The sequence below is a fragment of the Solanum dulcamara genome, chromosome 9 (assembly GCF_947179165.1).
Source record: "Solanum dulcamara chromosome 9, daSolDulc1.2, whole genome shotgun sequence".
In the NCBI taxonomy this organism is placed as follows: domain Eukaryota; kingdom Viridiplantae; phylum Streptophyta; class Magnoliopsida; order Solanales; family Solanaceae; genus Solanum; species Solanum dulcamara.
In genome coordinates this window covers 12,506,905-12,576,824 of record NC_077245.1, presented here as the reverse complement: position 1 = coordinate 12,576,824, position 69,920 = coordinate 12,506,905, and the positions used below count along the sequence as shown (strand labels likewise).

The window sequence follows — 69,920 nt, the reverse complement described above, 5'->3', positions numbered from 1 at the left end:
GGGATCAGATAAATATCCCGCATCTGCGTAACCAATCAATTGTGATGTAGAATCATTTGAGTAAAACAATCTCATATTTGTGGTCCCTCGGAGGTATCTGAATATATGCTTAATTCAATTCTAGTGTCTTCGCATTGGGAAAGAACTAAATCTTGCTAACAAGTTTACTGAGAAAGTTATATCTGGTCTAGAATTGTTGGCAAGATACATTAATGCACAATTTGCACTAAGGTATAGTATTTCAGCACCAAAAGCTCTTCATCATTTTCATGAGGTCGAAATGGATCTTTATTAATATCAAGAGATCTCACAACCATTGGGGTACTCAATGGATGTGTTTTATCCATATAAAACCTTTTAAAAATATTTTCAGTATATGTTGACTGATGAACAAATATCCCATTTGTAAAATATTCAATTTGTAGACCAAGACTAAATTTTGTCTTTCCGAGGTCTTTCATTTCAAACTCTTTTTTCAGATATTTTACTATCTTTGAAAGTTCTTTCGGAGTTCCAATAATATTCAAATCATCAACATATACTGCTATTATGACAAATTCAGATCCAGACCTTTTCATAAAGACACAAGGGCAAATTGGATCATTTTTATATCCTTCTTTTAGCAAATATTGGCTAAGACGATTGTACCACATTCGCCCTGATTGTTTCAACCCGTATAAGGATTTTTGAAGCTTTATTGAACAAGTTTCTCGAGAATCCTTGTATGCTTTAGGCACTTTGAATCCTTCGGAAATTTTCATAAAAATGTAGTGGTCCAATGAGCCATATAAATAGGTAGTGACCACGTCCATTCGTTGCATTTCAAGCTTTTCATTAACTGCCAAATTCATTAGATACCTGAAGGTAATTGCATCCACCACAGGGGAATATGTTTTCATATAGTCAATGCCAGGCCTCTACGAAAAATCTTGGGCTACAAGTCGTGTTTTATATCTTACGACTTCACCCTTTTCATTTCGATTACGCACAAAAACCTATTTGTACCTTACTGGCTTGACACCTTTATGTGTTCGGATTATTGATCCGAAAACTTCACATTTTTCAAGTGAAGTTAACTCAACTTGAATTGCATCCTTCCATTTTGGCCAATCATTTCTCTGTCTGCATTCATCGACAGATTTTGGTTCAAGATCTCTATCTTGTTGTATTATTTCAATGGTAACATTATAAACAAAAATATTATCGACCACAATATTATTTCGATTTCACCGTTTTCCTGTAGAGACATAACTTAGTGAGATTTCTTCATTCTCATTATTTTTAAGTACTTGGACCTCCTCGGTGGTATCACCATTTGTCGTGTCTCTGGGCTCTTCTTGAGCACTTGCCTCCAAATTATGATCATCTTAATCATTTATTCCTTTCCTTTTTTGAGGATTTTTGTTTTTGGAACCAATTGGTCTTCCACGTTTTAAGCGTGGCCTAGACTTATTTGTCTGAACAAGTTATTCTACCGGTACATCAACTCGAACTTAAGAATTAGCAGCTGGAATATGCGATTTAGTAACCCATGGAAGGTTAGTAAATGCATCCGGCAATTGATTTGCAATATTCTGCAAATAAATCATCTTTTGAACTTGTTGGTCACATTGATTTGTTCGAGGATCTAAATGAGATAGTGATAATGAATTTCAATCTATCTCATTTTCTAATTGCTTATATGCTCCCCCTAATATTGGGTATACTGATTCATCAAAATGACAATCAGCGAATCTTGTCATAGATAAATCTCCAGTCATATGTTCCAAATATTTTATAATAGAAGAAGATGCATACTCAACATATATTCCAAACCTTCTTTGGAGACCCATCTTTGTGCGGTGAGGTAGAGCAATTGGGACATATACCGCACACTCAAATATTCTAAGATGGAATATATTTGGCTCCCTTCCAAATGCCAACTGTAATGGAAAAAATTCATAAAAATTTGTTGGCATTATGCACACAAGTGCTGCTGTATGCAAAATAGCATGCCCCCATACCGAAAGAGGAAGTTTTGTCCTCATTAGTAATGGTCTAACTATCAATTGGAGGCCCCCTAAAGTTGGCACCAACTTTCACTTAGACACCTAAACCAGGAGATGTTCATTTTAGACACCTGTCGAATGTGTCATCTTGACATTTTTTTGATAATCACCAAAATATATTAAGTGTGTGTAATACACTCGCTTGACGTGTCAAAATGACTGAATTAAATAAAGACACGTAGTGTATATATATATATATATATATATATATATATATATATATATATATATATATATATATCAAAAATAATTATCAAATAATGACTTTTAAATAGAAAAAATGACCAATAATTTAATGACACGTGGCATTTTTTAATCCAAAAAAAATAAATATTAACAACTATTAACCCCCACCTACCCCACCATCATCTTCTCCAACCCCACCCACCCCAACCCCAACCCCTCCGTCACCCCACCAGATCTTCTTCTCCTCCAACACCCACCCAACGCTATCCATATCATCTAAAGAGGAAAATATGGAGCTATAATGGCAAACAAAAATATAAATTAAATTGGGTCAAAAAATCCGATGAACCTCCATTTTTTCTGGCAAGATTAATATAAATCTAAAATTACTCACTAATTAACCCCTACCCCCTATCAGTGGTCTTCCAACACCACCCACCCTGCTGTCGTCTTCTACAAAATCGATATGCTTCGTTGTTCGAGTTTTTTTTCCCAGAAGATGGTTAAGTCGCCGGAATATCTTGGCAGAAATCCGGGCATAAAAAATAAACTTAAGAATTTAAAAGTAACAAGAACTAAAACAAGTAACTGTAAATACTGATGGATAAGGTGTTTTCTGATATGTCGAGTCATTTCTTTTTTAAAATATATATCTATATTTTAGTTTGTGTTTTAATTTTTAATATTTCCAAAAAGATTTTTTTAAAAAAAGACTATAATACATGTCTTTACATATTATGTTATCCCTAAATCATCGTTAATTCTTTCAAATTAAGTTCTCACTTTAATTTATTCCTAACTATATAAATTAATATGATTTTTTATAACATCTCATGCAGATAAATTTTTGTCTAAATATATGAAGTGTAAGGCGATTTATTTAAACTCATCTTAATATGATTATTGGGGTGAATCTAAAGAAAAGGAAAAGAAAAGGGTAGGGGGTTAGTATGCTGACATGGATGCCAAGTAGGAAAAGTGTGGAATATGTAAGCAGAAATCTAAATTAAAGAAAGAAGACGTGGAAAATGTAAATTTTGATAAACCAAAGGCGGATTTAGACAATGTTTGAATTGACTTATTTTAGGTACTTTTAAGTTAATAAATTTTAAATAGTTTTATAGTATTTTGGTTAGAAACTTTTTATAAGCATTTGTTTTTAAGATAAAATAATAAAAATTAAGTCAAAAGTCAATCCAAACAGTTTTTTGAAGCTTTTGTATAGGCTTATAACTTTTATTGAGAAATTTACTAAATATATAAAAAATATTTTTTGAGAACCCAATAACAAAATAGGTAGTAAAAAAGAAACTTGCTTACTATAGACAAATATAATTAACAATTTTTTTATTTTTTTACTAAAGTCCATAAAATTAAAATTTTAAATCCGCCTTTTGCGATAAACACTACCAAGTACCAACTTCATCCGAAGTGATCACCAAATTGAACCCTCCACTCAACTCCCACGATAAATTAATTAGTAATATTTTTTTCTTTTGAAAAAAACATGTAGAATTATTGTCCTACTTGTCTTTATATGAACAAGCCACATATATTATATATTATTTGCGTAGATAAAGACATATTTACATACACTAGACAGATAAGCATGTAATGTAGGAGTAGTTGTTTAACCAAAGTTACATTAGGGGAGTATCCCTGAAGCAACATAACTGTTTTCCTAATCATAACAATATTTCCTCAAATTTCTCTAACCTAATTATGTCATATGTTTCATCGTTCTGCTGGTTTGGTGCAACTTTCTTTATTAATACTTGCCTCTTAACCGTGCATTTCTACTACTTTTTTCGAGAGAAAAGAGATTAAGTTATATATATTGTAAGTATAAAAAAACATATGTACTAACAGAAAGCATGTCTTACCTTCAAAATTACATAGACTTATTCGTATTTTTTTTGATAATTTAAATTGACAATATATATAACTTAATTAAATTCTTTCTTAAAAATATACATAAGAATAATTTGCGAAAAGAAGCAAGTCATAATACCGATAGATAAACTATGAGCTCAATAACTAGCACGCATTGAAGGTGATGAAGTAAGAAACGTAATTACATTAGAAACGTAATTACATTATTCTTTTAACATGAATTTTGAGAATTTTTTTTTAAAAAAATAGTACTACTATAGATAATAAAAGAGTAAAATAAATTTTGCGCTGGTGAGGAGTGAAAGGAGGAAAATCGGCTGGAGATGTACTATTTAAATATCTAATTTTTACCAAGTTAATAAACATAAGACTTGTAATTAATTACTATTCAGTAGTTCTACACAAGTTAGACACATGAAAAATAAATATCGACAAGACATAAAGAAAAAACAGATAAGATATAAAAGAAAGAATAGGTATAAAGTAAAGAGGAGAGGAAGACACGATAAATGAATTACCGTAATTATATACATGTACCTGTATATGATTGTATGTATGTATATAATTAGAATGAATCCAAATTGATCATATAATTTGCTTAATAAACTCAATTTTGTTATGCATGTACCAACTAGCTACCGAATATACAGTTTTAAAGTTGTCCTAAAGTTGTTTCTCACATGAATATTTCTTTTATAGGTAAAGAAAAATATATATACTCATGACTCTAATACTTTTATTACATAAATCATGCCAATAAATTAGAAAAAAAGTCATATAACAACCACCAGATGGATCTTATCATCTGAAACAATTAAAGGTGTTTCAAAGAAGCAGCATACGTCTATATATATATATATATATATATATATATATATATAATAGGCTTAAAGCTAGCAAACACATTGCACAAGTTTTTTCTTTCATTCAGATTAAATGAATGCATGTCAGCAAAGGGGATAACGTAAGATATTATCCTTAAAATCAAAATTGTATGTCTTTGTTGCAAGTGGGCTTTAAAAAGGGCAGATCAACCAAGAACCAAGACAACCTTGGACTTGGCTAATTTTGGTACCCTTAACGTCTCTTATCTTATAAGGTTTTAGAAAAGAAACACTTGCATTGGTCTCACAATTTCTTGATATTTCCATGCATTGAAGAAACTTGGTAATTTTAATTTCTAGCTAGCTTGAAGGATTGAAGATGATGGCAGGAGATACAACGTGTGAAACTACCAAAGGTAATTATAGTTCAGTTTGTTGATTATCTAAACGTTAAAGATTCGATCCACCGTATAATCCCTCCCCCATTTCCTCTTCCCTATCCCCAATTGTACAAAAATGGGGAAAAAAAAGTTTTACTTCTATATAGGTTTAAAAGAAAATATGCAACATCAAGTCACTTAAATGATAGCTATTGTGCATAATACATGGAACTAGTTAGATAAAAGTATATAAAAACAAACAACCTGTTCTAACAAATTAAATTATGTTATTCAAATACGTTTAAATGCATCTATGTGAAAAATTAAGAACTATTTTCTTTTTAATTGTACTTCTCTTTTTAAATATCTTGATCTTCAATAAAGTGGAGTTTTAAAATTTATTTTCCAGATAACAAGACAATAACGAGAGACGCACAAAGAAGCCTAAATGTAAATGAAGAGTACCTTGGGGCACTAAGAACAAAATCTTATGGTGATTTCTTTACAAAAGCCCAATTACTTGTAAATGAACCGTCATCTCCTAATTCTCAATTATGTCACATGAATAATTTCTCAGAATTCCTCCTTGATCCAAGCCAAGGAATAATTAATTCAATTCTTGAAACAACTATTTTTCCAGTCAAAAAATACGATCTAAAATCCCTTCTTACAAATTACTTCAACATAAGTGCAGAAGCATCAAAATTCTGCAGCCACATCCTTAAAAGCATTAGCCAAGTCCAATCTCACTATGATTTCATCCAACAAGTCCTTGACTCTATCGATAATTGCTCTAATTTTGACCAATTTGGTGACCTAATACTCGAGCTTCGATCTTTTATCATCCACAACAACCCCTTCTCTGACCTTAAAAAACAAGATTTCACTCGAATTAACAATGAGTATTCATCGGTGTTGCAATGTTTGAAGTCCAAGAAAAAAAGGGTCGTTAGGAAAATCAAATTGATCAAATATGTCAACAAGACTTCCGGGGTATGTGTGACAGCGGCTTGTGGACTAGTTGTTGTGGCAGCTTTAGTACTAGCAGCACATACGTTTGCTGCAATTGTCATGGGACCGGCAATTTTAAGCCTACCTTTAAAACCATTAAGGAAAAAAATTATGAGTTTTCGATTCTTGAAATGTGGATTTTTAAGGAAAGTTGGAGATCAACTTGACGTAGCAACAAAAGGTATTTATATTTTGAACAGAGATTTTGACATGATTTCTAGGCTTGTGACTCGACTTCATGATGAAATTGACCATAATAAGGAAATTATTCGATTGTGTTTGGATAAAAGGGAAGATAGATTTTCATTGCAAGTGTTGAAGGAGTTGAAGAAGAGTAATATTGGGTTTAAGAAACAAGTGGAGGAGCTTGAAGAACATGTTTATTTATGTCTTTTAACGATTAATCGTGCTAGAGCTTTGGTAATTAAAGAAATTGCAAAATCATGTGGAGGATAAAAGTCAAGCTAGTAGCCAATAAAAGGTTTGTATATGATGATATTATTCTTTGATTAAATTTGTAAATATGAGTTATTCATGTAAATAGCTTCTTGAATGAAAAAAATGAGACCTTTCTAATTTAGGATTGGGCTTGAGCTATATTTTTTTTTGTTGGGCTCACAGATTCTTGATGGGGAAATTTCACAAATAACCACTATAATAAACTTAATTAGGCTTCTTAACTATAGTTTGCATATTTACAAGTTGTAGTTATAGTTTAAGATGTCTTGTTTATATAATTCGCGGATGAGTTTGTAAAATTTGCGGCTATGTTTTGTATAATTGAGCTATTTTTGTATAAACTCAAAATAACAAATTTATACAAATACAAATATATGAACTTTATATAGTTATACAAATTATATTATACAAAAGTTATACAAATTATATTATACAATTTTTGAATTATACAAATGTGCGTATTATACAAACTTGAACCGTAATTAACATTAAAAGTTAGTGATGGATTATAAATTAGCTAAATTATAATTATATTAACTAATTAACTAGTATATATTTACTTATTCGTGTAATTTTCCTATTCTTGATCATAATTGTATGGGCTTCCGGTCCATTAGAATTTAGAACCATTACTGCAAGGGGAATTTTCATAAATAACCTTATTTAGGTCCCTAATAATAAATTATGACAATATTATTGAGTTATCAAAATATGGCAATAGGTTTTTTTGTTATTTTTTTGGAAAAACATATCATAGATACACTTACATACCTTTGAGAGTGCTTAATTAGTTTTGCTTGCAAAATTTCTGAAAGCTTTTTTATTGGGTTAATTGGTTGTCATAGTATAATTCTTCTAAAATTATTTTTTCTAGAGTTTTTATTTTAACACCTAAAGTATTATTTTGAAAATAAACACAAGATCTGTGCAATATAACATTTTTATTCAAATTGTAAAGAATTATTTCGGTATAAAAATTAATTGAAAACGAAAGGTGAAAAATGATTTTATTGCTTAATTATGTTAGTTTAAAATTTGTGGGATTTCACTGGATATGTTGTTGTTATTGTATATTAGTTTAAAATGAGTTTTGTGTTGCGCTAGACTGTGGATAAGTCAAGTCAAAATTTTATGTGGACCACTAAATAAAGGACACATGTTTAATCAAATGTCATATAATTGTATTGTTAATGAAGTAACAAATTTAAGTTTGAAAATAACACTGTTATGATCCAAAATGGGCCATGAGTGACACCCACACTTAACCTCCTAGTTGGAAGAACCAACGATACAAACCTCAACTAATAAATATAACAATAACGCAGAAGCTCAAATAAATATGTTTTTCCCAAAATTTGAAAGTCATCACATTAAGGACATCTAAATTCTAAAACTAAGTCTGAAAATGTCAACCACAGAATAAATGAATAACAAAATGTGTCCAAAAACTAAGAACAACATGCCATGACTGAGAGATTCCATCACAAGCTAGAAGGATAGCTCACCCTGAAATCTTATGAACTGGAGACTCACTAGAGCTGAGGTCGAGTCGAAGTCGATGGAACACTCGCTGCACTCCACAAAATAAAACAAAGAAGAAATACAAGTAGGGGTCAGTACAGGACAACATGTACTAAGTAGATATCATCGGCCGACTCAAAATAGAAATTAATATAGATAAAATAATAGTGAAAAGTCAACCATAGCACTTAAGAGGTGGCAACCAATGAACAATTACATAACCAATCAACAATATCAAGATCACACATGAGGACTCAAGCCTCCACATCACATTCTTTTGGAAAATGAGTTATTGGAGATTGGGTAGTATTAAGTCATTTTAATTTATTTTCCTTTAATATTACCGTGCCAGAACGTGACACCCGATTTCAATATACTATGTCGGAACGTGACACTCAATCCAAATATACCGTGTCGAAACGTGACACCCAATCCAAATATAATTAATTTATCATTCTTCATGATTACATTCCACTTCATTAACAATATTTCATCAAGCCTTCTTTATTCAAGGCATCATTTTTTGATAAGGCAAGTTCAAGATTATGGATTTCATGGCCTTGGGATTTCAGACCAATCACAACAACATATCAACCATCCAAACCACAATAATTAACTACGTAGTTAACTTCACACATTACTCAATGAATATCAATCACTATTAAGAGTCTATCTATGATATAGAATAAACCATAACCTACCTCAACCGAAGAATCGAACAAAGTGACACTGAACTTGTATGTGCTTTGTTCTTGAATGAAATTCCGGATTCTTTGCAAGATGCAAAACGCTCTGATTGTCACAAAACAGAGCAACCTTCTCTTGTTTGTGCCCGAGCTCCTCCAGTAACATCTGCATCTATATTGCCTCTTTGATAGCTTGTGTAGCTGCTACATAATCTGCTTTCATCATAGATGTAGCCACGATAGATTGCAGTCTTGAAACCCAGCTTACAGCTCCTCCAGCAAGAGTAAACACATAACCTGTGATGGACTTGCTTTTATCAATATCACCTGCATAATCTGAATCAACATAACCTTTAACAATAAAGTCTGATCCTCCATAACACATTGCAACATCTGAGGTACCCTTGATGTATCTCAGGATCCTCTTAACAGTATTCCAATGCTCTCTACCAGGATTAGCCATGTATCGACTAACCACTCCCACTGCTTATGCAATGTCAGGTCTTGTACATACCATGGCGAACATTAAACTTCCCACTGTTGATGCATACGATACTTAAGACATCTCCATCCTCTCTTCTTCACTGCTAGGACTCATACTTGAGGATAACTTGAAATTAATAGGAAGTGGGGTAAAAATTGACTTACAGTCTTGCATCTTGAAGCGTCTTAAAATTTTCTTCAAGAAGTTCTTTTGAGAAAGCCAAATCTTTCTATTATTCCTGTTTCGATGAATTTGCATCCTAAGAAACTTCTTTGCTGGTCCCAAGTCCTTCATTTCAAACTTCCTAGCTAATTGTGCCTTTAAATTTGTAAGACGATCTTTGTTGGGGCCTGCTACCAACATGTCATCAACATACAATAGCAAAATAATAAAATCTTCATCACCAAATCTCTTGTAATAAACACAAGAATCTAAACTATGTCTGTTGTATCCAAGGCTTATAATGAAGGAATCAAATCTCTTATACCAACACCTCGGTGCCTGTTTGAGGCCATATAGAGATTTGTTCAACCTGCAAACCAAGTTCTCTTTTCCCTGTTCTTCAAAACCTTCTGGTTGGAGCATGTAAATTTCTTCTTCAAGTTCTCCATGAAGAAATGCAGTTTTGACATCTAACTGCTCCAAGTACAAGTCAAATGTAGCACACATCGCCAGGACCACTCGAATTGTTGTGAGTCGAACCACCGGAGAAAATATCTCATTGAAGTTTATACCTTCCTTCTGAGCGAATCCTTTCACCGTCAATCTTGCACGATACTTCTCCACTTGATCATTACCATTGCGTTTAATCTTGTAGACCCATTTGTTTCCAATGGCCTTCCTTCCTTGTGGTAATTGAACAAGATCCCATATTTTATTTTTATGAAGAGCTTCAAATTCTTCTTGCATTGTTGCCACCCATAGAGATGATTCTTGGCCTTTCATAGCCTCGTGAAAAGTTGAAGGCTCTCCATCTTCTGTTAGTAGACAGTATGCAATATTACTCTCCATAGAATAATCTGAGTGCCCAGCTAGTTCTCTTCTCTCCCTAGTTGACCGTTGAACTTCTGAAATTTCGATATCAGCTTGCTCTTGTTCTTCGTGCTCTGGTGCTGCTTCAGAAGAAACTGGAACTTCTATTTCTTCAACTTCAGTTGTAGTAGTCTCCGATTTTTCTTTTGAAGTGCTACCTTCTTTTGTTTGTATCTTATTTTCAACAAATACAACATCCCTACTGATTACCACCTTGCGGGTTTTGGGATCCCACAAGCGATACCTCTTGACTCCATCAGCATACCCTAAGAAAATGCATTTCCTAGATTTTGGATCCAATTTTAATTTTTCTTGGGTGTTGTACATAAAATAAGCAGGACTTCCGAATATATGTAAGCGAGAATAATCAGTTGGTTTTCCTGTCCATATCTCCATTGGCGTTTTCAGATCAATTGCGGTTGATGGTGACCGATTGATCACATAACAGGCGGTTTTGACTGCTTCTGTCCAGAATTGTTTTTCCAACCCTGTAGTTGCCAACATAGCTCTTGTTCGTTCCAACAAGGTTCTGTTCATCCGCTCTGCTACTCTATTTTGTTGTGGAGTATATGCCACCGTGAACTGTCGTTTAATACCTTCTTGTTTACAAAAGTTATCAAATTCATCACCAGTATATTCTCCTTCATTATCTATCCTCAAACACTTGATCTTTTTCTGAGATTCAAGTTCCACCAGTGCTTTGAACTGTTTGAAAACTGAAAAAACATCTGCCTTTCTCTTGATTGGATACACCCAACTTCTTCTGGAGTAATTATCGATAAATGACACAAAATATTTTGCTTCTCCTAGGAACTCCACCGGTGATTGCCAAACATCAAAGTGGACCACAAAAGGGTAGTGAAACCTTTTTGAGCCTTGGAAGAAGCTTTTGCTCAGCAAGAATCTTTAAACCTCGTTCCGACATATGGCCAAATTTACGATGCCATATCATTGTTGATTCTTCAAATGAACTTGCTGACGCGGTTGATGCTTCTCCTTCTTGGTGTGTTTCACCTTTAAGCACATATAGATTTGCAGCAAGTTTTTCCGCTTTCATCACTACAAGCGCTCCTTTGTGAACATCCATTATCATCTATAGGAGGATGAAAACACGTTAATTTTTTTATACGCGTTTTCTTGTCAAAAAGGGTAATGATTACGCTGTCAACTTTTTCAAAAGTTGTTTTTGAAAATTTGCTTAATTTATGTCAAAAACGCGTTAATTTTTTTGTACGCGTTTTGCTGCTGGTTGCTATTCCCTTTTCCTCCCATTTTTGACTTCCTTTTCCTCTCTGTTTTGACTTTTCTTTTTCTGCAGTTTTCTTAATAAAACACATGGGCAAATCGCATTATTTATATAACCTTGCTTAGATAAATATTCACTAAGATGGTTATACCACGTGCGTTCAGATTGCTTCACACCATAAAGTGATCTTTGCAATATAATTGAATACATTTCCCGAGACTTAGAACTATATGCTTTAGGCATCTTAAATTCTTTACGAATTTTCATATATATATTTCATTATCAAGTGATCCATAAAGATAGGCTATAACCATATCCACCATATGCATATCAAGTCTCTCATGGACTGTGAAACTAATGAGATAACACAATTTTATTGCATCCATAACAGGTGGGTATGTCTCGTCATAATCTATACCAGACCTTTGTGAAAATCCTTGTGCAACAAGACGTATTTTGTTCCTTTGTATTTTATTTTTGTCATTTCTTTTACATACAAAAACTCATTTATAACCAATAGGTTTAACACCATCAGGTGTTTGAACTATAGGTCCAAAAACTTCGCACTTGACAAGTAAATTTAACTCTGATTGAATTGCTTCTTGCCATTTTGGTCAATCATTTCTTTGTCGACATTCTACAACAGATTGAGGTTCAAAATCCTCACTATCTTACATGACTTTTGTAGCAACATTGTATGCAAAAACATAATTCACTTCTATTTCTGATCGATTCAGATTTGTTCAGTATCACTTGAATTTATGGATAGTTCCTCATTTTCTTGAGTCTCAAGCATATTGATCTCTTCAAGGATATCAGAATTATTAAATAAATTTCTAATAATTTATATATTTAAAAATCAGGTGAAAAATATTATAAAACACAATAATTAATAACTTAAAATATTTTTAAAAATTATATAAAAAAATTCTGATCAAATAAAAAGTTTATATGACTCTTCATATTTTATCTGTACTACATAAATTGAGACAAAAAGAATAAAAATATTTTCAATAATTTGTATAATTGCAAATTGCATTTAAAAAACTATAAATCATAATAATTAACGACTTATAATAATGGAAAAAAGAAAAAAATTATAGTCAAAGAAATTTTTTAACGACTCTCGAAATTTTATTTGTGTCACATAAATTGGGATAAAGGAGAAGTAACATATATTGAGCTCGTGACATATAAAAAAAATTATAGTCGAGAAAAAATTCGATTAACTTTCCAAATTTTATATGTGCCATATAAATTGAAATAGAAGGAGTAAAGACATTTTGAATAATTTGTATGTTTATAAATTACATCAAACATTATTACAAATTATAATATTTAACAAATTAATTAGTTTTAAAAATTAAGATTAAAGAAAATATTTGATAAACTTTTAAAATTTTATTTGTGTTACATAAATTCAATTAAAAGAGTTAATATATATTGGGCCCGTGCTGGCAAGGGCTCCAATATCTAGTATTATTATATATATGTTATGTCTTCTGCTTTTTCTGTCTCAAATTATTTTTTGTGATTTATAGATATAGTTAATTTAAATTATTTTCTTATTTTAAATTTTTATATATATATATATATATATTTTTTTTTTAGTCTTAATAATAATTGTTCTTGAGATTATAAACACCTTAAATATGAGAGAATAACACATATATAAAGTAAATATTCAGAGAATTTATTTTATATTCTAAATTTTAAGATATAAATAAACATAAAATAATCAAAATTTCTTATTATTAATATTTTTAAGAAATGTCTAAAAGAAAAACACGATAAATTACATATATGGGGGATCTCGTAATTAATAGTCTACTCCCCTACCACGTGCATTTCATACTTTACTCCTGCAGTCACGTTAAAGCAAAATAATAAAAAAACATAGTTAAGCCCACATAACAGTTCATTCACAGCTCATAATGGCTACATTTTTGTCCCCAAAAAATTTTTGCTGTAAATTACTACTATTATACATTCCATTGTCAATTTGTCTCCACTTTTTCAGTATACACAACAAAAAAGTTTTCAAAAATCTCTTTTTGGAATATTACTGGTTCACTAATCCAGAAGAAAATACATTACAAATATAAAATTCTTTGCCAAAATTTAAAAACACAAAAACTGAAAACCAATTTATCATATTTTTACTAAGATACTCTTTCGATATCACAAATTTATGTGAGGTCGTTTCACTTACCAAATACTTTCGGTTCCTTTTTACTTGTTCAATATACTATTTTAGAATGTATAATAATATTTATCCAGTTTATAAAATTATTGAATAATTTATTATAATGTATCTATTTTATTTTTAATATTAAATACTATTTATTTTTCAATATTAGATAACTTGTATGTAATAAGGATGATTTGGTAAAATTACCTCTATCATTTAGTGCTTCTTAATTCCTGTGCCAAGTCAATAATAGACACTTATTATTGTACAAAAGAAGTAATTGTTAGATATTTATGTGACTATAAATCATTTTAGTAAGAATAAAATAAATATTTTAAAATAATTTTTTTTCATATATATATTTTTTAAATTGACTAAAAATGAAATTGAATGATATAAATTGGGGCACGAATATTAGAGGAGTTTTCGTATATAGCTATTCAAAAATATCTTAATTATGTTTCATAGTTATAGTTTGCTAATTACAATTCATAGCTATAGTTATCGTAGCATTTGTATAATTTGCGCAACATTTGTATACGTTTATATAATTCACAGTTTTCGTATAACGTCTGTATATTTCATCATATAATTCATGCACAATATTTATATAATTTGCTATATAATTTGATTCGCACACAACGTTTGTATAAATCGCGCGAATTATACAAAACTCAACTGTATAATCGCGCGAATTATACAAAATTTAAACTAATATTACAGCTAGATATTTGTCACGAGTTATAATTAATTCAAATCATAACTATATTAGCTAATTAATTAGTATATATTTATTTATCTGTATAATTTTTCCTTATTATATTATATTCTGATTTTCACGATCTTTCTGGCATTTCAAGATTCTGACAAGTGCCAGCTTGAACAAAAATATAAATGTAAACATAATTCTATTAAATCGCTGTCAAACAGGTGTGTTATAATTGGTTACTACTGAAATCTACTTCCTTTTCCTATATTTTTTTTTTCAGTCTTTGATTGAATCACAACAATAGAATCAAAGATTTATTTTTGCACCAGCTAATAATTGTTTTTTATTTATTTACTAATTCCCTTTTCCAATTTATTTCCTTATTAAATACAGTAAGAATTAACTATTAAGGGTGTGTTTGGCACAAAGGAAAATATTTTCTTGGAAAAAAATAAATGTCTTACTTATTTTTAATATTTGATAAGTAAATACAAATTTTTATTTTAAAATTATTTATGTGTAATTTAGTAAAATATTATAAGAGTAAGACGGAGCAGGGGTCGGAGTTCAAGCTTGGGATGTGGGTTAGTAGGAAAGAGATAATAAATTTTGGAATGTAGCCATTTTTCTTATTAAAAATAACTTACTATTTTTAAGAAAATATTTTTGAAAGAATTTGAATTACGCAATGTGATAAAAATTAAAAAATATTTTTTGACAGTACCAAACACACCCTCCAAGTCTTGGATTGAACAGAGAAGAGAAAAATCAAGACTTTTTTCATCAGTTTTCAAGAATTGTTTCTGTGATGACCATACTCTTTGGAGTGCTTAATCAATAAGTGTTCCTCCACAACCCAACATAGAAGTGAGGCTTCTTTTATCAACAAACCCACACCATCTTTTTTTTTTCTTTTTGCTTCCCTCCAAAACGTTTTCACCCATAAAACCAAAAATTGCTGCTATTTTTTGTCTCTAGATATTAATAGAATCTCCAACTTCGAACTAGTCTTTCCAATATATAAGACGAAAATTTAAAGTTGAAACAAGTAAAGTTCCTTTCTTGGTGACACCTGGTAGTTGAGTATTCAGTTTCTTTAATTATTGAATCCCCAAAAGGATAAGCCTTTTTGTATCTTCTTGTTTTGTGGGGTTTTTCTTTTTCATTTTTTTAAAAACTTATTTGTTGTTTGTAGTGTTTCTCTTGGTCTTTATAGATAATATAATTAGGGTGTGTATTGTGTGAGTTTCCTGTAGTTGTTATAATTACTAATTCTTTTGAATTTTGTGCTGATTTTAAACAATTGTTCTAGGCGCGCTGTTGACTGTTTGGTTGTGTTTTTTTGTGATTGGTCTTTGCAGACGGCAGATTAGCTTTTCACATTGCTTGTGGTGTAGTTTGGAAAGTTTCAGCTTTAAACTTTGGGGAATACTTCAGTTCCTAGCATCAAGATTTGTTTTTTAATTGTGAGGTTGCTTAATTTTGACTGATTTGGGTGTATGAAAGTGTTCTGCATTTTGGGGTTGCTGGAATTTTGCCATTTCTGAGCAGATTTTGATGCACCCGTTTGTTTATGGATTCTGAGGTTGCTGAATTTTGCAAGTTGTCAGCAGATTTTTATGTTTGTTGCTGAATCTGGAGTTCAATTGAATTTGAGTTCTCTTGATTTGGATTAAAATTGTTTGCAAAGATTGAATTTTTGAACCCTAAGGTGAGTCAGTCAAGTGGTTCTGGAGTTCATCACATGAAATGGATAGTAATGGTCCTAATGGCAATCAGAACACAAGGCATTTGGAAGTACCTAGCAATGCTGATGAACGGTGTGATGCTACTCTTTCCGATGAATTAGATGGCTGGAGAACAAGTACTTCATCACTTGTGGACATTAGGTCTTCAGATGAGCATTCTGATGAGTGTTTGACTCCAGAAATGAAATATCAGAGAACACAGCCACTACAGCCTTCTTTAGTTTTGGAGAGTCCTGAGTCAAATGGTCGGACTTCTAGTGCTCCACCTCGAGCTCGGAGAGGTTAATGCTTTTCAGCTTCCTAAGCTTTTCTCTGTTGATATGCAACACGTTAAGTTTTCTCTTACACTAATAAATTTAGAATAGGAGTCATGGTCCTTGACAAAATGTCATATTGGTAATTATGTAAATGAAAGTTAGAGGAAAAGTATGAGCGAATGCCAAGTGACTTGGATAGTTGGACTTCAGAATGATCCTGTGGGCTTTTTTTGTTTACTTTTTTTGGTTTTTGTTCATAATGCTGTTCACTAGGGTGTAATTTGTTTTTGTGCGACGAGTATGCTAATATAATTCTTCTTTGATTGATAGTGAAACTATTTCTTGTGCTGTATCTTTATTCTATCCGATAAAAAATGAAATCATTTTGTGTATTGATTCTATTTTGGATGACAAAATGGTCTAGGAAACTATCTTATTTATGATGTTAAGCATCATTGTTGTCCTCTAGCTTACAGTTTGATAAATGGAACTATTATTTTCTGTCCCAACAAAATTAGGGCTGGTTCCTCTCCTTTATTAAGTTCTTTCATTACTACTTGTCATCTATAAAATCAACCTAGATGGAGTTCAAATAATCCTATCTAGATAGACATGTAAGCTTAGTTGTGAATGCCTGACTATTAAGGCTTGTCCTATTTTACTCAGCAAATATTATAGAAAAGATGGGAGTAACTTTTCCTGTCATATACCTAAAATAAATAAATAAAAGTTTTCTAGCTCTAAGTTTAAGCTTCATCTTATCCTTATTCTTCACTCATTTTCATCATAACTTTCTGAAGGTTTTTAATAGAACTGTGCCTCATCTTACAGCTCTCTCATTGACCTTTTTCATCTCAAGGTCAGAATTTATCCCCTTTGTTATCTTTATCTGTCTCAGGAAATCCTTGAGCTAATACATCTCTGTACAGCTATCTGTCGAAAGTCTTGCTTCCTCTATCTGTCGAAAGTCTTCCTTGTAATCTACCATCAGCTTGTTGATTGTAGATCAAGTTACTTTAAGGGTCATATATTCTATGAAGAGGCTGAACTTTTTTTGGGGCAGCAGTATCTTGCTCGAGTGTCATGAGCTAAATTATATTCACCTGCTTCTTTTGGTCCAAATGTCACGAATTCTTCCCAGTGCTCTATATTGGCATGTTTCACCCCTACAGCTACTAAGAAAAACCAACGCATCAACGAAATTAATGACAAACAAAACAAACATAGTTTTTTGAGGATAGGGTTTGACAGACAAAGATGTCAACCCAAGTTACTAAAGGATGGAACCATGATTTAACACCAAACATGAAAAATATTAAATATCCAAAAGCCTCCAGAGTACTAACTTTAACTGCTCCTTCTCCATACAAGAGAGAAAAATGCTTTTGCTCACAGTTTCTTCTGTGCTTTCCTCAAAGCCAAGGTACATTATAGACTTTCTACTATGTCGCTTCTCACATCATCTCCACTTTCCTCCCTCCAAACCAAAAGCTATCTCCTGTATCACATTTACTATATTCTGCCAGTAGGCTGTAGTGCTGACAATGATTTCATGTCTAGAGTGGCAAAATACTCATGAATGAAACTTGGAAACCTCTGAGTATTGTTTTTTTGAAAATTTAGTAGTAAGAAATATTGATTGGGTCTTCTTTAAGCAATTGAAGCAAATCGTTGCTGCATATGATTCTTTGTTTTTTCTTTTCTTTTCTCTTCTCTTTTCCATACTTTCTTCAGGAGGGCTTAGACATTTATTTCTCTAGTGATGGGACAAAGCTGACTGTTGTGGTTTACTGGATTAAATGTATTTCTTTCTCATACAAGACTTTTGCAATTTGTTTTTTGTTCAACTTGTAGGTTTGGAGCACTGCATTACTGCACCTGTGACTATTCACAGAAGTCTTTTCCTTGAAGGCCAGGATATGGCATTTTCAAGATCTTTGACTGAGAGGAGGGATAGTCCTAGACATAATCAAATATTGGATAGACTTTCTGAACGTGGAAAGGTAAATTTTGGACAAGTTATTAGTGTCTCCAGCTTTGAAGTGCCTATTATCTGACAACCATTTGTGTTGTGCTTTGCTGTGAGATTCTATAATAGTCAACATGATGTAAGAGTTGAAGAGAATTACACTAGTCTTGATTACGATATGCATGTCAATGTGTCAAAAGTTGTTGCAACTTGTTAGAGTTTAATCTTTTGTCCTTGACACTAGTGTTGGCTTGAATTTAGTTGATTGTAAACTTGAAGCATGGAAAGCTCCTTCATTGTTGGAGAGTGATAACGAGTAGAAAAGCTGATATGGGAAGTGAAAAGTGTACTGAATAATGAGACTGCTTGTTATCTGAATAAATATGATTTACCCAAACCATTAAAACATAAAAGAATCATAGAACGCTGAGATTTACGTTTTCAAATGATGGTTACTGTTAACTGATGGAGTCGATATGTATGTTGTAGGGCTCTGCTGAGTCAAGTTGCAATTTAATAAGTGGCTGAAAGAAAACCACCCTCTTCAATAAAGTCAAACTTTTGTGCACATAATCACACACATCCGTCCTGATTCACTGCTTCATACATTAGGTTGTCCATGTGTGTATATGAACAAGTAGCAGCTAATTGAACAGGCTAAGAATTCTAAGTATCTTCCTATGTAAATGTGGACTATGGAGGCCCAGGACTGCCCCTCTGCAGAGTCTGAAAGAGCCACCACGAATTTCTTATATGTGTTTTTTTACTTAATGCATCTGATAAATGATATACCTTTTCATTTTCTTGCTGTTAAGTTGCCGATTCCTTGTTATTTGTTTACAATTTTCTCATATTTCATTCCGTTCTTAACGTCACCAGCAAAAGCTCATTGTGGAGCTGGTAAGGATTCAAAGGAATGGAACAGTGGAGGTTGACCTTACTAAGAGTACACCTGAAACTTCTGAATTGTTGGAGCTGCGATCTGTTGAAGGACTCAGTCCTACTGTAGACAGGATTATCACGGATTTTAATAAGTCAGTTCCAAAGTTGAAAATTGCGGTGCTTGTTGTTGGAACCAGGGGAGATGTTCAACCATTTTTGGCTATGGCCAATAGACTTCAGGCATGTTGGGAGTTCTAAATCACCATGTTTATAACTGTACTGGTCATATATGTTGTGTCTTTTTTTCTTGACCATCTATTCTTGCCTTTATGATTATATCACTGCATTCTATGTTTTTCAGCATCCTTTACAGAAATAACCCAAATTTCAGCTTTGATTGACACTTTGTTGGAGAGGTCTGTTAGATGGACTTCTAAGTTCTATTTTACTGGACTTAGTTTCTCCACTTTTCCAGTCTTTTTAGTCACCAACTTTTAAAATTGATTTAAGGTTGAGATGCTGTTAGGTAAAAGGATTAGATTGGCTTGCCTTGGACCTGGGTTAACCAATTGAGATTTCATTTGATTATATGTTAACGGAGATAACTTTTAGAGTTGAACTTGGACCTACATGGTTGAAGCAAGTATTAAAAACAAAGGTCACTTGGACCTTGCAATTACTATGCGCAATGAAAATTCTGTTTGCTTGAGAGCTGAAGACTTTTGTTGCTTGACTGGTAAAACATTCTAAATATGCTCTTTCCAGTGTGGATACCATCGGATTTAGAGCCCGTTTGGATTGGCTTTAAGTTGGTCAAAACCAACTTAAAGCCCCTTTTCAGCTTTTGGACGTGTTTGCCTAATGCTAACTTTAAGCCAGAAAGTTCTTAAAGTCAGTCAAAAATGAAAAGTTAGGATTCCTAACTTTTTTTTTGTTAAGTGCTTAAAGTCATTTTCTTTGACCATGGAAATTACTTTTATATCCCTTATATTTTAACTAAATTCCCAAACTACCCTTTTTATTCTTTTAACCCAAAAATTCACATAATTTTCCTCATTTAAGCACTTTTATCCAAACACTCAACTGCTTATTTATAAATATAACTTTCAGTACTTTAAACTTCTAAAAGCACTTCATACATAAAAGTTACTTTTTTTAAGCCCATCCAAACGGGCTCTTAGTTTCTTTTCCCGTCTAGGGTTGGATTAGCTTTATTTCTTGGTGTTGGCCTCTTCTGGTGCACAATTACTTATTTGTTTATTCTTTAATATTGTCATCATTTTTTATTATATTTCAACTATAGATTTTGCGTTTCCATCTTGCTAGTAGTAGTTTATCTCTTTATGTACGTTTTTTTTTCACTCACTGGCTGTAGAATTTTGTTGGTGTTTCTCACCTTAATATCTTCGTATTTTGGTTGAGAAATTGTTCATGTATTGAGTTAATAGTTTTTTCATTTTCTAATCAGTTTTATGCATTGACAGGTGTTTGGTCATCGTGTCAGGCTGGCAACTCATTCTAACTTCCGCGATTTTGTCAAATCAGCAGGCATAGACTTCTACCCATTGGGCGGTGATCCTCGGATATTGGCAGGATGTAAGAGGTCTTTGGCATGCTTCTTTGTTTTTTTGTTCTTGTTATTGTCTATGTTATGTGTACTCTGCTATGGCCGCCTGGGTGGGGGGTAAGTATCCGGTATGAGTAGACAGTTTCTGCAATTTTTGGGGTGTGTTTCAAAGAATCCGCATAAAGTTCTCACACCTGTTTCACACATGTTTGGCTCAAGTACATTTAGGTAAATGAAGGATTCATATAGCATAGATTTTACTACCTATGCCTGTGGTAATGATATGTGCTTGGCCTAGAGAAGAAAAATATCTCTGCATATGAGGTTGAGTATTAAAGCCCTAAACTAACTTTACCTTATAAAAAAATAGTACAGACCTAAACTAAATAAATAAGTGTCCCATGTCTAACATGTTAGTGAGGTGGTCCTTAATATTTCATGTCAACTTGGACGGTGGTAAATTGATTTTGAGAGCTTTCTCCTTACTAGGGAATAGGGATATTAAGATTTGAGGGGTCGTTTGGTTGGAAACAAGTTATCCCAGGATTAATTATCCGAAGATGGATTTTGGGCGTAAATCGACCTCAAAAACTAGCTCATGAGGTTAGAATTGTAAGGATACTGCATCCTATACTTCCAACCAATGTAGAACACTCTAAATCCCCTCCTTCCTGCATGCCCAAGACTAGACAAAGCATGGATATCATAACATAGGGACCTACATTAGGTAACACAACAATGATGATGGGTCTGGCTCTAATTAGTGTTATCAAAATTAAAACACGCAAAAAGTCTCTAAGATTCGTTGGGGATTTAAGCGCAAATAAAGTGGGTTTTAATGAAAAAAGCACAAAGGGAGAAAAAAATGCAAACATGTGTTTAGTCCAAGACTAAAAATTATAAGCATGAATGAATGACAAATATATGAAGAAAGAAATTGAAAAAAATAATATGATAAAGTAAAATATTAATTGTTTCTCATTGGCAAGAAAAAGTATGTCTTAGAACCTTGGTGACAACATAATTGCACATTAAATAAGGTGAAATGCTTTTTGAGCCTCGCTTCAGGGCTTTAGTGCGCCTTGGACAACACTGGCTCTAATACCAAGTTAAGTAGATGGGCTTAGGCCTAACTCAATCTCAAAAGTTAGCTCATGCAGTAAGGGTTGCCCCAATCACAAGGAGACTATAGCCACACTCCCAACCAATGAGGAACACTAGCATAATCCTATGAGCAATCGCGGTTATATTAAGCTTCTGTTTTTCTTTTAGTTACTTAATGCACAGTTTGGAAATTTCGCTTAAAATTTTGGAAACTTTTCAACATACGTAACAGTCAAGTTTGTACTGGAATCTAGTATGAAATAAGTGGCTCATTCAGATACCTGTACAAGTAAAATAGAAGTTTGTGACATGGTAATATGGAATTCCTGTTTGCTGATAAAATCGCTTAATATGGACTAAGTTTCTATGTTCTCTGGGATTGCAGATATGGCCAGGAACAAAGGTCTCATTCCTTCTGGACCAGGAGAGATATCTATACAACGAAAGCAGCTAAAGGCTATAATTGAATCTCTTCTTCCAGCTTGCACTGAGCCAGATACTGAAACTGGTGAACCTTTCAAAGCACAAGCGATTATTGCAAATCCTCCTGCTTATGGTGAGTTCGGAAAGAATCTCTGTACTCACCACTCATTTCACCCTTTTGCTATCTGGAGATCTTATTCATGTTTGGTCCATGATTTATCACATGGAGTTGTAATATCATTGCTTGTTCTCTGAAAGATATATTTCTGTCTTCTCTTGGGGTTCAGGGGGTGGTGGTGGTCTTTCATTCAGATGTTTGATTCCAAATCTGCCATCATAGGAAACATATGTTTTGACTAAATTAGAAAGATATAATGTGAGATACTATAAGTAGAGGAGCTATTATTTTGTGGGATGGTCTCTTAGTTGTATTGTGGAATTTATTTTAGAAAGGTTAACATGAAGACAATAAATTATGAAATTAAATAAACATATTAGTGTGTATGAAAGTGAGGGATAGGTCACTGTAAGCTCTGGACACAAGAATCTCAAAGATAACCTTGAATCATACTCATGTTAGAATCGCTTGAAATGTCTTTGGCCAAATAACTCTGTTTACTTACTACGAGTTTAATCTCATTTGGCACTTCTAATGTGGTGACCAGAAGCTATCTGGATTTGACCTTGGGAGGAGTTCAGTTTGTAAAGCTACTCCACCGCCTTAGCTGAGTCTGACTGTTCAGATGTTTACATATTTAATCGCGCACTGCCTTCACAGTGCTCCTCTGCTTCTTTCCAATCAGAGTAGTGTGTGCTCTTGTCTGTAGATTGACTTGTTGTCGTCTCTAGATATAGACTTATGTCAAGAAGTTGGGTTATTGGCCTATAAAGAAATCCACCTGGATTGTAATTTCTGTATCAAATTCACGAGCTGTATTAAACTGCTTCGAACAAGCAAAAAGCCCTTCAAACTAAAATACTTAATTTATCTCCTTTGAGTAATCCCAAAATGTTGTCATACCATGCATCTTTATTTTGGGAGAAGTCATTAGCTAAATATCTGGAGGTGTGTATTCTGCACAACTTTGGCTAGTTGCATATTGGTGAGGGTTTAGTAATTACAGCACAAGGAGTTTACAGATTCCATTCTTTTGGAAAATCATTGAAAACGGAGAGCTTAGAAGGAAGAAGACTTAATCTTGAGCTTGTGCTCTCTAAATAAATGTCAAATAAAATACAGGGAAAAAGGACAAATATACCCCCGAACTATCATAAATGGTATCTAAATACCCTTCATTATACTTTTAGTACGCTGATGCACTTACCGTCCAAGTTTTGGGGCGTATATACCCTTTCTACTAACGGCGGGACACGTGTCTTCCATCTAAAACACCTACTCGAAATTTATTAAATTTTCATCCATAATTAAAAGACCCACCCAAATTAATTAGAAAACCCACCCAAATAACATAATACCCACACCCAAATTATAACCCAAAACACCAAAACACTTCTCCGATCTTCTTCGTTTGTCATCCACCGACTTATGATCAAGTTCTGCTCATTTCTGGCCAAGTTCTTAATTTCAGTTAAAGTCTAGCAATTCAAACATACATAACCCATCCGCCGTCGAAGCACCAGATCTATGTCCGCTTCCGTCGTAATGTTGAAGCATCAGGTAATGTCCGCTTCCGTCATCGCGGCCCCTGGTGGAGCAGCAACAGATCTATGATACTCCCGTAACATTTCTTACGATATGATACTGCTTCTTACAATCATGAATCAAATAAATGTTATCCCTTCTACTCGATCGAAAACACTGAACTTGTTATGGAATTTGCAATTGCTAACAAAAATTCATCTTGGTCTGTTTACAAGAGAATTGAGGATTAAAATGGGTTGACGAAAGAGGAGATGGTGAAGATTTTTAATGACAGGGCCGTAGAGGAAGAGGAAAAAACAGAGGAGGAAGTGTTTTGGGTTATAATTTGGTTGTGGGTATTATGTTATTTGGGTGGGTTTTCTAATTAATCCGGGTGGGTCTTTTAATTATGGGTGAAAATTTTAATAAATTTCGAGTAGGTGTTTTAGATGGGAAACACATGTCCCGCCGTTAGTAAAAAGGGTATATACACCCCAAAACTTGGACGGTAAGGGCATCAGCGTACTAAAAGTATAACGAAGGATATTTAGATACCATTTACGATAGTTCGGGGGTATATTTGTCCTTTTTCCCTAAAATATAAACTGCTTTATATGGTTTTCCTCAATGGTCCCCAAAACAATATTCATTTTTATGCTTTCTTGGTCTTTATAGACTCCTTGTATCATAGATAGTTCTTCATTGTACAGATTTCAGCTACCTCTTGGTCAATAACATTTACTTATCAAAATTAGTCAACAGGGTGCTATTTAGTCCAAGTCAACTTATAAGCATTGTTTTATATTTTTGGACAGGACATGCACACGTTGCTGAAGCTCTTGGGGTACCCCTCCACATCTTCTTCACAATGCCCTGGACGTAAGCTCTGATTGACCCTTTCTTTGTTATATTGGAAATTTTGTATTGACAATTGAACAAGTGGATGCACCTGCAATTGCTGTCTTGGTCAATATGCGGCCTTGTAAAGTCCATTCCTCTTATAAATCATTGATGAAACAAAATAGCGCTATTTGATTTCTATTTTTATTTTTTTAAGTTTCCTCTTTGAGAAAAGCCAATATGTAATAGGTGGTTGTTCTTCACTATGTGAGTGATTTTTGGATTTGATGTTGAATACACCATTATAAGATGGCTTTTGATACCTTACTCGGCCTTTTGGTTAAGATCAACTGTAGTATTTGTTCTTACCAGCGATACATGGACCACTGGTCCACATGATATCAACCATATGGCGTTTGATTCAAAAAATTGAAAAACAGTTTTTGCAAAATTCTTCAAGTTACAAGAACTACACCATAGAAAAGTATGAGTTTTGCTACTTTATTTTGAGGAGTTTGTGTTGGAACACAATTTTTTGAAAAGACTCAAACTTTTCTTTGGTGGAGCTGCGTTGAACACAATTTTTGCTGAAACTTGAAAAACTTTTTGCAGAAACTGCTTTTCAATATTTCGAATCAAACACCTAAGTTTGTGACATACAAAGATAAGATGCAAGTGCCAAATTTCTGGAGTAGTTGTTTCTTCTGAATTAGGAAGTTTATAGATCAATTGGAAGAACGATTATGCACATAGAATATAATGTGACTCAGTTGCTGAGTTCAATGTCATTCTTCATTAGATTCTCCCATTTAATATTTTCAACAAGGTATCTTCTCACACTTTGTCAATAGACAGGCCAACTTATGAATTTCCTCACCCATTGGCTCGTGTACCTCAAACTGCTGCGTATTGGGTATGTTATCAGTTTCTTCTTCTGAAAAATATTTTTCCAAGTAATGCTTCTGATTCATGTTAAAACTCTATAGTCTCTTCTGCACATTCCAGCTTTCCTACATAGTCGTGGATTTACTGATCTGGTGGGGCATAAGAGGTTACATCAACGAGTTTAGGAAAAAGAAGCTAAACCTTCCTCCTATCGCCTACTTCAGTACGTACCACGGATCAATTTCTCACTTCCCAACTGGCTACATCTGGAGTCCACATGTTGTGCCAAAGCCTAAAGGTATATATCAGATCCTCAATGGTATCTGGATGCTTGTTAGTATTGGTCATTTCCACTTCTCTTGTTGAAGCAAAACTAATGACTTATAAATGTCAAAATGAATGGTTTTCTATTCTTGTGGAGTATTTCTATGATAGTCTCTCTTCCTTCACTCCCATTAATCCCCTCTCCCCATCCCTGAATTTATGTAAATATTTTTTCTTCTTTTTCTAGCTCTATTTCACCCATTGGCTTAGTAATAATGTGTGCTCATACTATCAATCGACTTGATTTATCATATAAAATATTGATGAAATTTCATTAATTTGCAGATTGGGGCTCTTTGGTTGATGTTGTTGGTTATTGCTTCTTAAACCTTGGGAGTAACTACCAACCTCCTGAAGAATTTACCAAGTGGATCCAAAATGGGTCTAAACCTGTATATATTGGGTTTGGGAGCATGGTAAGGTTTTATACTATAAACTCCCAGAAGTCTTAGAAGTATCAGATGATCCTTTATCCCACTCAGCCACTCTTGCAAGACATCTCCAGTCTGATTCCTTGAATAATTTAGAAGCAGCTTATTTCTAGGTTTATTACTGTAGGTGGAATTATTGGTTTTCTACTGGCAATCTAGTGAGAGTATCAGTTTCTGAATGGTCCAATTTGTACTTGATAAATTGCTTCAATTAGTGGATGTGGACCAGCTTCTATCAATCTAAATGCACTTTAGTCTCACTCAACTTTAATTGTTAAATAGATCTGTAAGGTGGCTGTGCTTTGTGTCAATTAAGATCTAAGCAATCTGATCTATTATTATGACTTTGGTCTCCTACTTCACTTTTGTTTTTGATGAGGTCCAACTTGTTAATTCTTTGTGTTCTGTTCTTTAGCCTCTTGAAGATTCCATTAAAACTACAGATATAATTTTGGAGGCACTAAAGAATTCTGGGCAGAGGGGAATTCTTGACCGAGGTTGGGGAGATCTTGGTACTTGTAAGTTCTCTCATCCTTTGCATTTTTTGTTCATCTTATTACATTCTACATGGTTCTGATTGACCATAACAATGATCATATGTAGGTTGCAAAACAAAGCTAAATTTTTTGAAGAAAGAAAAAGATATAGGCATCAACTCTCCTAATTTATCGCGTATGGCATATTGAAGCTCTAGTGCTCTACTATGTGTTCACTGGAAGGGTCAAGACCTGGATGAACCTCAAAAATACCATTAGAAGAACCTTGGAGGGGATGGTCTATTAAATAAAATTCTCTATTAAGTTATTTAACTGGCATAATAAGTCTCCCTTAGCTTCCTCTTTGGCCTTCCCCCAACCTCCAACATACAACCAAAAAACCAATTCCAAATGCCAATTACTTCCTTGAGAAATATGAGGCCTAGGATGGTGGTATGGAGTTGGGGTCACAACAACATAAAGATTAAGTGGATAGATCAAGAGAACAGTTTATTTGTCATTATATTACTGGTTGGACGCTATATACACAAGTGCACTTTGGTAGTATTGGTAAATAATGTGGATTCTTCCATTCATTTGTAATTGGATTGCATGTGAGAATATTCTAACACCAAGAAACATCTTCTCTTGTTTTTTTTTCCTCCTCTTATTCTGTTCCAGTTCAAGAGATCCCTGAAAATGTTTTTCTTCTTGCGGAGTGCCCTCATGATTGGCTTTTTCCTCAATGCTCAGCTGTGGTGAGTACCATTGCTTTACAATTTACTCCTACGGTCCTACCTACTCATTTTATATAGCTTTTGAATGCTTTTCTGGATAGCAGACTGGGAGATGGGATCGGTTCTGATAAACTAATGGTCAATGGTTGGTTATTAGGGATTTTGCAAACTCTAGTATAACAGTCTTTCTATGTCTGGATATTGAAAAATATTATCTTCTGATGTGCTTGTGGGAAATACCTGCTTGCAGGTTCATCACGGTGGCGCTGGAACCACAGCCGTGGGACTACGTGCTGGGGTAATGTTCTTTCCCGATCTCATATCAGTAGTATTATTTTAAATGGCTAGGCATAGATGTCAATCAGATTTTACTGGATCTTTTGCTCTTTGAGTTATATTGAAAGCTCAGATGGTCTTATGCAATGTCTGCAATCTTTTAATCCAGTGTCCAACAACTATAATACCATTCTTCGGTGATCAATTCTTTTGGGGCGATAGAATTCATCAAAAGGGTCTGGGACCTGCCCCAATTCCTATTGAACAGCTTAGTGTGGAAGGACTCTCTGATGCTATAACATTTATGCTCCAGCCTGATGTAAGTGTCTATGCATCTCCCTACCTAATGACATACTCCAACATACTGATCTGTCACTGCAGAACACAAACGTGTTCTGGAAATGCTCGTTACAGACTTTGCTGGCTATGATTTTTTTTTAAATTTCTACATGGAATCTGATGAAAAATTGCTTATACAGGTGAAATCCCGAGTAATGGAACTAGCTGTATTATTAGAGAACGAAGATGGTGTTGCAGGTGCAGTTGATGCTTTCCACCGGCATTTGCCTTCAGAAATGCCCTTGCCAACCCCGCCTCCTCAGGATATCGATGGTCCAAATCCATTACAGTGGATTTTTACAAGGATTGGAAAAATCTGTTGCCTGCCTTGTGGTTCTTAGCTCAGAGACTGCATTTATGGAATAGTATAGTTTATGTTATTGCATATTTTATTTATTAATTGGTTGTATCGATTCAGCATATCATTCTTTTTTTTGGCTTGAAGGAGAGCCTTGGAGAAACTAATAAAGTAGCTGTCACGTGATCAGGAGGTCACAGGTTTAAGCCTTGGAAACAGCCTTTGGCAGAAATGCAAGGTAAGGCTGCGTACAATAGACCCTTGTGGTCGGGCCTTTCCCTGAACCCTACGGATAGCGGGAGCTTAGTGCACCGGGCTGCCCCATTATTTTTTTTGGCTTGTAAAGAAATAAAGCAAGTTACATGGTAAAGCTTTATATACATATTTATTAGGTTTTACATACTGATACTTGTAAGTTGTAATAACACCATGCTCTTGGTTTTTGGGTGAATGTTCTCTTTTTTCTTTTTTCCTTCTATTTATATTTTTGTATAAATACAAGTGTAGTTTTTTTTTATCACATGTGTCATTTACTAATTTGTTAATTTTACACGTCATCAGCAATTGTTAACTTGATCTTGGTGGTGGTTCTGCCCAAATAGCATATACAATCTCAAAGGAACAATTTGCAAAGGCTCCTAAAAATGAGGATGGAGAACCCTATATGTTTTCCACATGATATTCGGTACTCGCTTTGTAGGGTTGGAGCCACAATAATAGTTACGAGTTTGACATGAATATCAGGTAATTTTGGCTCAGACTCGGTATATATATATGTGTACAGTGACCGCTTTGCAGGGATGAAGTCACAATGGTGATTATTTGGCTCAAACTATATATTTACATTAAAAAATTTATTTAATATGTTATTCACTAAGCAAAAAGATTATGGTCCAAAACTAATAAACTAAAAATTCTGACTATGCCTGTGTTGTTTTGAAGCCTCAACTAATCTAGATTTGTGTCGCATAAGATCTATTAAAGGGGAAAGTGCAACTTATAGTAATTGAGGGAAGGGTTGCTATAGTGGCAAGGGTGAACTTTAGTTTATGATTAGATGGTCGATTCTAAACAAAGCTATAGGGGTTACCACTTGACCTTCCTCCGACTTAATTATGATTGATAGCCTATTTAAGGTTTCAAACTTAATAGTGCCAACTAACATGAGGATAATTGGCTTGTTGTGGGGCTTAATTCAACACCTTATGGCACGAGCTGACACCTAGTCATGCACCATATATGTGTCCGCATTCCCGTCTCTTTTATTCTGATTCATGTTTTTTTTTGTCTATTTGATTCATTCGGGGAGGGATTGAGCTTCAAGAAAAACTAGTAATTGTATATAATTAGATAAAATCACATATATAGTAATTAGTAATAAATATGTTTATTAATTCTTTCAATTATACAAAATGAACTCCAGATCTCTATTGAATAATCCGCCTTGCTATATAGTTATGATCATATAAATGGGGCAACATAAACATATTACTTTGGTATATAATTGTATCATCAACTTTTGTCTACAAATTTAGTTATAAGCTAAGTTTGGTGTTCAATTTTGCATTGTAGGTTGGCATTAGTGATACAAAATTTCCATTTGCTCTAGCAAAGCCAATTCAGTACTTAACTGCAGCTAAGTTGCTAGCCAGACAAATACAGCAAATATAAAATCTATATTCCCAAAAACTCGAGATATAAATATCCCATACTTATGCATGAACTTGATACATGAGTACACTTTGCTTGTTGATGGATTAGTTAAGTATATATTTTCCACTTCTTTTAGAAACTTAAAAAAAGTTAAACTTATATACACTGATCACCCTCTATCGAACAAAATTAGCGTTTCGCTACAACGCATTTAGGTTAATAGTACTTTTGGTCTCCCAGTTATTACAGTAATACATGCAGGGGCGAAGCCACCTTACTGTGAGGCGAAAATATACACTATTTATACATGATTAAAATAATTTTTAATGTACATATAATAAATGTCGAACCCTCTTTGACTAGTTCATGTGTCTAAATTTTCAAATCTTGAATCTCTTTACTGAAAATTCTGACTCCGCCTCTGAATACATGATGTGCAATACAAAAATTACCTAGTTGGAGCAGCATGGCCATTGACTTAGTTTCTTCAACTTCAAACAAGATTGTTATGTCAATCAATTATAACAATAATGTCATGCCCTTTGCTTTGTTTTTTTTTTTAAATCTGATATTCAATTAATGAGCATTAATTTGAGGGTTTTGAAATAATTTAATACTTTTCATCAAATGAAAATATATTTTTTTCTCTCACTGTTAGAACTTGATTCTAAATGAAACTAGAATGTCATTCTACAAATATGTATAAAACGCATTAGTAGAACGTGATTTATAAACAAATTAGAAATTTTAAAAGATATATGGACCAACATAGATTATTACGTCACGTAACCTAATATACAATATTATATAAAATTATAATTGGAGAAAGTATTTGTATTGTTTATTTAAATATAATGTTTGTTTTGATGATTACTTAATTTTTATTGTATCGTATTATTAAATCCATCTTTAGATAAAGACGAAAAGTCTCATTATTTTGTGTGATTGCATGAATCATTACCTTCCTTTTTCCTCATTCGTCTTTAATAATTATTTAATAATTTTATTTTATCTTTTATCCTTTCATTTTATAGTAGTTCTACTCCGTACCTTATTTTTCTTTTTGTAGGTTTATCCTTCAAATTATTGATATGTGACATTATGTAACGACAAAAAATGATACAATCAATCCAAACGTAATATTCATTAAAACAACAATATGTACAATGGTACCCCATGCTCTTGAAATCCCGGATACTCCTCTATGGATAATGTGTTATGAATAAAGTTTATAAAGTAAATATATCAAAAAAGTATATATACAAAAAATAATATATTATTCAATTTCAAACTGATTGACTTTCTAATTATAGAAAAACGAAAGCTATTGTGCAAGCTATCTACTTATACAAATTTATGCAATTGCGAGTTTATTCAACCCGATATTTATTTAATTACAAACTTATCCAATAAAATATACAATGAACCTTCACTGAACAGTAAATTTATAACATGTCCAACAAAGTTGCTAACTTTCCATAATTTGGAGATCCTAATTAGTAGTAATGTTTTTACCTGCCGCTTGCCCAACTTCTTAATTGCACAGCTGCATTAAGAAAAAAGACATGCACGATATTATACCCTAAATCACGCCATAATTAACAAATTAACTTGTAAAATACTTATAATTCTACTCTTTGAAAGTTTTATTACTCCAAGCATGCCAATTTTATTTTTCATCTCCTTTTTACAAGAGAAAAAAGAGTTTGTTTCTTTTTATATCTCTTATTTATATCCGCAATATATTCTTTTTGTTCATTCTTAATTGTCATGTTACATTTTAAAAAAAATGATTTAACTAGTTTTAAAATTAGCTAATTTTTGGTTCTATTTTTAAAATTAGCTGATTTAACTACCTACCTATTTTGGTTCTCATGTCAACTGTATATACTCTGAAAATCTTTAATTTAATGCACGAAAAAAGGGAAAAAATTGGGAAAGCTTCAAAGTTCCCCAGTCAGCAAGGATAGTACTTCACTAGCACTGACCGACCAAAAGATAAAATGAAGCGGTCGCCGGCGATATTGAAAAACCGGCGAGGAATAGGTGGTTTGGGATTTGCTGCAATAGCTTACATCGGAATAGACTATCTCCGGTTTATTTCTCCGGCATGGCATGACCAGTTACAGCCGGTATTATGGACCGTATTGGCGATCGCTGCTATTATTCGGGTTCCATTTTACAAACACTGGTCATCGGAGCTCCGTTCAGCTATACCCTTTATTTTCGCAATGCTTTTTTTGCTCTCTGCTCTTCTCTTTGAAGCCATTTCTGTCCGCTCTGTCACCGCCGTTCTTGGTCTCGATTGGAACAAGTATGTATAATACTTAAAGCACTGTCCTTTTTGTTTTTTTACCGATAATTTATGAATTTGTTTCTATATTCGGAAGTTTTAGCAAATTTGTGTATTTTGAGTGAATGGGTTCCAGATTTGGATGGGAAAACTGAGTTGGGGTAGAGTGCTTTGTTGAGCTTGTTGCCAGTTGCTTTTGCTGGTAAAAGAGTGGTAAGTTTGAGTTTGTATTGTAAAAAATGAAAATGCTTGTTTCTTGTCTTCATCCCAAATGTGATCTAATTGCTCTATCGATTCACCTTTTGAATTTTTTTCATTGAAGATCGCAAATATCCGTAAATGAGGAAAAAACAAGATTGGGATTTCTATACTGGGATAAATTAAGCTGATAGTGACAATATTCATCATACTTATCTTATCTGACAAAACAAATGGAATAGGTCAATCTCATCAATGCTGGAGACGAATTGAGAGTGGTGAATTTCCGTTCACGTTGGTTGACTTATGTAAACTGGCATGGTAGTCCTTTGATCTTAAGATTTCAGAAGTAATGAAAATCTTAAGAGGATTAGTTTGTGCTCTTGTTAGGTAATGTGTCTGCGAATAATGGTATTTTGTGTATAATTCTTTCTTGTGATTAGCTAAATCATCTACGTGATCATCATTGGATACATCTTTTGGAAATGACAAAGCATATGTTGTTTGAGTTTGTACCATATCACCAGATTGTTAGAATTTGGGAATGGGCGACTTTGTTGATTTTTTGAATTGGGGACTTCTCTGACTTAATTCAAGAAGAGTAGACGGAGCTTGGAAGCTAAGAGAGGAAGTAGAGGAAAACTGCGGAAGTATAAGGCTTAGGAAATTGAAGATGGAACTTCTCTGAAAAATTTGAAGAAGAGGAGAGGAGCTTGGAAACTACGAAAATGAAGAGAAAACTAGGTAAGGATGAAGATGTTAGGAACCAGGGGTCAGGAGAAGGGAGACCGGTATCAAGGTGCATAAGAAAAAGGGATTTACAAAGGAAAAATTAGGAGGGAGAATGGGAGAGGATCAAGAGTACTGAGAATAGAGAGCCAAATCATATATACACATCCGGTAAGTTTATAAAAAAAAAATCACATTTAAGCATTCACAAGGCTATTCTGGTCGGGTGAACTACCAATTTATTAGCTTGTTGTCACGACCCAAAAATCGAAGTCATGATGGCACACATCCCAAAACCCAATCTGGTGTGTAAGCCTAAAAATAAAACTCATACGAGACTCCTAAAGGGAAAATCATGTCATGATTTAAGTGAAAAGAAAAACAATGAAGAAAATATCCCAAAACCTGGTGTCATAAGTATAAAGAGCATCTAATACAAGGTTCGAATCTGAAGATACAACATAAGTCTCTGAATGATACAAAAGACTGAAAAATAAAGACAGACTAGTGACGATCCGAATTCTGGGACCTCACTACTAATCTGAGAATACACAATCCGCTAGAATATTAACTGCTACATGAGGTACCCCGACTAGTATCTGCATCAAAAAGGGACACAGAAGTAGGGGTGAGTACAATTCACATGTACTCAGTAGGTTTTAGCTGACTGAGTATAAGGAATTAATCAAACCTATGAAATAAACTAAGGAACGCTTCCACCTGCATACAGAAAAGTCCCACTTCGGCATCGGTGCCGCCAGTTTATATATATATTGGCGCGAGTAAAGTAAACTCATAATAACAGCTCATAATCACAATTAATCAGATAATTCAAGCAGCACAGATATCAATGCAATGCAATGCAATGCAATATGATGATGCAATAATGTGGTGGTACGGTGGAATCAAGACTATCGCACAGCCTGTCGTATACACCTGCCGAGCTGTGCTACCAAGCAGGACCCATGGGGGTCTCGCAGACCATATACCTCAATCACAATATCTCATTATCCTTGCCACCTCCTCGTGATCAAGGGATCACAATGCATCCACTACCCTGCTGGAAAACTGCCTCGGTCAGGGACTCAAGATACAAAGGTTAAGATCACAATGCATCCACTACCCTACCGAAAAACTGCCTCGGTCAGGGACTCAAGATACAAAGGTTGGGATCACAATGCATCCACTGCCCTGCCGGAAAACTGCCTCGGTCAGGGACTCAAGATACAAAGGTTTAAAGGTGTTTCATTTTCTTTCTCAAAAAGAATTTCCATATTTCTCAACTTCCCATGTTTCATGATATGATGAATGAGGATGAATGCATCAAAACACATATGCATGGAAGTAATAATCAACTCACATGTGGTATAAGGTTCAAAGTTCTCAAAACTTAACCTACACATGATATTCACCCTCAATAAATAGTAACGGGAAGAACACACTTTCATTTAAATATTCACCCCTTTCTCAACAATATTTCAATACTCAAGTATGCTCAAAACCCCCAACTCAATCTCTCAGGCGGCATCACAAGTCAAATAATATACTCAAGCCTCTCTCTTAGGCAAATCATAATTCACATGCTCTCAAAGCAAATAAGATAACAAATAAGGCCCAACACGGGCTATGTAATACAAATAAACCCCGTCACGGTAATACATTAATAAATAAGCCTCCACACGGATATCACAATATATATAACATTCTCAACTCATACTACAATCCCATCCCAAAGTCTATAACATATAAATGACTAATTACCCCATCTCAATCTCAAAGAAAGATAACCAAACCTACCTCAATTGTCGAAACCGCACTCGAATACCTCCACCGGACAAACAACTCTCGAATTCAGCACCCGGAATGACAATCCGCTATCAACAATGAAACATACACATCACAAGGAGTCCAATGACACCCATATTGATAGGTTTCGAAATCGGGGGTAAAATTGTCCAAAAAAAATATTTATTTTTGAAAAGGGTCAAATTTGGAATTTTATTTGAAAATTATGTTCTACACATCGAGTTGGATTCGTGGCTGAAAATCCCATTAAAATCGAGCAAGAATCGAGTTCCAAATCATGAAAATACAATTTTCTAAAAATCACCACAATTTCATTACGAAAATGGCAAAAGACACCAACTTTGAACAGCGATTTATCAGAAATGAAGCCTCTACAGCTAAAACTGATCACACCACAACGATCCTTACGAAAAACTCAGCAATTTAGCCTTAAGAATCACTGAAAACGGACCCAAAATGCTCAAGATATCAAATCTCAAAGTTCATCAAAAATCTAATCCGAAAATAAAAAGGGCAGCTGCTATAACACGAATCTTACCTAAAAAAAAATCTTCTCCATCACTTTATGATTACACCACTGTATTCCTATGAAAAAACTACACAATTTAGAGCTTTGAATCACTGAATTCGGATCTAAGATGACCAAGAAATCATCTTCTAAAGTTTACAAAAATCTGAATCCAAAAATGGTCGAGGCAGCATCTAAAACATTAAATCTTACCTAAAACGAAGCTTCTAATCAAGATTCTGAGCTCACAAATGGATTCCTCGCGAAAATTTCTTGAAGATAGACTCTTGAATCACTAGATTTGGACTTGAAATGCTCAAGAAATGAGGGTTCAAAGTTGAGAGAAAAATCTGAAAAATCTGGTGCAAAATCTGCACTTTTGCACCAGATTTTTCTGGTTTTGCATTATTTAAAGTCTCCGAACGGACCCTCGGAATTTGTTCGGAACCCGATAAAAATAAACCAGATATGCTACCCCACTAAATTTGATATTCCGGACTCAATGGCGCATTCAAAATTTTCATCCGAGTGCGTTTTCCAAAAATGTTGACCAAAGTCAACCATAGGCTAACTTTCAAAGTCAAAAGCGCCAAATGACCCCAAACTCGTATTGATTGTCTCGATAGTTATGCCGACAATGCTACTAGCCTAATTTGTCCATTCCAGAGCTGATGGAACTATCAAAACATGAATTCGAGGTCTCCTTGACCCGAAACTCAAAAAGTCGCAACTAAACCAACTTAGGCCTTCAAAATATCAAAATGGGTTCGGGACCTCTAAAAATTTAGCCAACACTTCTTCTAGACCAAAAAACATCCCCCGAATCCAACGGAGTCGTCGGAATTCCATTTCGAGTATCGAAACTCCAAAAGTTGACCAAAGTCAAATCTTGTCCTAAAATTCCTTAAATTCCCAACTCAAGACTTAAAATCTTTGTTATAACTCAAAAACTAATTTCATAAACTTTTCTAGACCAATTTCCACATTTTAGAGCTGCTGGAATTGACGGAAATCCATTCCGAGACCCGTAGCTCCGGTTGACACCGAAAATCACTTTTTCACCTCTTAACTCTATAAAACTCAAGAATTTGCACAATTTACAAACTATTAATATTTTTACACTTTCAACTACACAAACCGGTCAAATAATACTCGAGGGCACTAATGATAAGGGTAAAATGGTAATTTCACACAATTTTTTTTAAAAATAACTCTCAAGGTCATTACACTTGTATATCGGACATTGAAGGGGAAAGCTTTTTGTATTTAGGTTTATTTCATACCTATAAAGCCCGAGGTTGATATCACTCCCCGAGAGGGTACCCTAGGTGTGGAAGGCACTTGGAGACCATTTCTGGCCCTAAGCGAACCACGTGGTCTGATCACTCATTCAATCGCTCAGCGGAAGACTCGATTCAATAGAGATAGTTAACTCAAGTGGGCATTTAAAAACATCTTCATCAATAGGCAAATAATAGATTTAAATACTCAAAATATAATGTAATTCAATGTCATAAACTCAATACTGAAATTTGTATTAAAAGCAGACTCAGAAAGAACCATTCTAACTCAATTCTGACTCTGTCTATGAAGCCTCTAATTCAAAACTAGAAAGGTGCCAAGACAAGTCTAAGGCTACCTCAAATGACTATCAAAAGAACGATGAATTAAAGGAATAAAAATGAAGTCCTCCGAATGCAAGGTCTCACTAAAGCTGAACGAGATCTAGTCTTCAACGATGCGCCTGTTGAAGACCTCTATCACCTGTATCTATATCATAAAACAATCCAAGCCAAATGGCTTCAGTACATGAAATGTACGAGTATGTAAAATAGCTGGAAGAGAACATAGTCAACAATATTTAATCTCATGCTACTCAACTCAAGGGACTCATTCTGAAATGACTCAACCCAATAAAGCATGAAGTAAAATAATGCAATGCTTTAGATAATATGCAGTAAGAGATGCAACTCAATATGTAAAGGTATATAGTATTTTACTTTTGAGGGATTTCTTTAACCGACAACCATCACTCATGAGCTAGTGATGATACAACGCTTAAGAACTGCTGTTACCGCAGCCATCCAATACTTTAGTAGGGTAAAGGATGCTCAACTCAGTGGATCCAAAATCAATCAAAGTCCATCATTTCGGGACTTAAGAGGCATGACCTCTATCCTACGCTAGCTACGTAGTTTATGGAGTTCGAATTGTTATTTACTCTTACCCAAATCGGTGCTTAATACTACTCCCAAGACTCAATAGACTCATATACTCAATCAATCATTCAAATCAACTCATTTAGTCTCATCGTACTCTCATCAAACTCAACTCATTTAGACTCAATACTCATGCTCTTTCAAACCTCAATTAAATATGCATAGACTCAGTTTAAAAATCTTAATTTCATTAAATGTATAAAAGTCATTCTCCTCATCTCAAAGTAAATGCATATGGTGCAACAATCATCAACTCAGCTGGGGTTCATGGGAAGGAAAGCATAAACACTCAATTAAGAACTCAAATCATAAAGATCAACATGACATATTCATTTATATAAAGAATTCTGTAAGAAAATACATAAATAACTCAAGAACTCAATCGAACAGGATTAGAAGTCAAACTCAATCTCAATCTTGACAAAAAGAATATGTTAGGCACGCGGACGAACTCAGTCCAGCGTTGTGGTTAGCCTTACATATCTGGAAATGGACAATCGAAACTCGAAGGAATGGCTTGAAAACCTTGAACCCTAACTTTGTTTCTTCTCTCCAATCGCTTCTCTCAAAAGATACAAGTGTGAATGAGAGGAAAAACCCTTTTGGGTAAGTTAAGGGACTGACTTTGGGTCCCTAAACGTGCAGGGTTCAGTTGGGAAAGGGTGGGAAAAGACCGGAGTGCCCTTTTTTAAAACTGAGTCGAGCACCTTGAAGCTCACCACGGTCCGTGGTGCGTGTCGTGGTCTCTGACTTAGACTGTCTTGGGTTGACTTTGGGAGAGATGGCCACCACGGAGACCACCACGGCTCGTTGTGAGCACCACGGGTCGTGGCCCTCTCCCGTAGTCCTTGCACCCTTCAGGGTCCTGGGGTAAGGATCACGGACGGGCTTCACGGTCTATGGTGCTCACCACGGTTTGTTGAGCCCATCGTGGTCCTTCCCTTGCTCTTTTACCCAGAGGCCAGACAACTCCACTGACCCTCTTCACGAGTCGTGAAGCTCAATACGGCCCGTGAAGGGTCTCTTGGTCAGCCTCTGGTGCAAATTTCCAGATCATTTCAGAGTTCGTTTAGGCTAAGGACTTTGGGGGTGTTACAGTTGATGCATTTTATGAATAATATTTCTTAGTTACTTATACTTAAATGTGCCCAAATAGAGCTAAATTGTTATGGAGGAATTATACAATTGAGCCTACTCCAACTAGTTTGGATTGTGGCATAGTTGATTGATTGACTTGTTAAAAAAGGTGGTCTTTTTGAGCTTTTTCCAAAGCTTCTTTATTGAGACACTATCAAGCAAATAAAAACAAATAGCTATTATCGTCTGAGTTAAAGAAACTAATTATGCTGTATTAAAGGTCATAACTGAACCTGTGTTGCATATCTTGGTTATGTGTGATATTTCTTGGGATTCTAGGTATACTAATGCCCATCTAGTTGTGTAAGGCTACATGGTCTAGATTTCTAGTGAGATACAACATCGTTTCTTAATATCAGAATATCATGAAGATGCTGAATTGGTAGTTCTAGAATGATGTCTAAGGCGAGTAACATTAAGGAAACTCCGGCTTGCATCATCACAAGAAGTAAACTTTGCCTCCAGTATGACCACTTTATTAGAACAGTTTGACATTGATTTTCTTATCTGTTTTTGTTTTTGAAAAATGTCTATCATTGAGGCACAATATGGTGTAATTACTGTGACGTGGTAAAAGACTTCTTGAAACAAGGATAAATTACTTTTTTCAACAAGTACAACGGATATCTGTAGACATGATCAGAATGTCCTGAAGTGGTTATTAAGAACCTTTCCTCAAGTTATCAATCATGGCATGCAATCTTGTTTTGCCTCTTAGATGATTGTAAGTTATAGAAGAGACGATGCATATGTGGTCCCAGTTACAATGTTTGGCTTGTGTCCAGAAAAGAAAAATAACAACTGTATCTTTTTCCTATTGATAAGCAAAAATAGCAACTATAACTTTGCTGCATTATATTTGATCTCGCTTTCTTAAATGACCATCGCCTTTACAAGTTCTTTTCTTTGCAAATTTTTGACAGTGATGCATCACCTCTTCCTGATGTTGGTCAGTGGTTGCTGCTGTCGTTGAATGAGAAGCTACCTCAAACAGTGGTTAATATATTGAGAGCTCGTATAATTGGATTACATCATTTTCTGATGCTGTTTATCATGCTTGCTTTCTCTGTACTCTTTGAATCAGTTGAAGCTCCTGGTCTTGGGCTTGGTGCAAGATACATGTTCACAATGGGAATCGGAAGGCTCCTTCGGGCCATAACTTTTATCTCCACAATTCTACCATCTGCTCGACCATGGTGTGCGTCTGCTAGATTCCTTGTTCCTCAGCACCCTCATCCTTGGGCTCAGAAATATTATGTACCATACGCCACAGATTCAAATGCCATACGGAACATCATTAACTGGGACACAGCATATGGTATTCCTCCCTTCTGTCCCGAAATTCTTACTCGGTTCTTCTTTACTAACTGCCAGATTGATCCGAAATTGAAAAAGCTCTACACATTTGTTCAATAAGAAATACTCCCTGCGATCATGAAAGCTCATAAAGCCTGCTTCTTCTAGCTCTTTGATGCTGTTGGTTGAATTCTAGTACATAGTTTTGATCTTTGATTTCTATACACTTCCGCTTTCAGCTGATCCTGGGGAATACGATCCGGAGTTTCGACCAGATTGGGGTTCAATGAGCTGTCTGATTGATTTCCTCCGGCCTACAGCTCCTGAGGGATCATCTGCTTGGTATCATCTGCTAAAGAAAGCGTCAGGGGGTTGCAATGACCTTATATATAGTGGCCACATGCTTGTTGCTGTGCTGACAGCTATGGCATGGACGGTATATATGCCTCTATCATTCCCTAAATTTGAAGTCTAAATTCCTGTGACCAACCAATCTAACCAATCTCATCTGGCTTAAAACTTGATAAACATATGCAGGAAGCCTATGGTGGTTATAGCTCAGCACTCATCTGGATTTTTGTGATTCATAGTGCTCAAAGAGAAATCCGAGAACGCCATCATTACAGTGTAGATGTTGTTGTGGCCATCTATGTGGGCATAATGCTCTGGAAGATGACAGGTCTTTTCTGGCCAATGAAGGACCAGTCAAAGGATTCGAGACTTCGTAGGCTCGAGAAGATTCAGGGTAGGCTAGTGCGAGCAGCAAAGGATGATGATATAGAGGAAATCCGAGAACTTCTTAAGGAGGTAGAAGTGAGCAACCAAGGTAGGGAAAACTCCAGTAGCAAAGCAATGTGGCTCTTTTCAGGTGGAACCATTGTTTTTACTCTGAGTATAGTTCTTCTTGCCTTCACATTGACCAGCGACGGGTGACACAGCCAATTTTCAACTCCTACGAAATGTTCTACCACGGGTAAGATGATTAAAAGATGCAGAGTTTGTAATATTAGGGTAGGCCAGAATAGGCATTTCACTGGACTTTTCGTTGTTTGTTTGTAATGCTTTGGCTTTAATTTGTTTTTTCTTTCAATTTTTTCTCCTGGTGGAGTGGTATTAGGAGAGAGTTTCTGCTCATTTACTGCTAGACTAGATATGAAGAGTAATTGACTTTATTCTGCTAAAATTGTTAACTTGTGAGGGGCCCTTTTATACTTTTGACCCCTGTGATAAGTCTAATTTTGATGGACTCGCTTTACCCCTTTTTTGGCGACTGCAGAGTGCAGGGTACTGATGGAGAGAAACGAGGATTTTTCGGAAATAACCTCTCTACCCCACAGAGATAGAGGTAGAGGTAAGGTTTGCATAAATTCCATCTTCGGATCCCAAAATCTCATTTATGTGAGATCACACTGGGTGGGTATATTGTTATTGTAGAAACAATTTAAATGTGTTTGGTCCACCGGGAAATGTCGAATTTGTTGCAATGTAGTAGAGTATATTACAACTTGATCATCACAAATGAATTCAAATGCAGAATTGGTGTTTCTCTCAAATTTGACTTTTACTTAAATCTCACATGTTGCTAATTCAATAGCTGTATATCAAGTTTGCAGGCTAATACAAAAACACCATAACAAATGGAGATCCAGCGCTCATCAATAGCTTCCCCCCACCACATTTGTCTTCTTCGCATTAATTCGGTCTGTCTGCTTATGAAAATATATATTATTCACAGAGTTGGGTGAATTAGGTTATGAATTATTGTTTATCCATTTCAAGTAACCTAGCTTGTTACTTTATTAGCTGAGTAGCCATTTTAATCCGTTGAAATTCAGTCCAGATCGACATTAGACCCCAAAATCCTTCACAATTACACCTTGTATAACTTTAATCAATGACCAAACGACCCCTTAATACACAATTTATTTTATTTATAACACCATAAGAAGTCAAGAACAACAATTGTATTTTAATTAATGTGAATGACTAATAATGGATTAAAGTGTGTAACAAAAGCAAAGAAGCCGTGCAAGAGATACTTTTGCAATTAGAAGTCGTTAACAAAACTTCAAAGACACGATTAAACACAACTCCAACCAATCAACGTTTCCCAATTTTCTCCTTACTATACAACCCACTGCACCTAATCCAAACTCTTTTTCTTATTTATTCAATCTCTCTGTATCTTCTTCACACTCCCTTAAACGTATAATCTTCCAACTTTCTCGTGTTTTCTTCCTTCGAAAAAATGGCAATTTCTATAGCTGCTACTGGAGCCGCAACAGGAGTCGGAGCTTTGACTTCTTCGTCGGCGAATTGCTGTTCTTCTACCAAGTTTTCGTACTTGGCTTCCTTGCAATTTCCAAGAGAGCTTTGCCGTGTTCAAATTGGCAACTATGGGTTGAAGTCCAAGAAAGGGTCTTCACGTCTTGTTCCTCTGGTATTTCATTTCTTTTATCCCAAATTCGAAAAGGGTGTTTTCTTTTTGTCTTCTTAAGTGATTTTTGTTTGATATTGTATGTTAATTTTCCTTTGATTATGTCGTGTAGAGATGTTTTTTCGGGAGTTTTGGCTTGTAAGAGTTTGATTTCTTAGAATTTTGAGTGTTAAGATGGATTTACTTTGGACTTGTTGTGAATTACCCTTTCATTTGAAAAAAAATTGCTTCAATAGCATCTGTCTTGGGGGTTTTATATGCTACATTTCCGTTTTCAGTTGCTAGTAAATGTTAAATGTATAATTTTAAGTGTAATTATCAATTTTTATAGGAGTGGAGGCCTCGAGGTACTGAACATATCTGTCGTTTGCCTTTTTGCCTAACTTGCGCGGACTCTTCACTTTTGACGCCGCACCCCTGTTGGATTCTCCAAAAATACACTACCTTTGGAGAATTCGACACGCACCCGTTGACATTTTTGAAGAGTCTGAGCAAGATAGCTTTTTGCAGTTTCATTTATCTGTATCTCTGGTTGGACTCTTTCTTTTTTTTGGATTGGGGGTGGGGGTGGAAGTGTTTTATGTTGGTGAAGAACAGAAGAGGGTGAAACTAATAGTTTTACTAACGATGTGACCTGTTGTTTATTCTTCTCTTTGAGTTCTTATTTGCTCTTAATAACGATCAGTTAGATTAAGAAATCAAGATTATGTTTTACTTGAATTTGTCTACTAGTTGTGAGGATCCCTGCAGCAAGAGCAATAAGGGCAATTGTTACTGACATGCTTCCTTTGTCTATTTTGTTATTCAGCTTAGGCTTCTACTATTATAAAGTTACAGATAGACTAAACCTGTCATAAGCTCAAAAAACTCACTCATGTGAAGTTCTGTATATGCTGAATGACATGAAAACCAAGTCATCTTCTGTATCATCAAATATTGCAGCTCACGGTAGCTGTCTCTATTAAATTCTCTATGAACCTGACATCTGCAACGAGTCTATTTATTTGAGCCATAATCCCCCACATGCTTCACGGGCATTGAAGTGTGCTTTCTGTCAGCGTCTCCTCTTAATGTGATATGTTGAGCCTATGGGCGTTACACTGGCTTGGAAACACTGAAATGAGTACAATCGTCACTTCTGCTTATCGACAAGTTTTCAAAAGATCACTGTCTTGTTAAGTTTAAAATAGTAACAACTGATTGATAAGCTAGAAAACTGGTAAAGTTGCTGCCATATGACCAGGAGGTCACGGGTTCAAGCCTTGGAAACAGCCTCTGGCAGAAATGCAAGGTAAGGCTGCGTACAATAGACCCTTGTGGTCAGGCCCTTCCCCGGACCCTGCGCATAGCGGGAGCCTTAGTGCACCGGGCTGCTCTTTTTATTGTCTAAAGGTGAACTTTGATTAGATGAAATTTGAATTTTCGAAAGAAATGAGAGCAGTATCAGATTCTCTGTATATTTGTAAAACTGTGTCAGATATTTTAGGATCCTCCAAAATAGATGTTGTATAAATTAGAAAAGGGTGAAATGAACAATATTATTTTTGTTGGATACAAATTAGTATGCTTATTTAGTGTGGGAAGTGAGCCATTCTTTTGGCTCATATTGTCTGACCAAGTAAATAACAAATTACAGTAGATGTTAACTGTCTGAGAACAAGATATAGAGCCCGTTTGGATGGGCTTAAAAAAAGCAACTTTTATGTATGAAGTGCTTTTAGAACTTTGAAGTCCTGAAAGTTATTTTTATAAATAAGCAATTGAGTGTTTGGATAAAAGTGCTTAAATGAGGAAAATGATGTGAATTTTAGGATTAAAAGAATAAAAAGGGTAGTTTGGGAATTTAGTTAAAATATAAGGGATATAAAAGTAATTTCCATGGTCAAAGAAAATGACTTTAAGCACTTAGAAAAAAAAAATTAGGAATCTAACTTTTCATTTTTGACTGACTTTAAGAACTTTATGGCTTAAAGTTAGCATTATTCAAACACGTTCAAAAGCTAAAAAGGGGCTTTAAGTTGGTCAAAACCAACTTAAAGCCCATCCAAACGGGCTCATAGTAGCTTTTTATTCACTTGCTACGTTCCGATGCAAGGTCATTGTTCTTCATTAGCAACATGCTCTTGGAGGACTTCATTTTCAAACCAAACCAAAACAAAAAATGCTCTTGGAGGACTTTAGACTTCTGCTTTTCTATTTATTCATTGCCTTCTTGTTGAATACTTCATTTTCTGTTACGACTAGATGTCTACTTGTTTAGCAATGTCATCAGCCTGAGCTGCTGAATTGCATTATCTTGATTAAATCAATTTTTGATTTTATTCCTCACTGACATCATTATCTCAAATCTGCTGACCTTTGCCCGTTATGTACTCTTTGGAAATATTGCATTGTAAGTTTTTTGCTCTTAAAAAAATGATGGTAATTGCTTAGATTGATTGAATCATATCTGTTTAATTAGGTTGAAGCAAAGAAGCAAACATTTTCTTCCTTTGAAGATTTATTGGAGAACTCTGAGAAACCATTATTGGTTGACTTCTATGCTACCTGGTATGCTGATCTCTTCGTTTTAGTTTTATTCTCCTTGGCAGCCTTCAACCTTTCTTTACATCAAAAGGAGAAGAACATGAATGCTTACAGTATTGCTAAGTGGATATAGCTATTTGTCTCAATCTTAAGTTCTTTGAAGACGCATGTGGAGTCAAAAGCTTCGCAACTGTTTCTACTGACATAATAATGAGAGCATTTTCCAAATTACTTGCATTTCTCAATAATATGATGGAAGAATTAATCTAAAATCTGGATTGCAGGTGTGGTCCTTGCCAGTTCATGGTTCCTATTCTAAACGAAGTTGGTGAATCAATGAAAGATAAAATTCAAGTGGTGAAAATTGATACAGAGAAGTACCCAGCCATTGCAGATAAGTACAAAATACAGGCATTGCCAACCTTCATATTGTTCAAGGATGGAGACGTCTGTGATCGCTTTGTAAGTGGAATAGACCTTGTTATTTTACTTGTTTTCATGTTGTTTTTTCGATAGTATTAATCTCAAAGCTATGAGAATATCTTTTTGAATGACTTTGGTAGTAACTAGTAGGGAATTTTTTTTAAGGTTACCAAGTAGATAGATTTCAACTCAATTTCAAATTTTACATCAAATCCTATTTTGGTGTAAAATTTGGTGTTTTCGAGCTCCAATTCAACACCAAAATTTGCACTATTTTAGTGTGTGAATAGTGTCACACTAAATTTGGTGTGATACTATTCATCACACCAAATCACTTTTTAAATATTTTTATATTATTTCATTAGACAAAACTTTTAATTTAACATTATTTAAACGGAAAAAGGCTTAAAATGTCCTTGAACTATTGGAAAAGGTACAAAAATGCCCTTCATTCATCTATTGGGCCTAAAATGCCCTTATTTTTAGGTCCAAAAATGACATTTTCTTTAACGAAAAAGGGTATTTAGGCCCAATAGATGGATGAAGGGCATTTTTGTACCATTTTCAATAGTTCGAGGGCATTTTAGCCCCTTTTAACAGAATTTTAATTAAATAATTTGAATAATTTTTTTAAACACGTAGCAACCATTTATTGGTTACAATTTAATTATTTAAAATTAATTATAAATTAAAATTTATTTAACAGAATTTTAATTAAAGAATTTGAATAATTTTTTTAAACACGTGGAGGCCATTTATTGGTTACAATTTAATTATTTAAAATTAATTATAAATTAAAATATATTTAACAAAATTTTAATTAAAGAATTTGAATAATTTTTTTAAACACGTGGCGGCCATCTATTTGTTATAATTTAATTATTTAAAATTAATTATAAATCAAAATTTATTTAACAGATTTTTAATTAAATAATTTTTTTAAACAAATGATAGCCATCTATTAGTTACAATTTAATTATTTAAAATTAATTATAAATTAAAATTTATTTAACAGAATTTTAATTAAATAATTTAAATAATTTTTTTAAACACGCCGGCCATTTATTGGTTACAATTTAATTATTTAAAATTAATTATAAATCAAAATTTATTTAACAGAATTTTAATTATGGAAAATGACCTAAAATGCCCTCGAACTATTGGAAATGGTACAAAAATGCCTCATCCATCTATTGGGCCTAAAATGCCCTTTTTCGTTAAAAGAAGGGAAATTTACATAAATGTACTACATTAAGAAAATATTTACCATTTATAGCAATAATATTTTTTTTCACTGAACACTTATAATACAATTTTAATAATACATATTAGCGAGAATAATTTATAAAACTCATATAATACAAGTTTTATTCATGGATAATATATTTATCACATACTTTAATACACTTATAATACATTGTGTCAATTTCTTACCAAACAAGTATAATATATTTTAAAATACTTATAATACATTTAAATTGCATGCATAATTCACTTTTAATACATAGGAGATATATCATAATATTGCTATATATTACTATAAATGGTAATAAATAAAAAGTATCGCTTAAATCAGTAACTATTTATTAAAAAGTATTTTTTCTAGTAGTTTTTTCTTAATAGAAAAGGTCATTTTTGGACCTAAAGGTGGATGTCAAGGGCATTTTAGGCCCAATAGATGGATGAGGGGCATTTTTGTACCATTTCCAATAGTTTGAGGGCATTTTAGGCCCTTTTCCGTTATATAAATTGTATGTTTTTAATGAAGTCTCTTGTATACATAATTATTTTGTATGTAATATTTTTATAATATTAATTTTAGATTTAAAAGTTAAAAAAGGGCTTTCCGGTGCACTTAAGCTCCCGCTATGCGCAGGGTCCGGGGAAGGGCAGCTTTTCATAAATTAATCTTCCTATAAATGACTTTTTTAAAAATAAAATTTATGTTAATTCAATTATAAATTATAATTGGATATAACTACAATTAATTTTCACAAAAATAAAAAATACAAACATAATAAATTATGGTGAATGTTTTAGAAAAAAATTGTTTTATGAAATAAGAAAATATAAATGAAATAAAAAATAATAATATAATATTGAAGAGAGAGGAGTATAAAAAGAATATTTCTTTTTAGTGTAAAATTTAATATAGTGAATTGGAGTTGATTTATATTAAAATAGTGCCGACACCATTTTAGTGTAAAATTTGGTGTTATGGGTTTGAGATGCCCATATTATGGCTCTTCCCCTCGTGCACTGCACACGCAAAGCCCAAAAGAAGAAGAACAAAGAAATGATCAAACAACTGATTGAAAACAATCAAGAAACAAACAACCGCATGGGGGTGGGGACCTTTGAAAGTGCATATAGCTTCTAATATTTTATTTGAGCGAGAAAAATGCTAGTTAGTTCACTTTCTACCCACGAGGCAGATATAAGGTCTGCGTACAATCTACTCCCCCACAAACCTCACTTTGTGGGACTATACTTGATATATTAGTATGAGAAAAATGCTGGCCAAGGACATCAGCAACAAGACTTGAGCAGTAGCAGAGCCAAAATTTTCACTAATGAGTTTCAAAATACGAAAAAGTTAAAGGGGATTTAACATCTATTATATATACATAAACGATAATTTTAACCATGTATAAACAATGTAACTTTCCAATGAAGGGGGTTCAGATGAACCCTTGGGGCCCTGCCTAGATCTGCCCCTAGACTTGAGGTTTTGGTAGATTTTTTTTTTCTTTTGCAAATTTTCTAGTTGATTTAGTATTTAGCTCAAGTGTATGTAACTGCTTTAATGTGTTGTTTCAGGAGGGCGCACTCAATGCTCCTCAATTGATGGAACGCATAGAATCTGCACTGGAAGTTAAGCAGTAGTCTTGGCGTTCTGCCTTTGTAGTGCTCGGATCCTCCTTTTGAAGTCATTCCTGTTTAAATTTCAAAGATCATGTTCTGTTGAAGACTTCAGTTCTCACTCCACTGTATTTGCAAAGAAAATTGATTAGACACAGCCTACAGATGTAGAATGGTCAATCCATTTGGCCTAACTGCTGCATTTTTTTCCCCTTCAAATATGATTCGACTTTAATTTTTTCACAGAATGGCAAACTTTGATCTACTGATGTTCAATGTATTAATCATTCACCAGAATTTCCTTCTTTTCAGGCACTCGACTAGTTTTTACTTTTAATTGTTAAAAGTATATTCGATTTAATGAATGAATTCCTATTTGCGGATGAATGATACCAACTAGTTTAGATTATTTCAACTAATATACATGCCAACTAAAAAGGAAAGGAATGGAGAGAGTATATAGTAGTTGAATGATACCAGATAGTTTAGTTGAATAATTTTTCTCTATTTCAAGTTTAGTGTCTCCTCAGACCAAGGGTGGATGAAATATTTTTAAAGTTTTTCATCAAATTTATAGAAAAATAAACTCGTTATAAATAAGAAAAATAAGTTTTTTGGTGAAAGTAAAAAAGGAAATTAGTGAAAGCAGAGAAAATAAGTGATGATTAATGAGGAATCAAATTCACGTAACCAACGAAATGAGTTAGGAGTCTAGTTGCCAGAAAAATTGCAATTTTTCCTTTAGGTGAAAATGGAGATGAGAGCAAAAGAAGACATTCCAATAGGCCAAGACCTCACTCCTCCAATCCCACCACTTTCCCTCTCCCTCCACCATTCTACACTCCTCTCTCACTGTTCTTCTTGCTTTTCTCCTCTCCCTCATCCTCCTTCTCTTCACTATCCTCCCTTCTTCTCCCTTAAAAATCCCAACCCAAATCACTTCATTCGTTACTGTTCCCTTCAATGCTCTTCTCTCGACTCCCCTATTCACTTCTCCTCTTCAGAATTCCACTTCTTTCACCTCTTTCCTCAACCCCTTTACACCACTTTCCCTACTTCCTCCGACCTTCGTCTCTCCCTCCGCCTTCTCCACCGCTTCCAAACGCTTCATCTCATCCAAGAATCAAATGGGTCTTTCTTAAATTTGGAAAGAATTGGTGGGTTGGTGACGAATTTCAGGAAAGTAATGTTCTTGGAAGAACACTGCAGCGATGATGAACTTTCTGGAAGAATTCGTGATGGGGCAAAGGCTTTGGCAGCTTCAAGAAGAATGTGTGTCGGCTTAGAGACCAATGGAGAGTATACTTTGGAAGCTGCAGTGCTCTGCTTAGTGCTGACCAATGCAGTGGAAGTGCATGATAAGGATGGGAGAAGTTTAGGCGTGGGTGTTTATGATGTAACGTTTTCATGGGTCAATCATAGCTGCTCTCCTAATGCTTCTTACAGATTTTGTACAGCATCAGATTCTGGGGGGATATTGGAGAGTAGGATATGTCCTGCAGCTCCAGAGACTGGTGTTGCTGGCATTGAAAGTGAATCAATTAGTAGTAATACTAAACTTCAGAAATCCATGTCAGTGATTGGTAATGTTCTGCTGCATTTTCTTTTCCAGAGTTATGGTCTTTTTGATAATCTTGAAAGAAACCAAATGTGATTTAGTTTTTGCCTTCGATTCGTTGTTTGGCGATAGGTGGAAGTGAAGCATGTGGTCCGAAGATAATCTTTAGAAGTATAAAGAGCATCCATGAAAGTGAAGAAGTGTTGATAACATACACTGACTTGTTACAGCCTAAGGTACACTTGTTCTCAATCTTTTGAAGGATATATAAATTATAGGAAGGATGTTTCATCAACATCATAAAAAAGTTTATGTTTATTTTGATTCTTATAAATGGAAAATTTTGTATGCTCACAATGTGAGTCATTTTCTGGGATGGCCTAGCTACATGATTTGCTCAGATTAAGTTGGGTGTGGATGAAGATTTGCCTTCTGTGGTTCGTAGTTAGAATTGGAAGTTTACATCTTTTTTTTAAAAGAATATTTTTTTTACTTCGGTTTATCACCGTGAAGGTCTTTCACACAGTAATCCAAAAATTCTTTCTCTACAAACAACAAAAATCAATTGTTGAGAACTTTTATGTGGTCATGCTACTCTTTTTTTTAATTTAATGTTTGTGTCATATGATGGTAAACCTGCTTAACCTTTGAAATCCATGAATATTAAATGATTACACTTTGGCCATATTTAGATATTTTACCAAATTCATGGTCGAAAAATACTAGAAAAATGTAGAATAGATGACCATAATCTCCTAATTGTAGGGTGCATCCAACGGTGTAGTAGTCAATAGAGTTGGTGAAAATCTCGGACACCAAGGCTCAAACCCCAACCGTTTTCCTATCTACTTAAGATTTGATGAATAGAATTACCCATATCTACCTATATCTGTGTTGTTGGAACGTAGGAGGTAGCAGGTACCTGATGGAATAGGCGAGTTGCGCATAAGCTGGCAAGAACACCACAATTATCAACAAAAAAGAATTCCTAAATGGAGTGGCTTGGACCCAGAAACATTCACAATATCTATCTCCAATTATCAGAAATGGTTGAACAAATGGGTAGAAGGTTGTTCATAAATGGGTTTGTCGGGAGAGGATGTTTGAAAGCCATAATTACACTTACCTGAACATATCCCTATAAATTTGCTTGAGGTGATTGTCAACTTTGTTATTCATTTCTTCTGGTAGTCTTCTGGCATGTCTCAATGGTGCTATATACATAACCCAGTTGCCACATTCAAAAACTTAAGGACAATGGACAGAGGTAAACTCCCTGTAAAACTGACTGCTTGATGTTGAAGCTTCCCATTCTTCTGAAATCAGAAATCTATAAAAGTCTTGTAGCAATGTCATGGCCTTCCGCTTTTGTCCATGTATACTTGCGACCTGCCTATGGTTTATCCTCCAACCACATCTCCTCTAGTACAGTTCTTCTCAGATGGAAATCTAACTGTGTTGAAGTCTCCATCAATCACCCAGGGCCCATTAAAAAGGCTTCTGACTGCCCCCAGTTCCAACCACACCTCATCGCTCTCCACCCTGACCTTAGGAGCATATACACTGGATAAATGCCAACAAAAATCCTGAGTTTTTCTTGCGAATTTGCAGGTGATACAGTAAGAACCCACCTCACATATATCTCTCCCTCCCATATTCTGCTACCCCATAGTAATATAATTTTCCTTCTGGTACCACTGGCCTCCAATTGTGCATACTTCACCCACGTATATGCCCATAGTTCTTTGACAGTATCCCTTATGCCACCTTCCAACTTTGATTCTTGAAGACAAAAGACATTCACTCCTTCCAGTGAACCCCAAACTCCTTGCTTAACTTGAGAATGTATTATGATGAACCCATATTGAGGCATCAGCTCCTGAATCCTCAGTAACAGAGAAGATATTGTGGAGAATTTTAATCAAGTGTCTTATATTTTTGGATCCCTGACATCTTGATTGGAAGTTACTTCCTCCATCCCTAGAAGACTGTCCAACTTCAGACGATGTGCACTTACCTAAACTAGACATCTATTGCATTATTATTCAGTATATTCTGAACATTGTACACTCCAAAAGAGAAGAACCAGTCACTTTTTTTTTAATCCATATAATACTTAAAAGTTGTCAGGTAGTCCACTGTAGATGTACTTTTGCGCCCAATTTTCTTTCAGAATACATTATAGCTCTCTTCCAGTAAAGTGTTCTTGATCAAGTAAAGTATATACATTATAACTCTCTGCCAGTAAAAGGTTCTTGATCAAGTAAAGTATATATATATAAAAATAGAATACATTATATGTCAATCTCAGTGTTAGTCTCTCTGCCAGTTAAGATATTCAAATCAATTGGTTAGATGAAGTAATTGATTAATGTTTTTCTGTTTCTTATCAAATGTTTCTTTATGTAGAACCTTCTGAACTCACGTATGAACTATGAATCAAGTGCCAGTTTAGATACTTTTTCTATGACAGAACAAAATGCTGGTTTCAATGCTTGTTTAGGCTATGGATAATATCACTGTAACGTTATCAATTGGATTTATTTGAGTTGTTGCTTAGATTGTTTACCAGAATTGTTCTTAATTTTCAAATCCAGTATATAGTGATGATGTCAGCTAAGTTCTGCAAGTTGTTTTTAACTATGTCCTATGTTAAACATGTCAACTTTCAAAAGAAAAAAAAGTTTTAACTCAATCAGTTCAAGTTCGTTTGAAATCTTATTCTTTTCTCATGCAACTTCACTTGTCTTCCAGGTGATGAGGCAATCAGAGTTGTGGTCTAAGTACAGGTTCAGTTGCTGCTGTAAACGCTGTAGAGCAATGCCTACGACTTATATAGATCATTGTCTGCAGGTAAAATCATATGGGTTGAGAACATTGGTTAGAAAGGTATGCATAAGTGATGCACGGCCTAATTGTAATTGTAGAACCATCAGTTTCGTCCAACTGTAAGCTCCTACTTAAAATGATTCCAATTTGACCCCTTTGATTTTCCATACTTTATAAATTTATGTTTAGTAATTGCAGCTTATTCCTGTTAACTTGAGTTGTTGTGGGTAATCTAGTAATTGGAGTATTTTTTTTTTCATGATCTATTTTTGGTAATTCACAACTAAATAGTTGTAATTTGGAGGTTTCTTTCATTCATTACTTTGACTTTGCTGCCATTGTTGTTTCGGCCTATTTGTCTTTTAATCTCCTTAAATTTGGTGTGGCATCAAATTGTGATGGCAATCAGAATGCACTTACACTGTGAAAGGATTAGCCCACAGTTATAAGACACATATGAAAGTTTGATGATCATGCAGATGAGAGGTGACTATAAATGTTGTTTCAAAGAAACTAAGGTGTTAAAACTTGTAAATCAAAACTTTAAAGGAATCACAGTTGAAATAACCTTGCAAAAACTGCAAGTTATGTTCAGCTCTAAAATTGAGTAAGGTTTTTAAATTTCCCAATATTCTAGGATTGGACCAAGAACCTGTCAAGGTGTTTATCATCAATAGCAACAACAACATCATACCTGGTGTAATCCCATAGGCGGGGTTTGGGGAGGGTAAAGTGTATGTAGACCTTTACCTTACCTCGTGGAGGTAGACATGCTGTTTCTGAAAGACGCTCGGCTTGTGTAATACACATCAAAGCAATCAAAAAAATACAAAAAGAAAAGAGGACATATCAAATAATAGGGAAAACGTTACAAAGTTTCAGAAAACAAGGAGCAATAACAATAGCAAAATGCGATAAACGAAGCGCAAAAAATAACGTGACAACAATAACATATCCAATGCAATCCCTCTAGTGGGGGTTTGGTCACAAGAAATAACGGGGAGTAACAGAAATCGTAGGACAGGAAACTACGAGAAAAAAAATGCTACTTAGACTAGTATGAATGGAGAAAAATTCCCACACATCCACCTCAACATCCCACTTCTGCTACTCTCATCTTTTGAACATGAGAGTTCTTACCTGGCCGACACTTCTCCCCATACAACATAGTTGACCTAACCACCACTTTGTAGAATTTATCTTTTAAGTTTTGAAGATACATTCTTATCGTATAGGACTCCTGTGAGAAATATAGGAGAAAAATATTATTGAATTGTGTCGCTACATTATTACATTGAGACCCTATTGTAGACACTACATTAGACTCCTTTACCAACTAGGACACTACATTATAATCTTTTTCCAAGTAGGATTCTATATATTATTCATATTCATATTCCTATTCTAAATAGGATTATATATACTATTCTTGTTTCTATTCCTATTCTAACAACTCCGAAGGTGAACCTCCATTTTATTAACCCCGAACCAATATGATGTTTGACATCATCATCGATCTCCCCATTTTCTTGAATTAAAGACCCATGATGCTTGAAACTTCATTTCTTGGGGATGACCTGTGTATCAAGCCTCACTTCCATACCATACTTTTGCCACACATCACTAAATTTGCACTTCAAGATTCAGTTTTAGTCTTGCTCAACTCAAACCCTTGAGACTTCAATGTTTGTCTCCAAACCTCCAACCCAACGTTAACTCTGTGGCTGTCTTGTCAATCAGTATTATATCAATCTGCAAATAACATACACTTCACCTTGGATATGATGCGTCACTTCATCCCTCACCAAGGAAAAAAGAACGGACTAAGAGCTGATTTCTTGTGCAACCCCATCACGACTGGGAAGTGTTCCGAATCTCCTCCCACTGTCCTTGCTTGGATCATGGCTCTATCAAGCATCTCCATAGAACCTACCTTGGAACTTTGTCATATGTCTTTTCTAGGTCAATTAACATCATGTTTATCATCAATAGGAATAAGAACTTTAAAAATAACCCAAAAACATCCGGGCTGGTGTTTAACAATCTGCCGAGAAGTTTAGTGTATATATTTTCTCTTTTCATTTTCCATCATATGGTTCATTTCTTCTTTTCATTTTTTGGGAGTTTTTTGTGTTCTTTAATGCAGAGTACTGCTGAGTTGAAGATCATTGTTCTTGTTTTTTCTCTTATGGAGTACCTAAGCCTTTAGATCATTAACATCTATTGTGAATTTTCTTGTGTAGGAAATCTTAATTTTAAATCTCGTTTGTTCAAATATGGCTTCTGGTGACAACTTTTACGGGGACCATGTAATGGAGAAGCTGATGGATTGCTTGAATGACGCTATAGACGACTTCCTGTCATTTAATAGCCCCAAGAATTGTTGTGAAAAACTTGAGATCCTGCTTACTCAAGATCATGTTAACATACTTCTAAAGCCTAATGGAGAAAAATTACATCAACTCTTCAGATTACATCCTCTTCATCATGTCTCTTTGCATGCCTACATGACACTTGCTTCTGCATATAAAGTCTCTGTAAGTGAACTGCTGGCCGTAGACCCTGAAGGTGATGAACATCAAACCGAAGCTTTTAATATGAGCAGAAAGAGTGCAGCATATTCCTTGTTGCTTGCAGGTGCCACCCAGCATTTATTAGAATCTGAATCTTCTCTCATTGTGCCTGTGTCAAATTTTTGGACGACTGCTGGTGAGACTTTACTAAGTCTTGTCAGAAGCTCCACATGGGACTTATTTTCAAAGGGAAGACACATTGAAGATTTTTCATTTTTGTCATATCAAATTTGTGGCAAATGCATGCTGCTTGATAGGTTTAGAGATAATTCTACTGGCACTCCCGATAAAAATGCAGAATTTGCTGAGGTAACTAGCCAATTTTTGAATTGTGTTACCGATACAACACAAAAAATCTGGGGTTTTCTCATAGAGGAAGGTGGTTACTTGAAAGTAGTTGAGGATCCCATTAACTTTAGATGGCTTGGGAGTAGGATGCCATCTCTTACTCATTTTGCAGCTCATGCTACAAGCCCTGGTGCATCAGACAAAACAGATTCTGGATTGGAAGCAGAAGAATATCACAACAAGATACGGGTAAAATTGTTCTTGCTTGGTATTCATTGCTTAATCTATGGAGCATTTTTGTCAACTGTATGGTTTGGTCCTAATTCACCACTGATGTCTAAAGTTGAAAGTCTTCTCTGTGTCGAAGGTATTCTGAATGGTTAAGCTATTGGTTGCATGCAAATCCCAATTGTTTGTCTAATAGTCTTTTAAGTTGTTGGCTACATAATGGGATATCCTTATACTTGGCTCGGATTTTTATTGGTTATGATGTGTCATCCATGTTAGATCGAGTGAGGAACACATAAAGGTTAAGTGGAATTTAACCTTTAATTAAATGAGAAGATCAGGCCCTGCTAGATAATTAAGTGATGAGTGTGATCACAAATTTTAATTCTATTTAAAGTAGTTTAGTGAAGAAAGCAAATCTCCAATGCTTGAGCATGAATTAAATAAAGCCAACAGCTCACGTCTTGGTGCCGACCACGTCTATCTAGGGGAGGTTCTTAAATATTATTTTGATTAAACAAGCCATATGTCGTGTTATGTCACGTCAAAATCTCAAAGAGATTAATTCCTAATTTTAAAAAAATAAATATAGGATATAGCCCATTTAACTTTTCCACTAAATTTCATTTTGGCACATCAACACAATCTTGTTTCATGTTGGATGTTAATCCTCCAATTCTATTTTTTTTTATGTATCATTTAAATACAAAATATTAACTGGATGCATTAATAACATTACTCACCTTTTAAAGTGCATGGCAAACTCTTAGTTTTTAACATTAATATTCTAACATTTTTATCGTTAATAACCTTCTCCTCTATTTATTTTCTTTATATTCTCTTCAATCTCATTTTTGTTAAGTGGAATGTCCACATATTAAGTGGAATGTCCACTACATATTATATTAAAGTGGGGCCCACTAAAAGTGGGCAGTCCACTAATCATTTTCTAACACTAATTTTTATATATATACATTGCCATGAATTGGCAATGAGAGACGGTGAAGAACAGAAATACATATACGCAATTCCTCTCTTTCTCTCTTGTGTTCTGTTTTCCTCAATATCTCTTTTTCAATAATTTTACTTAATTTTGCCAAGCTAGTTATTTTTATAACATGTTATCAGCACGAGGCTCCGGCTAATTTTGAAGGTAACAAAAGTGGTAAGAGTTTTATTTAATTTTATTTTTATAAAATGACAAATATTTCCAAAATTGAATTTACTGCTCTTGATATTTCTGGAAAAGATTACTCCTCATGGGTACTAGATGCCGAAATTCATCTTGAATCGATGGGTCTGGCAGACATCATCAAAGATGATAACCAGGCATCTAATCAAGACCGTGCAAAAGCTATGATTTTTCTCCGCCACCATCTTGACGAGGGTCTTAAATTACAATATCTTACATTAAAAGATCCCTTGAAATTGTGGAAAAATTTAAAAGAAAGGTATGACCACCTGAAGTTGGTCATGCTTCTACAAGCACGTTATGACTGGTTAAATCTGAGACTGATGGACTTTAAAAATATAACTGAATATAATTCTGCTTTATTTATAATTATAGCTCAGTTAACTTTATGCGTAGATAAAATCACGAAACAAGATAAACTTGAAAAAACATACTCTACATTTCCACCTGCGAATATGCTCCTGCAGCAGCAATATCGCGAAAAAGGCTTTACAAAATATTCTGAATTATTATCTCACTTACTTATTGCTGAACGCCATAATGAATTATTAATGAAAAATCATGATAGTCAGCCCGTTGGTTCTTTGCCACTCCCTGAAGTGAATCAGGCAAATTCTAACCAACGAGAAAGAGGCCATGGCCCCAGTCGTGGTCGTGGTCGTAGTCAAAGAAGAAATTTTAATCATGATGCTCGGTTGACACCGAGAAATAATCAGCAATATAAAAAGCAGGGTAAAAAGCCAGAAGCTTTACCGAAGAATAATTCAAAAACAATATGTCATAGATGTGGAGGTGTGGGGCACTGGTCGCGAATTTCCCGGTCATCAAAGCGCCTTGTTCAGCTATATCAGACATCTCTGAAAAGGGCAGAAAATCATCCAGAGACAAATTTTATCTCTGAAGATAATATTGAGCCCATACATTTGGATGTAGCTGATTTTTTTTAATTTTCCAGAAGTAAATATGAATGTTGATAAGCCCGATAATATTTAAACAATTCTCTTTGTTGTTGTATGTATTAAATATTATGTTTATATTTTTCTAGATCCATGTAATAAAATAAAATTTTGTATAATAAATTATGTATTAATTATAATATTTACTTTCTTTCTTTGTGAAGAAAATATGGAAATGCCTCAAATCTTGTTTGGATCAATGATAAATCACGAGGATATTTGTGTAATTGATAGTGGAACAACCCATGCTATATTTAAAGACGAGAAATATTTTTCCAATTTACTTAGAAGAAAAGCTAATGTTACTACAATTTCTGGTAATTCAAAAATGATAGAAGGCTCCGGAAGAGCTATTATAATTCTGCCTAAGGGAACAAAAATTGTTATAGAAGATGCACTATTTTCTTCTAAATCCCCAAAAAACTTGTTAAGTTTTAAAGATATCCGCAGAAATGGATATCATGTTGAGACACTAAATAAAATAAATATTGAATATCTTTGTATAACCAAGAGTGTCTCAGGCCAGAAATATATTTTGGAAAAATTACCAATTTTGTCATCTGGCCTATATTATGCAAAAATTAGTGCAATTGAAGCACATATGATCGTAAACAGAAGTTTACTGATCCAAATACATTTGTGCTATGGCATGATCGAATAGGTCATCCTAGATCAATAATGATGAGACGAATTCTTGAAAATTCAACTGGACATCCGTTAAAGAATCAGAAGATTCTTACGAATGATGAATTTTCATGTGCTGCTTGTTATCAAGGCAAATTAATTGCCAGGCCATCGACCCTGAAGGTTGGCATCGAATCTCCTAGATTTTTAGAGCGTATACATGGAGATATATGTGGACCTATTCATCCACCTAGTGGATTGTTTAGATATTTTATGGTCCTAATAGATGCATCATCTAGATGGTCTCATGTGTGCCTATTATCATCTCGCAACCTGGCGTTTGCGAAGTTGTTAGCACAAATAATAAGATTGAGAGCGCAATTCCCAGATTATCCAATTAAGGCCATTCGCCGTGATAATGCTGGAGAATTTACATCCCAAGCTTTTAATGATTATTGCTTATCAATTGGGGTAAAAATTGAACATCCTGTTGTTCATGTTCATACTCAAAATGGCCTTGCAGAGTCATTTATAAAGCGCCTACAATTGATAGCAAGACCTTTACTAATGAAAACAAAATTGCCAATTACTGTTTGGGGTCATGCTATCTTACATGCAGCAGCACTTGTACGTCTCAGACCGACACATTATAATAAATATTCTCCGTCACAATTAGTATTTGGTCATGAACCAAATATAGCCCATTTAAGAATTTTTGGTTGTGCGGTATACGTGCCTGTAGCACCACCACAACGTACAAAAATGGGCCCTCAACGAAGGTTGGGCATATATGTTGGGTTTGACTCACCCTCCATAATTCGATACCTTGAACCGTTGACTAGAGATTTATTCACTGCTCGATTTGCAGATTGTCGGTTTGATGAAACAATTTTCCCGCCATTAGGGGGAGAGAAAAAGGAACCCGAAAAAGAAAAAGAAATTACGTGGAAAGTTTCATCACTATCACATTTTGATCCACGCACCCGCACATGTGAACAGGAGGTCCAGAAGATCATCCACTTACAGAAAATAGCAAATCAAATGCCAGATGCATTTACTGATTTGAAACGGATAACTAAGTCACATATCCCTGCAGTGAATGTACCTATCCGAATTGATGTCCCAAAAGGACCATCTACAAGTATCATAGCTTCTGAATCTCAAACATGCCAGAAGCGTGGTAGACCGTTGGGTTCAAAGGATAAAAATCCTAGAAAGAGAAGCGTGAGAAATAATAAAGATGATACTACAATAGAACCTCCTGAAGAAGGTCAAGATTTGAGTAATCCTGATATTCCTGAAGAAATCAGTGAACCCGAGACTCAAGTGAATGAAGAACTTTCAATAAGTTGTTTCGGTGATGAGATAAAATTAGATCGATCTAAAATCACGGTTGATAATGTTTTTGCATATAATGTTGCACTTAACCTCATGCAAGATAGTGAAAGTTTTGAGCCTAAATCCGTCGAAGAATGTCGACGAAGATGTGATTGGCCAGAATGGCAAAAGGCAATTCAATCAGAATTAGACTCACTTGCTAAACATGAGGTTTTTGGACCTGTAGTCCAAACCCCTGAAGGTGTAAAACCAGTTGGCTATAAATGGGTTTTTGTTAGAAAACAAAATGAGAGAAATGAAATTGTAAGATATAAGGCACGCCTTGTTGCACAAGGATTCTCTCAAAGACCCGGAGTCAACTATGAAGAAACATATTCACCGGTTATGGATGGAATAACATTTCGATATCTCATCAGTTTAGCTGTACATAAAAATCTTGAAATACACCTAATGGATATGGTTACAGCTTACCTTTATGGTTCACTTGATAATGAAATTTACATGAAAATCCCAGAAGGATTAAAATTGCCTGAAGCATGTAAAAAGTCTCGAGAAGTATACTCAATAAAACTCCAAAGATCATTATATGGTCTGAACCAATTAGGGCGCATGTGGTATAATCGCCTAAGTGAGTATTTAATAAATGAAGGCTATATTAATGATGTTATTTGTCCATGTGTTTTTATTAAGAAAACAGAATCAGAGTTTGTTATACTCGCCGTTTATGTTGACGACATAAATCTCATTGGAACCCCTGAAGAGGTCCAAAAGGCAATTGAATATCTAAAGAAAGAATTTGAAATGAAAGACCTTGGAAAGACAAAACTTTGTCTAGGTCTGCAAATTGAACATTTAGCAGACAGAGTTTTTGTTCATCAATCTGCCTACACTGAGAAAATCTTAAAAAGATTTTACATGGACAAAGCACATCCATTAAGTACTCCAATGATTGTTCGATCACTTGAAGTGGAAAAAGATCAATTTCGACCTCCAAGAGAGGATGGAGAAATTCTTGGTCCTGAAGTACCATATCTCAGTGCTATTGGTGCACTTATGTATCTTGCTAACGCAACTAGGCCTGATATAACATTTTCTGTCAATTTGCTAGCAAGGTATAGTTCATCCCCAACGCGAAGGCATTGGAACGGTATCAAACATATTTTGCGATACCTGAAGGGTACTATTGATATGGGTTTGTTTTATACTAACAAAGGTTGCGCAGACCTTATTGGTTATGCAGATTCAGGTTATTTATCAGACCCACATAAAGCTCGATCTCAGACAGGTTATCTATTTACACACGGAGGGACTGCTATATCATGGCGATCTACAAAACAGTCCATTGTTGCTACTTCTTCAAATCATGCTGAAATAATAGCAATTCATGAAGCAAGTAGAGAATGTGTGTGGTTGAGATCGATGATACAGTTCATCAAAGAAAGATGTGGTCTAGAAAATAATGTTAAAATACCCACAATTATATTCGAAGACAATGCCGCGTGCATAGCTCAATTGAAAGGTGGCTTCATAAAAGGAGACAGAACGAAACACATTTCACCAAAATTATTCTTCACACATGATCTTCAGAAGAATGGTGAAATTGATGTACAACAAGTTCGTTCAAGTGATAATCTTGCAGATTTATTCACAAAGGCATTACCAACATCAACTTTTGAGAAGCTAAGGCATAAGGTTGGAATGCGCCGTCTCCAAAATATCAAATGAAGCTTTCATTAAGGGGAGTAAATACGCGCTGCACTCTTTTTTCCTTAACCAAGGTTTTGTCCCACTGGATTTTCCTGATAAGGTTTTTAATGAGGCAGCAATCAAGGCGTATTATCAGATATGTAGACACAACATCAGAATAACTTAGTATATTATTTCTTGTAAAGTGTTTTTATGTAAACACATTACACGTGGACATTCAAGGGGGAGTGTTAAGTGGAATGTCCATATATTAAGTGGAATGTCCACTACATATTATATTAAAGTGGGGCCCACTAAAAGTGGGCAGCCCACTAATCATTTTCTAACACTAATTTTTCTATATATACATTGCCATGAATTGGCAATGAGAGACGGTGAAGAACAGAAATACATATACGCAATTTCTCTCTTTCTCTCTTGTGTTCTGTTTTCCTCAATATCTCTTTTTCAATAATTTTACTTAATTTTGCCAAGCTAGTTATTTTTATAACAATTTTCGCTTTCATCTACTTTACTCATTATACATATTTTTTTCATTTACCTTTTCTATTTAACGCTCTCTATGCTAGAGACAATTTCTTTAAATTTTAATTTATAGTCTATATAAAATTTAAAATATCAGTTATATTTGATATTATAAAGGACTAAATAAAATGTTAAAATAATAAGTAAAGATCTAGATTAAAAAGAATGATATCATATCAAAATTTAGAATTATAATCATCGGTAAGGGTGTACATGAACTGGGTTGGTTCGAATTTTTTACAAATCAAACCAAACCATTTGTGTCGGGTTATTAAATCTATAAACCAAACTAAACCACTAAAAGTCGGATTTTTCGACATCAATTTTTCTCGGTTTTTTTGGGTTTCTCGGGTTTTTCTTAGTATCTAATAAAAAGCATAGAGCAGTGCTTCTTAAAAAGAGTTCTAGTACAAAATATCAACATATAAGATGGAGGCAGAACACTATTTGAAGTTTTAACTTTATAAGATGAGCTTTTTTTTGTATATTATTTAGATAGGCTTCTTAAGTCCAAATCTAAATGTAAGAAAGAAAACAAAAATTATGAAAATTTTTTAAAAAATATTTATAAATTACATTTTAATAAATATTTTTATGTATAACATAATTTAAAAGTAGTATATCTATAATCTGGTCGGTTCGGGTTCGGTTTGACTTTTTTTAGTTAAAACCAAACCAACCCTATAATGGTCGGATTTTTTTTCCAAACACCAAATCAAGTCAAACCTAACCACTAGTCGGATTTTTTTCTGATTTGATTCGATTTGTCGGTTTGGTGTGGTTTATCGGTTTGCCCTGTACAGCCCTAATCATCGGAATGATGTTAAATATTTGGTTGGTATCACATAATTGATTTTTTTTTGGATATATTCACAGTAACATAAACACGATGTTTATATTAACATGTGTCACCATCGATCTCAAAAATAATTTTTGTAATTAATATATATTTTTATATTGCTTAAAGACGATAAATTGATACAATTAATGAAAATGTCAAGTAAATTCGGATGACTTAGAAAAAAAAATGGCTCTTTTAATGTTTGTCTAACCCGCGTAGCTCTTCTTCTACACGCATACACAAAAAAAGAGAAGTTTGAAAGTGAAATGCCGAACCACATGTTATCTGTTTTCTTATTTAGGTAAACGAAAAGAAATTTTCAAAACTAATATTTCCCTTTCATATTTATTCCACTAATGACTTTCTCACTTTTGTTATTTCTTGTTTTCGATATGTTTGTCCTATCTGACCTTTTATCTTGTTTTTCTCTCTTGAGCCGAGGGTCTTTCGGAAATAACCACCCTACCTTTCAAGGTGGGGGTTAGGTCTGCGTACATTCTATCATCCCCAGACCCCACCATACATGGTGGGACTATACTGAGCTTATTGTTGTTGTATATTTATTCCACTTATTTGTTTAGGTGCTAAAATCTCAGAAGGCCTTCTTTGTTAAGGAAAATTATATACATTTCACAGTTATAACATCCACCAGTCAAAACCTCACTTAGTTCGAAATAAATTAGAAATATTATTGAAATTTGTAACGTTTACACAAGTAATTAACTAATAATATATGATATTACTATATAAAAATATCATAAGAATTGAAGGTTCCACTTAATTAATAGATGGACTAATATAGAAAATCCCTTTCACAACATTTTCTCATCACTCACGCTAGCTAATATTTTTGGACAATTGTTTATACATGAATTCATCAGCTATAAATAATGGACTAGAAAAACGTTCACAAATCAAATTATCACACCCCCTTATATATTGACATTTTATCAACAATATATTAATTTTGAGAACCAATATGGCTGAAGAGAAACATCATCACAATTTGTTCCACCACAAGAACAAGGAGGAGGAAGAGGGTCCTGTCAATTATGAAAAAGAAGTGAAGCACCACAGCCATCTCGAGAAGATCGGTGAACTTGGTGCTGTTGCTGCTGGTGCTTTCGCTTTGGTACGTAAATTAGTAGTAACATATATTCTTTTATAGATATACGATCATTTCATTTACGTAGGAGAATCTTAATAGCTTAGTTGGTTGGCTACCTGAACTCTTATCTTGTTGGTGAGGGTTCGATTCCCCACATTGTTATCCCATCCCTGTTTTCCCTTCCCCTATGCCCAATTTCAAAAAAAAAAAAGAAGATCATTTCATTTACATTTCACATGTCTTCTTTAACCTCTACTTACTATGGAGTAATAAATTCTTCAATTTGTTACTTTTTGTGGTTGAATAAATATATAGCATGAGAAGCACAAGGAAAAGAAGGACCCAGAGAATGCACACAAGCACAAGATAGAGGAAGAGATTGCAGCAGCTGCTGCAGTTGGGGCTGGTGGATTTGCATTCCATGAACATCATGAGAAAAAAGATGCCAAGAAAGAGAAAAAGGAAGTTGAGGGAGGACACCACCACCACCACCACTAATATTATTTTACTAGTACTATTTCAGGCAGCTATGGACTGCATATCTAATATAAATAAAAGATAGTATGTGTTTTATATCCAGTTTTAATTTCTTTCGAGAGTTTGCTTTGATGTTTCTATGTTAATCTCACCATGTAATACTTTGTCCATGGATTAATTTGCTTTTTTAGTGTTAATCCCTTTTTCTTCCTTGTGTTCAAATAATGATAGTGAGTTATGACATCTTAATCTTCTAAAAAACCGATGGATATGGTCCGTTGAATCTCGATTTTAACAGCCTTATCCATCGGTTTCACAAACTCGACGAAGGCAAAATCGATGATGTACAGTCCGTCGATTATATGACGTTGATTTTTCTTAATAAATCGATCATGTTTGTTGATTATGATCCTCAATTTTGATTCATTTTTTAGTAATGAACATTTCTCCACTCATTTTAATATTAAAATAAGAGAGTTCACTAGTTAAATTGAAAAGAGCTCATCTATTAGGAGAAATTACTGAATTACACATATTCCTACCATATTTATTGATTCTCTCTGTAGTTTGAAATAATTATATTTATCAGATTTCAAATCAGAAACATATAGATAGCTACATTTTTGTTTGCTATCAGATACACTGAAATAGAGAGGTGAGCGAAAATAGGAGAAAGGCAAATGAGATTGATTTATGTATCTCAGATACATCCGAATCACACAAGATAAATGTATCTGGTGATACGTGATACCAGATACACAAGCAAGATTTGAGGAAGGCGAGCAAGATTTATCTATATATTTTAGATACACACGAATTCATTTGGATACATTATATCTAGAATAAATTACACCTAAGTTTTCCCTCCCCCCCCCCCCATATATCCCGAGATACATATACCTGGATGTATCTGGACACACCAGAATCTAATAAGATACGTAATATTGCAAACTAGCATGTATCTAAGTAATTAGCTCCTAAACGAGTGGACGTTCCATAATAAAGTGTGTTCTATGTTGAATCTTCACTTAGTAAAACAATAACTTTTACTCTAGAGTAAGTAGTGGTCCCAAACTTAAAATTATGATTGTTTAAGAGAAATAAAGTATCATTGTTGATACATAATAATCAAGATAGCATAAGTCTTAATAGCCAATACATTATGACCTTGTGTTATTTCGATTTTTCATGAATGTTTTTGAGAACAAGCTCATTCTCATAAAAAGCGGCTAAATTTTACACTCATATAATTGAAATCTGTCAAAGATGTTTCTTAATTTCGACACTCCAATCATACGATATACAAAATTTTATTAAGAGTTCTTAAACTCTACATCCACAAATCATTACAATATAAATACACTCACATAGTCACATCATAGGGAGAGAATAAATTAGTATACTAGTGCATTACACAACTAGTTATCATATAATTCATTTTTTCCATTGAACCTGATTATAGGATCTCGAATTTCTAGGTCGGGTTTTCGCATATATGACTCACAAATTTTTGAGCTTCAACTCCATCCCACTTGATGTACTTCAAACCCTTTATCTTCTTAAGACCTTAATTAGTGAATCTGCAAAATTATCACAAGAATTGACATAATCGAAATTAATGATATCACTTGTCAAATATTATCTTTTCATGAACCTGAATTCGCCATTATAATAACAATTTTAAACTCTATCAATAACATTGATGCTATCACAATAAATCAAAATTAGAAATATTAATTTTTCAATTGTACCACTTGTCAAAAAATGAATGTTGTTATTGGATCGATGAAGATATATATTATCCCAGTGAACCGAAATATTCATGTCTCAGAAGAACTTTTAGTTTTTCTTCATTTATTTTTCAATTGCACTTATATTTCACCAAGAGTAAATAATTTTAAGTTTCAAATTCTTACTTTATCTTTAATAAAATAATTTATAGACATATAAATATTTAATATTTACTTTATAATTTAAATCACAAATAGCAAAAGATTTCATTTTTTTCTTTAATTTCATTTCAGACTAAATAATATTGCATAAATTAAAATAAAGAAATAATAAGAATATTCTTAGAAATGTTGATGAATAATTTTATCCCTACACGCACGCATAAAAAAAGAAAAGAAGTTTGAAAAGGTAAATGTCGAACTATGGACATGTTATGTGTTTTCTGATTTAGGTAAGGGAACGGAAATTTTCAAACTAACATTTTCCTTTGATAATTATTCCACTTGTTTAATTAGGTGCTAAAATCTCAGAAGCATATTCGATTATAGCATCCACCAGTCAAAATTAAACCCCTTTTAGTTCGAAATAAAAATTAGAAATAATTATTGAAATTTCTAACGTTCACACAAGTAATTAATTAATTAATTAGTAATAATACTTCCAGAAGAAGTCAAATATAATTTTCTATAACAAGATGATATATAAAAAAATTAAATTGAAGGTGTGCCACCCAATTCATGGACTAATATAGAGATCCATTTCACAACATTTTCTTGTCAGTCATGCCAACTAGTAATATTTTTGGATATTATTATATATACAATTCATCAGCTATAAATAATGGACTAGAAAAATAAAAAATCAAAGCACTAATTGTCTATTGACATTTTGTCATCAATTAATTTTGAGAACCAATATGGCTGAAGAGAAACATCATCACCGTTTGTTCCACCACAAGAACAAGGAGGAAGAGGGTGGTCCAGTTGATCATGAAAAAAAAGTGAAACACCACAGCCATCTCGAGAAGATTGGTGAACTTGGTGCTGTTGCTGCTGGTGCTTTCGCCTTGGTACGTAAATAATAACACATCGATATATGATCATTTTATTTACATGACACAAGTCTTTTTTAATTTCCTAAATTGTGTGCCAAGTTATTTAAAATGGGATATGTACGGGGGTTACTATTATATATGGAGATAAATAGTAGGACTAATGACGCAAGATTTAGTTCCAAGTCTAAAGTGGTCATATCATGACTTTTCTAATGTCATATTTCGTTAGTCCTAAAATAAGTGTTACTTTTTCTTTTCAAGAGTTAATTTTGATCACTAATTTTTGAAATTAATTGGAAATAGATCAACTCAAAATTTTTAAAATTAAAATTTAGATATTCAAGAACTATACGAATTTTACTACAAGCTATAATTTTTTTCATTTGTCAATATAACGAAAAATGCATTGTCAAATGTTGATCAAAATTCACATAGCTTGAATCTCGAGAAGTATTGAAAAATGACAGATAATTTGAGATGGAGGAAGTATTAACTAGCCGTATGTTAGCGAAAATGCATGTACAACACCTTAGAGATGACATTGCACTATGTATGCTTGATAAATGAAAATAAGAAGTGTATTTATCTCTTTATATATATATATATTGATTGTATTTTATTTTTGTTCAACTTGTTACTCTTTTGTGGTTGAATAAATATATAGCATGAGAAGCACAAGGCAAAGAAAGACCCAGAGAATGCACACAAGCACAAGATTAAAGAAGAAATAGCAGCAGTAGCCGCAGTTGGGGCAGGTGGATTTGCATTTCATGAGCATCATGAGAAAAAAGATGCAAAAAAAGAGAAAAAGGAAGCTGAGGGAGGACACCACCATCACCACCAATAACTAAATTCAACAACTATTTTAGGCAGCTACCTATGGATTGCCTAAAATAAATATAGTTACTACTATATGTGTTTTAATTTCTGTCCAGTATGGATTAATTTGGTGTTTCTATGTTAAGATCACCTTGTAAGATTTTTTCTATTAATTTTGTTTTTGAGTGTTGATCTTTTTTTCTTCCTTGTGTTCTTTTTTTTTTAATGTAAATTTTACGCCTTCGATGGTGGAAACTTTTTATTTTATCAAAGATATATACAGAGAACAAGCAAGGGGGACGATAGCCTAAACCTAAGGAAATAAGCATTAATATACAACCTTGAAAACAGATCATGTAAAACAAAAACTAAAGAACAATATCATAAATTAAGATGTCCTTGTTATATAAATAGTACTTAGCTAGTGTATCTGCCACTTGATTCGAACTATCGCTATCGCGTAAAGTAATTCCCGCAATTTTCAGGCCATTTGGGATTTATCGTTGACCATATTGACTATAATCAGGGAATCACATTCCAAAATAAAGTTCGATAGCCATTTTCCATGCACCATTTGGCTCCAAAATAGGTTGATTTGGCCTCTGCTATATTACTCGTACTTTTACCAAAATGTTTTATAAAGGCTACTATTAAATTGCCCTTAAATCCCTTATTATACAGCCTGCACCAATCGATCCTTTAGAGTTGCAACTGCCATCTGTATTAACTTTTACCCAATTGTGTTCTGGCCACTGCCAAGGGCCAAGGCCAATCTCTATTACCAATCAAATAATGATAATGACATCTTAATCTTCTTTTCTTTTTTAACGTCTTATTTTGTTTGACTTTTGAATTAGATAATGGGTTCTAAAATTTATGTTCCATACGTGGTTACGCGATTTACAATTGTCTATAGCAGGAAATTCCAACTAACATCAATCTAATAATTAGTCACGCAAATTGACAACTTCTCAATTCTCATTTATGCATCTTCGCATTTTGTGAATTGTTTAGGCCCTTTCATCTTCACTATTTATTAACGGAAAATTCCATATTCTACTTTTTAAAAAAAATTAATTATCAGATAAAATAATTCACTATTTAATTATTCTAACTA

General features: G+C 34.1%; 6 protein-coding genes and 2 pseudogenes across 11 annotated transcripts; all 8 read left to right on the top strand.

The window, feature by feature from the left end:
* Positions 1 to 5,333: 5,333 nt before the first annotated feature.
* On the top strand, positions 5,334 to 6,816 carry LOC129903537 (UPF0496 protein At1g20180-like). Its single transcript, XM_055979093.1, has 2 exons — positions 5,334 to 5,367; positions 5,741 to 6,816. The coding sequence occupies exons 1-2, from the start codon at positions 5,334 to 5,336 to the stop codon at positions 6,796 to 6,798; spliced, it is 1,092 nt and encodes a 363-aa protein (XP_055835068.1). The 3' UTR covers positions 6,799 to 6,816.
* An 8,607-nt stretch (positions 6,817 to 15,423) lies between these two features.
* LOC129902385 (sterol 3-beta-glucosyltransferase UGT80B1) lies at positions 15,424 to 29,340 on the top strand. Of its 3 annotated transcripts, none has more exons than XM_055977611.1 (15): positions 15,424 to 15,537; positions 16,032 to 16,699; positions 18,530 to 18,678; positions 19,524 to 19,766; positions 21,011 to 21,122; positions 22,583 to 22,753; positions 25,078 to 25,141; positions 25,958 to 26,015; positions 26,108 to 26,285; positions 26,597 to 26,727; positions 27,158 to 27,260; positions 27,900 to 27,976; positions 28,206 to 28,253; positions 28,401 to 28,550; positions 28,711 to 29,340. In XM_055977611.1, the coding sequence occupies exons 2-15, from the start codon at positions 16,420 to 16,422 to the stop codon at positions 28,909 to 28,911; spliced, it is 1,965 nt and encodes a 654-aa protein (XP_055833586.1). In that variant the 5' UTR covers positions 15,424 to 15,537; positions 16,032 to 16,419; the 3' UTR covers positions 28,912 to 29,340. The 3 variants fall into 3 exon arrangements, with proteins under 3 accessions (XP_055833586.1, XP_055833584.1, XP_055833583.1); XM_055977609.1 differs by having other exon boundaries at positions 15,428 to 15,718; XM_055977608.1 differs by having other exon boundaries at positions 15,428 to 15,748.
* Positions 25,422 to 25,604, top strand: LOC129904808 (U2 spliceosomal RNA; annotated as a pseudogene).
* Positions 29,341 to 32,417: 3,077 nt separating the features above from the next.
* LOC129902122 (protein PHLOEM UNLOADING MODULATOR) lies at positions 32,418 to 42,805 on the top strand. Of its 3 annotated transcripts, none has more exons than XM_055977172.1 (5): positions 32,418 to 32,835; positions 40,335 to 40,729; positions 40,947 to 41,143; positions 41,245 to 41,680; positions 42,314 to 42,805. In XM_055977172.1, exons 1-4 carry the CDS (start codon positions 32,525 to 32,527, stop codon positions 41,638 to 41,640), a joined length of 1,299 nt encoding a protein of 432 aa, XP_055833147.1. In that variant the 5' UTR covers positions 32,418 to 32,524; the 3' UTR covers positions 41,641 to 41,680; positions 42,314 to 42,805. The 3 variants fall into 3 exon arrangements, with proteins under 3 accessions (XP_055833147.1, XP_055833146.1, XP_055833145.1); XM_055977171.1 differs by lacking the exon at positions 42,314 to 42,805 and adding an exon at positions 41,984 to 42,260; XM_055977170.1 differs by lacking the exon at positions 42,314 to 42,805 and having other exon boundaries at positions 41,245 to 41,968.
* An 87-nt stretch (positions 42,806 to 42,892) lies between these two features.
* LOC129902123 (thioredoxin Y1, chloroplastic-like) lies at positions 42,893 to 49,252 on the top strand. Its single transcript, XM_055977174.1, has 4 exons — positions 42,893 to 43,147; positions 45,606 to 45,694; positions 45,955 to 46,132; positions 48,914 to 49,252. Exons 1-4 carry the CDS (start codon positions 42,956 to 42,958, stop codon positions 48,977 to 48,979), a joined length of 525 nt encoding a protein of 174 aa, XP_055833149.1. The 5' UTR covers positions 42,893 to 42,955; the 3' UTR covers positions 48,980 to 49,252.
* A 389-nt stretch (positions 49,253 to 49,641) lies between these two features.
* On the top strand, positions 49,642 to 56,858 carry LOC129903957 (protein SET DOMAIN GROUP 41). Of its 2 annotated transcripts, none has more exons than XM_055979479.1 (4): positions 49,642 to 50,538; positions 50,646 to 50,749; positions 53,268 to 53,402; positions 55,586 to 56,858. In XM_055979479.1, exons 1-4 carry the CDS (start codon positions 49,707 to 49,709, stop codon positions 56,585 to 56,587), a joined length of 2,073 nt encoding a protein of 690 aa, XP_055835454.1. In that variant the 5' UTR covers positions 49,642 to 49,706; the 3' UTR covers positions 56,588 to 56,858. The 2 variants fall into 2 exon arrangements, with proteins under 2 accessions (XP_055835454.1, XP_055835455.1); XM_055979480.1 differs by having other exon boundaries at positions 49,643 to 50,538; positions 53,268 to 53,366.
* Positions 56,859 to 64,308: 7,450 nt separating this feature from the next.
* On the top strand, positions 64,309 to 65,393 carry LOC129903009 (abscisic stress-ripening protein 2). The gene is made up of 2 exons (XM_055978486.1): positions 64,309 to 64,746; positions 65,038 to 65,393. The coding sequence occupies exons 1-2, from the start codon at positions 64,594 to 64,596 to the stop codon at positions 65,218 to 65,220; spliced, it is 336 nt and encodes a 111-aa protein (XP_055834461.1). The 5' UTR covers positions 64,309 to 64,593; the 3' UTR covers positions 65,221 to 65,393.
* A 2,416-nt stretch (positions 65,394 to 67,809) lies between these two features.
* On the top strand, positions 67,810 to 68,846 carry LOC129903197 (abscisic stress-ripening protein 3-like; annotated as a pseudogene).
* Positions 68,847 to 69,920: the final 1,074 nt, after the last annotated feature.

Coding starts and splice junctions, on each gene's coding strand:
- LOC129903537 (XM_055979093.1), top strand. CDS start 5,334: ATGGCAGGAGATACAACGTGTGAAACTACCAAAG. Junction 5,368..5,740: donor AACGTGTGAAACTACCAAAG/GTAATTATAGTT, acceptor TTTATTTTCCAG/ATAACAAGACAATAACGAGA.
- LOC129902385 (XM_055977611.1), top strand. CDS start 16,420: ATGGATAGTAATGGTCCTAATGGCAATCAGAACACAAGGCATTTGGAA. Junction 25,142..25,957: donor TTCTTCACAATGCCCTGGAC/GTAAGCTCTGAT, acceptor GTCAATAGACAG/GCCAACTTATGAATTTCCTC. Junction 26,016..26,107: donor CTCAAACTGCTGCGTATTGG/GTATGTTATCAG, acceptor TGCACATTCCAG/CTTTCCTACATAGTCGTGGA.
- LOC129902122 (XM_055977172.1), top strand. CDS start 32,525: ATGAAGCGGTCGCCGGCGATATTGAAAAACCGGCGAGGAATAGGTGGT. Junction 40,730..40,946: donor TAACTGGGACACAGCATATG/GTATTCCTCCCT, acceptor TTCCGCTTTCAG/CTGATCCTGGGGAATACGAT. Junction 41,144..41,244: donor TGACAGCTATGGCATGGACG/GTATATATGCCT, acceptor AAACATATGCAG/GAAGCCTATGGTGGTTATAG.
- LOC129902123 (XM_055977174.1), top strand. CDS start 42,956: ATGGCAATTTCTATAGCTGCTACTGGAGCCGCAACAGGAGTCGGAGCT. Junction 45,695..45,954: donor GTTGACTTCTATGCTACCTG/GTATGCTGATCT, acceptor TCTGGATTGCAG/GTGTGGTCCTTGCCAGTTCA. Junction 46,133..48,913: donor GAGACGTCTGTGATCGCTTT/GTAAGTGGAATA, acceptor GTGTTGTTTCAG/GAGGGCGCACTCAATGCTCC.
- LOC129903957 (XM_055979479.1), top strand. CDS start 49,707: ATGGAGATGAGAGCAAAAGAAGACATTCCAATAGGCCAAGACCTCACT. Junction 50,539..50,645: donor GAAATCCATGTCAGTGATTG/GTAATGTTCTGC, acceptor GTTTGGCGATAG/GTGGAAGTGAAGCATGTGGT. Junction 50,750..53,267: donor CTGACTTGTTACAGCCTAAG/GTACACTTGTTC, acceptor CTTGTCTTCCAG/GTGATGAGGCAATCAGAGTT.
- LOC129903009 (XM_055978486.1), top strand. CDS start 64,594: ATGGCTGAAGAGAAACATCATCACAATTTGTTCCACCACAAGAACAAG. Junction 64,747..65,037: donor CTGCTGGTGCTTTCGCTTTG/GTACGTAAATTA, acceptor ATAAATATATAG/CATGAGAAGCACAAGGAAAA.